Raw genomic sequence first — 67,490 nt, forward strand, 5'->3', positions numbered from 1 at the left:
TGCGTGGTGGTCCACTGGTGTGCTGGGCCCAGGGTGGAGGGGGGACATGTGGGACTGGGGTGTGCTGCCGGGCATGAGCGGGGCGTGAGGGGTGGGGAGTGGATACTGGGTGTGCGGAGCTTCGGGAGTCAGGTGAGGCTCAGGTGAGCGGGTCGGTGGGGCTGGTGGGGGGGCCGCCAGGTGCGCCCCAGGTGCGTGGGCTGCGCGCGTCCTCCCGGGCGCCAGGAGGCGCTGCGGCGGCGTGGGTCCGGGCCGGGCGCGCCCCTCCTTCCGCCCGCGGCCCCGGAAGCCGGCGATGGCGCGGAATGTGCTGTGAGTGGGGGTCCCGGGGTGCGGGGTCGGGGGCGTGGCCGCGCCCGGGACTTTGCTGCGGGGGCCGGGCCGGGCCGCGGGGACGTGACTCAGAGACCCGCGCGGAACGCGCGGCGTCGAGGCGCCCGTGGGGGCGGGGCGGGGCGGGGCGGGCTTGGGGCGGGGGTGGTCGTTCCGGAGCCGGAGGGGCCCGGGCCGCCCCTTGGGGGTCGGGCCTGACGCTTGGCGCGGGCGGGTGGGAGAGAAGGTTGGCTGGTCTGGGCTCCGCCGACCTCGGGCTTCGGTCCCCCCCGCCCCCCCGGCCGACTGCTCCCCCACCCCCCGCAGCTCCCCAGGGGACCCAGACTGCGCCCCTTGCAGTGCTCGCCGCTGGTCACCAGGGGGAAGGTGTGAGCCTGGGTGGCCGCCCGCCGGCCTGGACCCCCACGAGGGCAGAGCGAGGCTCGGTCCTGGACGAGCAGCCCTGCGCTTCCAGAACCTGCGCCTCCCGCCTCGCCTGCACAGCGGAGGAGGCTGTGCCACAGGGTTCTAATGGGGCAGCTGCCACGTGGGACTGGGTCGCCAGGAGACCCCGGGAGGCGTTACCTAGCGCTCAGCCCAGCAGTCGTTCTAATGCGGGTGCCCCGGCCCGTGCCAGGGTGCCTGAGCCCTGCCCCCTCAGAGTGCCACACCCTGGACCTCGGCTCCTGACCCCCTCACGCTCCCCAGATTTGTGAGGCCCAGAGGCAGCATGAGATTTGGCTTCACTGAGCCCCCTTCCCTGGTGCTGGGTGCTCCCCAAGATCAGGGGCCACGTGCTGTGCTGCAGATTGGTCACCAGGGACCCTAGATGGCATCCTCAGCCCCTGCTCCCACCCTCCACCAAGACCCGTCCCCTGGGCTCCCAGTAGACCCCTGGCCCCGCCTTGCAGCCCCTGTGTACCTTGGGCCCCCTCCTCACCCCAGCCCCGAGGCCCAGTTGGCAGTGTGGCCCTTCTGGCCCACCAGACCCCACCGGGGGCATGGGTCCAGCTGGCAGGGGCAGTTGGGTGGGAGCCGCAGGTGGTAGCTTCCTGCACCTTCTAGATGCCTCTGCTCAGGTGGGGGGTTTTGGGGGTGGGGCAGGCAGGCGGTCAGCTTGTAGCTGGTGATCTGCACACACCATCTCTCCCCAGCCACTTATCTTCTGATCTTCACGCTTGTCAAGGATGAGCTGGTGTTCCCAGCACAGGGGGTGTGGAGGTGGCCCCATCCCTTTCCCCGCCGCGGGGGTGGGGCCAGTGCAGAATAAGCTGGTTCTGACCGATCCCACCTCACCTGAGCTGAAGGGAGCTAGAGGGCGTGCCCTGTGTGGGGCCCACTCCTGGAGGGTGACAGCCATGCGGGGGCCGCGTGCCTTTGGGACCGGCACTTTGAACAAACACATGACTCTGAGCCTGTTTACGGGGTGGGGTGGGCATGTCCTCTGGCCTCTGTTCATGAATCATTCACCGGTCCTTTCCAAAGGCTGACCTTGGGGGTCAACAGGCCACACCGCCCCGGGGCCTGGGGACTGGCTGCCCACGCCGGGTGAGCAAAGGGGGTGGCCTGTGGGTGACTGCCCCCTTGGCTCCCCGGCCCCATGGGCGTGATGACCTGTGGACCCTGCTGGGGTGTCCCGGGAGCCTCGTGTTCTGAGCGTTTGACACGACCCCTCTCCCCCTTGCAGGTACCCTCTGTACCAGCTGGGCAACCCCCAGCTCCGGGTCTTCCGCACCAACTTCTTCATCCAGTTGGTGCGGCCCGGCATGGCCCAGCCCGAGGACACCGTGCAGTTCCGGATCCCCATGGAGTAAGCCCCCCCCTCCCCGACCCCAGAGGAATTCAGGCTGGGGAGTGCCCCGAGGGGCCCACAGCCCTAGAGGTGCCGCCGAACCCCACTCACAAGCAAGGTTCTTCCTGCCGTGAAAATTATGCAGGCAGCTCCACACTGCCCGAGGTCTGGTGTGTGCAGGGCCCGGGGGTGTTGTGCTCCCCGCCGCCCCCTGGGAAGCCTGGCCTGAGACCTGACTTCTCTTCTTGCCTTGGTCCTAGCTGCGCTTTCCAGGAGGCTGGGCTGTGACTCCTGCACCCGCTCACCATGGCTTCCAAAGCCTTCGTCCTCAAATGGGGCCTTCACGGAGGCCCCAGTTGCCGAAGGGACACAGCCTCCCCGTGTCCCATGCTGAAGTCTGAGCGGTTCCGGGGTTGGCTTGAGCTTCCGTGTGAGCTCAAGCTTCCGTGTGAGGCCCATGCAGGGTGAAGAGGCAATGGGACCTAGCCCACCATCCCCTTGACCGTCATTTCTGGGAAGCGCCTGCTGGGAGGGTGCTGCGGGCGGGGCAGCAGCTGCAGAGCGGGCGGCCGGGCGCTGCGGGCAGCTCCTGGCAGCCAGGGGGCACTCGCAGACCGTCCCGTCCCTCCCCTTGAAGCTGGGCCCCCAGGGAGTGTGGCCAGTGGGAGGGAGAAGAGAACTGGGTCCTGGGGGCTGGTCCCCCGTCACCCCCTCACTGCTGCGTCCGGATGCAAGTGTGCTGGGTGGGGACCAGGAGCTGCATCTCCGGAGTCAGCGGGGCCCGGCCTCAGCCCTGGCCTCCCCCGAGCCCGCTCCCACCCGGGGCCTGCGGTCGGCAGCTCAGCCGACTTCCTTTCTTTCTCCTTTGCCCCAGGATGACCAGGGTGGACCTCAGGAGTTACCTCGAGCGCATTTACAATGTGCCCGTGGCTGCTGTGCGGACAAGGGTGCAGCACGGTGGGTGCCCAGGGCGGGGGCTGCCCCCTCTGGTGTGGGCTCCTGCCCGCGTCGCTGGCCTGGCCCCTCGCGGCCACTCTGCCACGTGGTCCTTTGCACATGAGGAAACTGAGGGGGGACCTCAGGGGGGAGGTGGCCTCCCAGCGCTAGAACTTGGGTGGCCCGGCCCTGCCGGCTGCTCAGCGCAGGGCCCCACACTCAACCCACCCACCCGCTCCCCCGCCTGCCCCTGGGTCGGTCAGCAAAGCACTGTTTTATTCCCCTGGGCCTTTCTCGTTCCTTCCTGTTGACCCCTGCCCCCAGCCCCCGGTTGCCCAGTTGTAAATATGGCGGCCCTCCGTCGAGGGGAGGCCAGACAGCAAGAGCCTCTGTGCTGACAGGGCAGAAAGCGTTTCTTGAGTTATTTTAGGCAAGTTTGGGTTCTCGCCGAGCGGAGGTTGGCGGTGGTGGCGCCTGCCTGTGCGAGCCCGGCCTAGTGGCCCAGGGCGTGCCGCCCGCGGCCTGTAGCCCAAGGTGCCTGTGTGTCTGCCTGTTTCTAGAGTGGGTTCCCGGATGAGCGGGACTGAAAGCTTCATGCTGGGAGTGAAGGTCTTTGTCTTCCCCCGCTTCCGACAGGTTCCAACAGGAGGAGGGATTACAGGAACGTCAGGATAAAGAAACCAGATTACAAAGTGGCGCACGTGCAGCTGGTGAGCGCTCGCCCCGACCGCGGCCTGGAGCAGGGGGTGGGCGTGATCGTGGGGCCCCAGGCTGGCACCCAGTTCTAATCCACATGGAGCCCCGGGAGGAGCTGGGGTTCAGAGCACAGCTCGGAGGTGGGAGGGGATGGGTGTCGGGGAACTTCTCGGGGGCCAGCCCTGGGCGTGCAGTGGGCGGGTGTGGGCCCGCTGGGCTTGAGGGTGGGTTCAGACAGAAACCAGGGCTGGCAAGCATCAAAGCAAGGAAGTAGGTAATGCTATGGGGGTGGAGGTTCCTGCTGGGGCCTCAGTGTCAAGCCAGACCACTTGGGGTGTGCTGGGGTCCTGGCTGACCCCCTCTCCTCTGGACTGGACTGCGGGGTGTGGCACACTCCCCCAGGTTCTCTTCGCTGTGTCCCCTGCCTAGCGAGGGGCTCCGGAAAGAGGGTTCAGCACCCCATCTGAGCCTTTGCTGACCGAAGCCCAGAGCTGGCTGGAGGAAGACGCGTTTTCCAAGCCCCTTTTCCGGGCTCTTCCTTTCCAGCCTGAGCTGCCCCAAGACGTACTTTCCCAGATATGCTCTTGACTCAGAATGGACAGCCTTGGCCACCCAGCACCAAGGCCCCGTGGGCTGCAGGCAGGATTCCTCTGCCGGGGCAGGTGACCTTGGACCTGCCCACAGAGTCTGTTAACTGCCCTGCGTTTGAAACCCTGGGCGGCGGGGGAGGGGGTGGGGGTCTTCCAGTTTCTTTAGTTTCCTCGTAAACAGCCTGGGTCGGAGCGGGGAGCCCGCGGGCCCTGTGGCCGCTAGATGGCAGTAGCGCTATTATGAAAACACCCTCTGGCCCCAGGGCCTGTTTCGGGCCTTAGGAGGTAGTTTGTTGAAAGACCACGTTAGCATGGCAGCTTTGCTGAAAAACGGTCACAGTTGCTCTAAACAGGGGCCCCCGTAATTATTTGGCCTAATATTTGCTGTGCATAAAATCAGCCAGTCCAGGCAGGGAGAGTGGCCGTTGGCCTCATAAAGGCGCCTGTGTCCTCTGTGTTCAGTCGGGCCATCTGTCTTTGTCACGGCACGCCGGTCGACACCCCATATGTCGGCATTCGCCACGAGGCCCTTCAGCGAGAGCTATAGTTACAAGTGGCTTTTGAGCCATCCGAGCCCTTGCGTTTCCCGGGCCCCACCTCGCTCTGGAAGCTGAGCTGCGCGGCCTGGGGTCTGGCATCTGCAGCTGCCGCCCGGCCTCCTTTCTTCCCCGGTGAAATCAGGGCAGCACAAGTGGGAGCACAGGGCGTCCCCGCCAGGCACGCTTCCCTCCGTTGCAAAATTAAATTTGTAACGGATCCCCCCACCTCCACCCCGCCCGGCTCCGGCAGATCTGTGCCTGGAAACCGGCCGGGGGGTTGGACACTCGCCCCCTGAAGGGGTCCCCTCTCTGTCCTCCGTCTACGGAGACGTCCTCCCCGTGTGTCCCTTGGGGCCTCGTTTCTGGGCTTCTCATCACCGAGCTGATCGCAGAGCGCACAGAGGTCCATCACAAAGACAAGTGAAATTTCCGGATTTGTTCAGAGTTGGCTGCTTCGGCAAAGCCGGTCCCCCGTAGTGGGGGTCCCGGGTTTCCTCCCACGAGCTGATAACCGTCTCTTTGGCCCAGAGTCGGGGAGCTAGCGAACCTGGGTCACCCCACAGCGAGGAGCCTCGGCCCCCAGGCTGACGCTGACGCCTGCTGGTGACGGAGCGCCTGCTCCCCCGACCCCGCCTGCCCCTCACCATCCCAGGCTGGCGTCTTCGCTTTTCACTGCGACACTTTCCTCCCCTCCTGCTCTTTTCCGCTGATCAGCTTTGGAAGGATGGAGGGTTTTATTTCTGAAAGTACAAGGTGAATTTCTCCAGGAAGGGAACCCCCGGGAGCCGCAGTCGGCCCCCACACCCGGCGCTTGTCTCGGTGAGAAACGAGGAATTTCTCCCGGCGGCGCCCTCTGTTTTTTCCCAAGCTATTGCGGATTGCCATCTTTGTATTTATATCTTAAAATGTCATTTTGGGTTTCCCCCACCTCAGAAAACTAGCAGAATCACCTCGGTATATTAAACATAAATCCCCCATTCTGGGCAATCAGCCCTGCATGTAAACTATTGCCCTTTGGTATTTTAAAGAAGAAGAAAGAAAGTTTTGCAGTGTGTAAGCGAATCCTCCTGCAGGCTGGCTACCGAGCACTCGGTTGCTGCCTTTCATCACTCGGGGCTGCACTCCGCGCCATGTGAACCTCCCGTTCTCAGGGCCGAGGATGTGGGCTGTTTCAGATCACGCTTGGCCGCCTGCCCGAATCCAGATTTCTTTACAAAACAAGGGTCTCCAAGAACCAAGCGCACTTCACTGATTTTACTTATTAAAATTTTCCAGATCCGGTCCTTCTCTGCCCGTCTGGAGGTGGACGGCGCAGCCCTGGGAGTGTTGGCCCGGGTCGCCCCCCCGCCCCCCCATCCTTGGAGCTGCTTTGCGATGTGTAGCGCGTGGAGGTGGCCCCGCACCTCACGTTGTTTGGGGTCCCCTCCTCCCTCCAGCCCACTGACGGGCCAGGCTGGTACCCCGGCCACGTGCTGGGGGTCCGGGCTGGGACTTGGCCGGCACTCACGTGTTCTGAACTTCTAGTGAAAGACGTAAAACCAGTTAATTTGCGAAGCCGGCCTTGATTTATAGAGTGCTCGCATGTACGTTTCTTTGTACGTTACATGCGTTTTATTTGCCAAGCTCTGAGCCGGGAGGAGGGTTCGTCTTTAATGTGGGTAAAGGCCTGTAGGTATTTTGGGTGGAAGACGTTCCAGGGAGGCAGCAGACACTATCTGTGCCTTGTTTCCTCGCCCCTGCCCACAGTATGGCCGGGCGACTCCTGCCGGGAGTGGGTGCTCTGCTGGGCTCCCCCGGATGGGGACACGCTGCCTGAAGAGCTGGCCTCGATGAGGGGCCTTGTCGCAGCAATGGTTTCCACCGCGGAGGGCTGGGGCCCAGCCTGCGTCTGTCCTGCAGGCGACGGGCGGGCGGGTTCCATCTGGCCACGGACCTTCCCACGGGGCTCCTGGCCTGTCCCGCCTGCGCTGCAGGCTGAGCCCGTGTCTTTTCTCCCCAGGCGCACGGACAGACCTTCACGTTCCCAGATCTGTTTCCTGAGAAAAAGAGGGCTGAAGGCAGTTCTGTGACTGAGGACCTGCAGGACCAGGTCCTGGAAGACCAGCGGCGGAGGCAGAGCTGCGACCCCCGGCTCGGGGGCGTCCCTGGCTGGTTCGGCCTGTGACGGGCGGCTGACAGCTCAGCTCAAATAAAAGTGCTGCTTGTGGAGACCGGCCCAGGCCCCCCACCCTGTGCTCTGTGCTCTGGGCCGTGCCCCTAGGCTGAGAGCAGGGGCCCGGCCTCGGGTGTGCCCGCGTGTCTCGTCCTGGTCCCACGGGCCCAAGGCGAGCCAGGCAGGCCCGGAACCCTGTCCAGTTGGGGGGAGACCCACTTCCAGAGCGCCCAGGAAGTCATCCTGAGCTGCTCTGGCTAAGAGCTTGCTTTGGGCGGTGTGTGGGGGAGATCAGAGTGAGTGCTGAGGGCAGGAGTCGGGGTGGCCGCTGGGCGAGAGCCTGTCCGGGCTGGGGGTCCAGGGTGGCCCAGTCCAGTGTGGTCTTGAGCAGGGAGGGTGGGGGATCCAGAGAGGGTGGGGTTTAGGGGACTAGTCCAGAGCAAGGCCGCGTCTGGAAAGATTGCCAGCCAAAGGCTTGCGTGTGGGAAACGGAGCGCCGTCAGGGACGACCAGCACCCGGGGACCCGTGGGGTGGGGTAGAGGTGGCGCTGGTCCCGGGGGGTCTGGGAGCCCGGTTCCCTGCATCTCCGGTTCCTGAGATGCACCTACAGCTTGATTTCTCTCTGAATCACGCTCTGCAGCTAAAAGCCTAACCCTGAGCGCCCCCGGGAGCCAGCGCCCCGCGGCCGCCCCTGGGCAGGGGGGCGGTGAGGCCGCCCCGGGCTGGCTGGGCCCGTCTCTGTGTGTCCGCGGGCCTGGAGGTCTGGGGAGCGAGCAAGAAAGCACCGTGGGTGCCTCGGGGAGTCGGGCCGCGTTGCCCCGGGGGTGGGACACATGCCAGATGCCACGAGGGCTCAGGGGCCACCCTCCTCCGCGGCCTCTCAGCTCCCCGCTCTGGAGCTTGGCTCTCCCCTCCGCGGGGGGCGGGGGGGACAGTGGGGAGCCGGCTTGGCCGGCCCCCTCCACCCCGAGGGACACGGGGGGCGTCACGTGGGCCTTTGAAGCTCCCCTCCGGCTGGAGGGTGAAGGTCCGGGCAAACTCCACCCTTCAGCGTTGATTTAAAGTGATGGGGAAGGTCAGGAAGGAGGCTGGAGAACGGAGTCAATGGTATTTTCCTGAGAGAAATAATTCATGGGGCCCTGAGGACCCCGACTCAAGGCCAGGGGAGGAATCCCATCCTTCATCCGCTGCACTTCCAGAGCTGGCCGCCCGCACGCCCCCGGACGCAGCCCCCAGGCCCTTCCCACACGGCGGCCCTGTGCTGTCCTCGCTGTGCCCTCCGCATCCCCCAGGGCCTGGCATCTGCCGGTCACGGCCACGGAGGCGGGCCGTGACGTCCTGTGTCCTCGGCACCCCCAGGGCTGGTGGATGGAGTGGCCACGGCAGCGCCGAGTGGGGGTGGGACACGGCGTCCGGCACAGAGCCGAGTGTGTGGGGCAGGGGTGGAGTTGCCTTGCAGGGCGCTGAGCAACAGGAAACGGGCCTTCAGCTGGGGGGCTGCTTGCCCCCCCCAGGCACGGAGCCTTGAGAAGGTGCTGTTTGACACCCCTGCCCCTCCCTGGCTGGAGGCTGGAGGCTTGGCGGGGAGACAGCCGGTGCCTCCTCGGGAGGTCTCTCTGCCGCAGGTCGGTGGGCCCCGAGATCGTCTTCTCCCAGCCTCGGTCTCCCCCTTCCTTGCCGGCTGGGAGATGGTGGTCAAGACTTCCGGTCCCAGCATCCTCTTCCCCTCTGCTCCTCCACACGTGGGGACCAGAGGAGGGTCTGCTGGGGGCCCCCTAGGCTGTGTGTCATCCTCCCCACTCATGCCTTTGCTGGACAGCCTCACGTGGGACTGGAAACAGGGAGGGCCCGACCCAGTGGACTTGGGGGCTCCTTTCCCGTGGGGACAGCCCTGCCAGGAGCACCCCGGGCCAGCGCCTGGGGGAAAGTAAAGGGACAAAGGAAGAGGACTAGAGCCCACAACACCGCCCCCTGTGCCCCCCCCCCACTTCTTTACGGCCATTCCTCGCCTTGCGGGGGCTGTGAGACCCCGGTTACAGCAGGCAGAGCCCGCGAGGGGAGGCGCTGGGGGCTGGGCCAGCCGCCTTCTCAGTCCCCTGTGGCTGCCACGGGCCCTGCTTGGAGCCAGCAGGCCTGTGCTGATGAGTTATAGTTGCAGCAGTCCCGGCCTGTGGCCCACGGGACGCATCCCAGACCCCCCAGCAGCTCCAGGTGAGGCCCGGCCGCCAGGGCTGCCAGGATGGAGCGGAAGCCCATCTGGCCGCAGCCCCTCCGCCAGCGTCTGGTTTTCCTCTTCGAGGGCCAGAGTCTCCCCGGGGCCGCATCACGCTGTCATCCCAGCTCCACGTGCATCGTTTAAGTAACCGACTGCAGGTGACCCACCGCCTGGCTGGGCCCCTCGGCCGGGGGTAGGGGGGCCCGCTCACTTCTGCAGCTGGGACCCCCAGTTGAGTCGGGGGCTCCATCCTCTGGCCTCTGGGCGGCCTCAGCAGGGGACCCGGGCCCAGGGACACAGCCGGTCATCTGTGCTGCCCCTCCCCACCCCCCACCCAGGCATTAAAACACAAAGGAAACTAAAGAAATCAGTCCCCTTGAGGGTGACTCTGGAGGGGGTCCCCTCCCACCTCCCGACTTCCATGTAATTCTGAACTCCATTCGTGAATGAACAAATGCATGAGTGTGGTGGACCCCCCCCCCCCACCCCCGTTCAGCACGTCAGCTCGGCCACTCGGGAGAGCCCCGCCTTGTCCGCGGGTTTGAGAGTCGGGCAGGGCCTGGGGCGGGGTCCAGGTGGGCCCCCAGCCACTACTCTCACTGAAGCTGGAGGCTGCGGCTGCCGCCCTGCTTCCTGGCTGTAAAGACGCCCCCGCCGCCCGCTCACAGCACAAAGGGCAGAAGAGCTATAGCTGCTCAAGGGCTGTTCCTTCTGTTCTCAAACAGCTTTATTGGGATATGGTTCACATCCGCCATGGAAAGTGTGACATGGGATGTCTTAGCGTTCAGGCAGGTGTGCACCTATCGCTGTGATCAGTTTGAACACGTTCTCGTGCTACCCACAGGGCAGCCCCGCGCCCCCCACCCCAGCCCCGCCGACACAAGCCTCTGCTTCCGTCCGTCTCTGCGGATCTGCCTGTTCTGCACACTACATGGACGTGGAGCCTGTGCTGGCTTCTGTCACTCAGCATCACGCCCTCGGGCCCGTGCTGCAGCCCGCATCAGGGTTTCCTTCCATGGCGTGTATGGGCCGCGGTCTGTGTATCTGTTTGTCCGCGGATGGCGCTTGGCATGTGTGTTATCATGGCTCGGGGATGTCGGGTGCTTAGCCTGGAATGTTTCACGGGAGGCCGGGGCTGCCTCACCACCGACAAGGGTGTTTATCAGTCTCTGAAAGTCCCCGAAGGCTGTGGAGAGATGGGCCACGTCCGCAAACTCCCCGGCTGCTGGATAGGGCCTGGACGGGGATGTCAAACAGCCTGCCCCCTTGGGGCCCTGGGAGCTCCACTGGGGTCAGGGTTGGGGTCAGGGGCTGGCACGGGGAGGGGGTTTCCAGACAGCCCCAGGACCCCCACCCCTGTGCCTCTCTCCTTCCCTAAATGCCGCACCTCGGGTCCAAAAGATACTCGGCTCCGGCCCTCGGAGACCCTGCTTTCCCCGGGCACGGGGGATGGCACACCCGTGCACTGGTCCCCAAGTCGCCCTGCGTGTGGGTGCCTGTCCCATCCTCGTAACCGACACTGAGTCCCGTCAGGACAAAGGTTTCCACCTCCTCTCAGAGCTGAGCTGGCTCTCTCTGCATGTCCCACCGTGCGCAGGGGCACCCCACCCCAGGGAAACCCCTCTATTTCTGCCAGCGCCCCACACCTGCCTCCCCGGCCTGGCCCCCAGGCGCTTGGCTTCTTGGGAGAAAGGGAAAGATGCCCCGGAGACCTGGGTCTCCTTCCCAGGTTCCCATCCGCCCTGCCTGGAGGGAGCTGCACCCCACACGGCTTGGCCCAGACACCGCAAGATGGACGCAGGGACACCCGGGCCGCCGGCCTGGGAAGCAGCGGCCAGGCCGGCTCCCCACGCGGCCCGCCAGGCCGACCTGCTCAGCATCTGTGTCGCTCCTTCCTGACTGAGACCACCCCCAGCACCAGTCCCGCAGATCACTCCGTTACCCCTCTGTAAGTAGGGCCTCGCCTAGTCCAAATAATCACCACGCTTCGTGCTGCTCCTACATCTGGCTTTGATTGGCCCCCACCTCCTCGGGTGGGCCTGGACCCCTGACGCTGTGACGGAGGGAAGGCAGCCCAGCCCGCTTTCCTCCCTGCGCGAGGTCGGCCGGGCCTGGAGGACCCCGGTTCTGTCCCTGCACGGCTGCACTCCGGCCTGGGCCTGGCTCCGCCGGGCGCATCCTTGGTTCTGCCTTAGCAGGGTTGGGGTCCCGGGGCTCCCCCGTGGCTGGATGCTCCTCTCCCTGCAGCTCCCGTGGCCTCTGTAGGGGTCCCGGCAGACACACGGCGTGCAATTCACCTTGCCAGCGGTCCTCTCCTTCCCGTGTGGGCGCGCCCGTCTCCATGCGGGAGCCCTCTGGGCACCCCTGAGAGTGTCTCCGAGGAGAGTCCTGGTTTGGGGCACCCAGCAGCCCAGTATGCAGGCAGAGGTCAGCCCCTCTTTCTTCTGACCCGCTCCCCTGGGTGACCTGCCCCTTTAATCCTCCCAGCCAGAGTCCCAGGTGGCCGCTCCCCTTCCCCTGGCCCTCCGTCCTGATGCCAGGTCCAGACCAGGCCCTCCCGGGTGATGGAGGCAGGACCGCACACGCTCTGCCGTACGGGGATGCTGCTGTTTGGGTGAATGTGACGGTGCCCGAGTGTCCTCTCATCAGCACCTGCGGCGTCTGGGCTTTGCGCCTCCCGCCGTCCACCTTGCCGTCCCTCCTCCAGCCCCGTGACATTCCGTATGGCCGTTGGATCCACCAGCCACAGACGCCGGGCGACAAGCGTCTGGGCAGTGGGCACAGGGCAGCAGAACGGCACCTGCCTGCGGGAGCGTGCCCGCTGACTGCCCAGAGGGGAAGACTGAAACACTCCGGAGGGACCTCAGAAGACCACCGCGGGGGCGGGGCCTCGTGACCCTCGGCTCGGGAGGTGTCCCCAGAAGCCTTCGTGCAGGCCCCAGGTAGGGGTGCCCCGTCCCTGCGGACAGCACAGGGCGCTGACCTCATCAGGCCTTCCCTTCAGGCCGTGCTGGAACTCCGACGGCCCTGGACAGCTGATGCTCCTGACAGGTTCTCCCTGGGACTTCACCGGGGGCCAGGGCCCTAAATAATTTTTACAAAACCCATGTCAGCCCCAAACTGTGTGATATCTGATTTGTAGCCCTAACAAAACCCCATGCCTGCTGCCAGGGGGGGTGCGGTGTGAGCCTGGTGGTGCAGAGGCCCTGGGTCCCGCTGGTGCGTGTGCACACGTGTGTGAGCGAGTGAGGGGGGCCCTGGGGGGCCTGGGCTCCTGCAGCTCCGGGGCTCCACTGAGCCACCACAGTGACGTCCTCGGCCGGACAGGACAGAGGGGTTGGCAGAGGTGGCAGCCGCTCCCTGCTGGACCACCTTGGGGAGGGACCTGGAGGCTGGGGCACCGGGCGGTGCTGACCAACCGGCATGACTGCAGAGCAGGAGGCCAGCTGCCTGGAGAGAGACGCATCTGGCCACCCGCACACACTCAGCCCAGCCACTCTGGCCCTCCAAGGCCCTTCTGCAGTGTCTGAGGCCAGAGCACAAGGAACAGGAGGCTGTGGGGACCTCAGATGTGAGGGGCCCGTCTGAGGACTTCAGGGGACACAGGCATTCCCCTCCTGGATCCTAGTGGCCAGCAGACGAGGGCTGCCACGCGGGCAGGGGCCTGGGCGGGGCCGTGAGGGCCAGGCGTCCCGCCCTTCCCTCCCAGCTGCTGGCCTTGCCTCCAGGAGGCCCTCAGCTGCAGCCTCGACCTTCTTGTCTAAAATGTGGACGTGATCGTGTCGGCCAGTGGGGAGACAGGGCCAGGCTGGAGGAAGGTGCCCAAGGGCTGCTCCCAGGACCCTGTCCCCCTGATGCCCGGTCCCCTTCTCCACCCAAGTGTGCGTGCTGGCTTCATGCAGAGCCTGGAGCCCCCTGCCCAGCCCAGGTCTCTGTCTCCGTGGCTGCCCGTCACCACACCTGGCCACCCGTGCATCCTGCCACGTCCCGTGTCCTGTCAGGTGTGGCGGCCAGGTTGGGGGTGAGCTCCCGCACGAGGCCACGGTGTGGCAGGGCAGGCTCGGCAGAAGCTCCAGCCAAGCGGCCGTGCTGCGGAAGGGTTCGTGCGGCGTCCAGGCTAGAGGCGGGGGGGGGGGGGGGCCTAGAAGCGGGCGCCTCACCGCTGCCCAGCGTGGCGGCCCCACACCCACACCAGGCTACGTCCTTGGAACTGCCATCAGGCCTGCTGGTCTAGGACGGAAACCCCCAGCCCACGCGGCCCCCCAGCCGCCTGCCCCTCCGGAGCAAGTCCGGGGTCCCTCTACTCCTCCAGACCCCGGGCCATCTCACCCTCTTAAAGAGTGTCCCCGGGAGCGCCCCCAGCCCCACGCGCTGTCTCTCGCGGGCCCCTTGCCTGCTTCCTCTGTGGCTTGGGGGTGCCGCCGGGGCCCCTGCCTGGTCTCAGGGGCTCGACCAGGTGCGGGCTTTGTGCTCTTGCTGGTTCTCTGTCCATTTAAGACAGGAAGGCCCTCCGTCCCCGGGTCCCTTCCTGCTGCGTCCCTCGACCCCGAGTGTGTTCCTCAGATCTGGGCTCGTGAACTCCAGCCTCCCACTGCTCTGTCGGGTGGCCCATGCGGCCATGAGGGGCTTCAGGAAAGGCCCCCGACGCTCACCTCCCGGGGGGCGGGAGTGGCCGAGTGTGTTGGGCGTGACGCACCCAGAGCTCCAGCCCTGAGATTCTGGTCTCCTGTCCCCAGAGCCCAGAGCCCACGACCAGGGAAACCCCTCCTGGATCCTGGGACCACCTGGTGTGTGACCACACTGGGCTTGTCCTGTGTCCTCGAGAAAAGGCAGCCCAAGTTGCAGAAGCTGCCTCCTAAAAATAAAACTCAGGCGCGAGGCCCTGTGGGGCCGGTCCCGAAGGAGGCCAGTGAGATTAGGGCCAGCTGCTGCACCCGCCCCTGGCCTGTCCTCACCTCCCAGAGCATCCCCTGCTTCCCTGTCCCCTGGCCTCACCCTGGCTAAATCCGCCTTGGCCCCTTGGCTGGTACAAAACAGGAAAACTGTGTTCTGAGCCTCCTTTGGGGCTTAGGGGGTAAGGGGAGCCGGCAGCTGCCCGGGGAGAGTGATGCGCGAGGCCCTTTATCTGAAAATATCGTGTTGCCCGCCTGGATGCCGGGGCCCTGGGTGCCAGCCCTCCCGCCTCCTGCTACAACTGAAATAGCTTCGGGAGGTGGGCGCAGCTGTCCACATCAGTCAAGATGACCCCGGCCAGAATGGCGGGTCCCAGCCTGCACGAGCTCAGGCTTTTCCAGGGGCTGCTGGCCTGTGGTCCCCGGACCCCAGGGCCAGGGCGCTGCAAGCCGCCCCCCCCGCACCGAGAGGCCCCTAGGAGAGGAACGGAAAGTGGCCACACTGGCCATTCCAAAGCCCTTGCTGTGGCCTTGGCCTTGGTTCCTAACGTCGGCCTAGCTCCTCCTGGACTCTCCTCCCCACCCAGGAACCCTATGCCGCCTGGGGTGCTGGGTGCGTGTCCTCGGCAGAGCAGGGAGACGGACTGAGGGAGCGGCTGGGGGACCCGCAGAGCAACCTCGGAGTGCGAGGGTGCGGTGCGGGACGCGGGACGGGAAGAGTCACCAAGGGTCTGTTTGCAGGGACAGAAAGGCAGGGAACCAGGAAGCTCCCTGCAGCAGGAAGCTGGGACCTGAGAGCCACGAGGAAGAGGCTCCAGACGGGCAGGGTGGACGCGGCCGGAAGGCTCCGGGCCGGGCGGTGACCCCGGGGTGGGAGGGTGAGCAGGCGCCGGCCGGGCGCGCTTGGCCTGGCATGCTGGGCCACATGCTTGCCCAAGGGGCTCATGGAACATTCTTGCAGGGGGCCGGAGCCAGGGCCCGATGTGTGTGCGTCCCAAGAGTGGGGGGCGCCGGGCGCTATAACGGGCGGCACACGGCGCACTTAGTCACCTCCGAGGCATGGCTCCCCGGCCTCGCCCCGTGTCATTGCCATGGCAACGCTGGGAGGGGCCCACAAACAGCCCCAAACAGAGTGGCCCCCTGACTCCTGGTCGTCCCCTCGAGGGGGTGGGACACTCGGAGAGACACTGCCAAGTTTGGGAGAAGAAGCTTGCAGGCTGGCCTCGCTCCAGCCCTTCCCTGGGACGTGTGCGCCCCTGTCCCATCCCTGTCCCACCCGGCCTGGAGCCAGGACACCACGCGGGGGCCTGTGCAGCGGGGGTGGGGAGCTGGGGCGAGATGGCCAGGCCCCTGGGTTCAGGGTACCCCAGAACATTGGGGTTTGTCAAGAGAAGGACTTGGACTGCTTGAAATACACGTTCGGGGGGCTCTCGGGGCGCTGGCTCACAGACAAACCCCCTCCCAGCTCATCTGCCTCTCCCTCCGTTAAACGGGGACAGTGACCCCACCGCAGCTACCCCTGCCCCTCAGGCTGTCAGGCTCCCCGACCATCCAGAGCAGGGTGGGTGGGGCAGGGTGGGGTGGGGCGGGGGTGGGGGGGTGGGGAGGTCACCAGGACAGAGCCCCAGGGTGGCCGCCTGACGGGGGCAGTAGTGTCACATGGTGAGAGGGCGGTCAGTGGCACCCTGCAGCCCCGGGGGGCCCTGCCCCCAAGAGAGGCACCTTCCCACAACCCCTTCCCCAGGAATGCAACCCCAGAACCGGGGTCTGGCACCCGTGCACCCGAGGGGCACCCACCCACTTTCTGGGGTGCCTGCCCGGCCCGAGCAGTGACCCAGCAGTAGAGGCCTCGGCACAGGCATTAGCCAAAGGCTGAGGGGGAACTTTGTTCCAGGTGGGGTCCGCTGGGGACCCCCTAAAGAAGTTTTGTCTGCAAACCGGGGCAAGCGCTAACGGTCTGGGGGCCTTCGTGCATCTTCCAGCCCTCCCCGACCGGGCTGACACCTGGGCCGACCAGGGCGGTCCAGAGCTCCCAGCACACACACCCAGGCTCACCCCTGGCAGCCGAGAGATGGGGTGGACCCAGCGCCAGGGCCTTGGGTGGGAGACAGTGTCCCCCACGGACCTGATCTAGAAGCACAAATGTGCATGCGTCGTGTCCCCCAAGGGTGGCGCCGTCAGCCAGGAGGGAGCGGGACCCTGCTCGGAAAGGTCGTGTGCGGTGACGGCCGGCCAAGCTGTCCTTCCTGGCTCAGCTGTCGGCAACCTGAACCCTCCACGCTGGCCAGGAGGCTCGGGGCCTAAATTAGGGTCTGCGGGATAGGCCGTGGCATCACGGGGACGTCCAAGCCACCGTTGCAGCAGAAACGTCCCGTTCCAACCCCGGAGAGGCCCATCCACCCAGAAGGGCGGCCGGCAGCAAACATTTCCGGGAAAACTCAAGCGAGCCCACCGCGTGCACACCCGGCCTGTGAGGGCCCGCTCTCAGCCCCCTCCCCAGCCCAGGCAGGGCCCCAGCCCCCGTCTTCCGGCCCGGCGTGCCCCCGTCTTCCGGCCCGGCGCCTGTTCTCTGGGTTAAGGATCGGGTTCAGCCCTCCGCACAGGGCTGCGTCTTATCTCTGGGAAAGAGATTATGGCGTTTCTGACATTAAATTCTCATGCTGACGTTTTCAGCATGTAGCTTGAGAAGGAGTTTTCCCCGAACAACACCTGGAAGGGAGGACAAGAAGGTTGCTGGGGCTGCTTACACAAGACTTTGAACCGGGGGTGGGAGGGAGTCGCCATCCATCAAGCCCCCTCCCACGCCGCGGCCAACGCCGCCCCCTCCCCGGACAACGTGAGTTATGCATCCCAGTCACGCAAGCCTCCCCGCTGCGGCTCGGCTCCAGCCAGACCCCCTCCAGCCGCCCAGGTGCTTCCAGCTGCCCGGGCCCTGGCCCCGTGGCGGGTGCCGAGGGTGGCGTGGGGTCACGCTGCTTTTAGCGGTCCGTCACACATTGTTCTCTTTCTGTGCCTGCCCCAGGCAGCCCTGCTCACGTCCGCGGGGGCACGGGCGGCCAGCTGGCCTGGACCCTGCCCCCGGGAGAGGTGGGCCGACCGAGCCGCGGTGGTCCTGGGGTCCCGGCTGCGTTATCGTCTGCGGGAAGTGGTCATCGACAGGGCCTGTCCACTTGTGTTTTCGGGTGATCGAAGGGCCCGCTTGCAGAGTCTACTCTCAAGCCCGTCTTTTGGGTCATTTTGATTTGGGGATTTCCAAACGTTGGGGCTACAGGAGGTCACCCCACTGACCCCGGCTGCCTCATTATGTCACAGCCAGATCGCTGTGACACCTGATGGAGTCCAGAAGGCCCCGGGAGGGCGGCGGGCCGGCGGTGGGGGCGGGGGGCTCCGCTCACCCAGTCCCACCCGTACCCTGGGCGGCACTGCCCCCCACCCCCTTCCCAGCCTCCCCGGCCGGCCAGCCGGGCCCCCCACACCCTGAATCCCGCCGGGCTCCCCGTGCAGCTGCCTCTGCTCCTAAACTGCGGCCAGGCCCACATGCCCTCACCCGCACGGGCCTGGCTCCACGCCGGATACGGCCGCTGCTCCTGTCCCCCCCTCCACAGTGGCCTCTCCCCGCCTTACTGCCCACTGCCCGGGGCGGTGAGGGGCGGCCCCAGGTCCCACCCTCCCACCCGGCGCCCTCCACCTTCCAGCCCCGCCGAGCCCCACGTGCCCCCCCACCTGGCACGATGGAGCGGCTCCTGACCCCACCCAGCCCTGGCCCAGCTGCCCTGTGTCCTCCATCCTCCTCCTCCGCAGCCGGGGTCCCTCTTGGGCCCTCCCTCCTGCTTCCCATCTCATCTTCCTCGGGGAATGGAATTACAAGGCTTAATGCGAGACCCCCTTCCGTCTTGAGACCTCCCGGGGGCCCCGAATGAGGCCAGCACGCAAAAGAAATCACCCTGAGGTCCAGTTCTCAGTCCCACACCAAATTTCGAAATCTTCCAGCCTGCCTCTGGCCCCAGGGTGTTCCCCTCTTTCTCCCTCGGGGTCCCCAGCCGATCCCCGTGCCCACCTGGCGGCCCGGCCCTGTGGCTCTGGGTCCTTCTTCTTCAGCCCAGGCCCCAGCGCTGCCCACTCACACCCTCTGTGACCTGCGGAGAGCAACCACCGGGGCACACCCGGGTCCTCCACGTGCCCACCAGGCCTCTTCCTTCCGGAAGACCCTTGGGGTTTGCCTCTGGGCTGCTCTCCGAGACCCCTCCCTGCAGCCTCGGGCCAAGGACTGCCCTGCAGCCCCTGTCTTCCGGGAGCAGGCGGCAGCTAGTCAGCCCTGAGGTCAAGCCTCCTCCATCAGGAGGGGCCCCGTGGGAACTGGGGACAGGAGACAGGCAGACGGGGCGGGGGTACATCGTGGGAAGGTGCCCTCGGGGGCCGGCAGGGCCGCGGCTCCATCCGCTTCCTCCCCCACCCCTCTACTCCCAGGGGAAAGGTGCACGTCCAGGGTCTCAGAGGAGGCACGGCGGGGGTGGGGGCAGGAGTGAGGGACCCGCCTGGGCGCATCGGACGCAGGGTGGGCGTTTAACCCTCTCCCTGGTGACGCCGATAGCCCGGCCTGGAGTGACCAGGCAAAGCCCGTCCCTGGGCACAGAGCTGGCAGATCTGGTGGCTCCGGTGCCCTGGAAACGGGAGATGGGGCAGCAGTGCCCGAGGCTGGGCAGCCACCTCCTTCCTGTCCCCTCTGAGCCTGGCCCGTGGGCTCAGCAGATCAGCACTTTCTGCAAACCCCACACACACAGCAAACAGAGCCTGGCCAGGCAGTCAGTGGCACGCCTCTGGAGGGCCGGCCGGCCAGGCCCCGCTGCCAGCCAGGGGTTCGGCCATCTTCCCCGCCACACTACCCGCCATGACGTCTCCCTTCTTCTCGGGCTTTCTCGTCTCTCCTCACCTTTCCTGGCCACCCCGAGACCCTCTCCAGTGCCCACGGGGGAGCAAAGTGGCCAGGGCACCCTCTTCCCTGCCGCCCCCTGCTCCACAGCTGGCCGTGCTCCCTTTTTCTGCTGCAGAGAGAAGGGGGCGAGGCCCCGGCGGAGGGCATCCCAGACCCGCCTGGAGCATGGCGGGCGACCGTGGCCCCAGGGAGCTGGATCCGGACGACCGGCCGGTGCGTCTCTTGGGATGGGAAGCCCCATTTGCGTAAGGCCTCGGCCAGCTCGGCCTGGGGACGGGGTTGCTTCTGGGTCCCTTGTCCCCCCGCATTTCCGTGGGCCCCACGTCCAGCCCCACCAGCGTTCTCTGAGGCTTGGTGAGGCTCCAGGGTGGCCCGAGGGCCACAGTGGGGACCCCAGTGTCACACGGTAAGGCGAGCGGCAGTGAGCATTCATCCCGCGCTGTAACGTGGTGGCCTCCAGGCCAAGCTCGCACGGTCCCCGCAGCCGCCAGCGCTTGGCCACTCCACCTCAGACCAAGACGCTCAGGTCCCGACAGGTGACCACTTGCTGCCCAGGCCAGACACGGCCCTGCCAGGCGGGGCCTCCCTCAGGCCCAGGTGAGGCTCCAGCCATTCCCACAGAGACACCCCGGCCCCCGTCCCGGGCCCACCCACCCACCTGCACGTCTTCCCTGGGAGTCAGTCAGCAACACCCATCCCCAGGCCACCATCTCCACGGCCCAAAGGCCCTCCGCACCCGGTCTCACCGGGTCACACTCTCGCTGCCGGCAGAGATGGACCAGGAAAGAAGTAGAAGTTTCCAGGGGGCTGCTGGGAGGAGCCGGGAGAGATGATAGACCAGGAAAGAGGTAGAAGTTTCCAGGAGGTTTGCTGGGAGGATGGGTCAGAGCTTGCACGGCATGTGACAGAGAACTTGGGAAGGATGGAGGGTCTTCAGTGGGGACAAGTGGACATTTAGAAAAAGAGAGGGTTTGGAGAAGGCAAGGAGGATGGACAGGTTGGGGCCTTGGGGACGGGGCCGAAACACGAGCTTGGAAGATGGAAAGGGTGGTGGGGCGGGGTGGGGGATGGAGCCCCCGGGGCTGGAGGGAAGAGCGTCCTGGTGGCCACTCTTGGGGCAGAGGAGAGAGCCGAGGAAGCGGGCAGCGGGTGGACAGGGAGTGCGCAGCGTCCACCCACAAGAAGAGCGGCGGCTTCCCTTCTTGCTGAGGAAGGAAGACGGGCGCCATTTTGTGTGGCCATGCTTTGCCCTTGGACGCCCTCGTCCACCCCGTGGGCAGCAGGAGTCCCCTCCAGCGGCAAGCACAAACTAGAAGAGATGTGTCTGACCTCGGAGGTTGTCGGTGGGGAGGGGGTACGGAGGGGCTGGGGGTCCTGGGCCACATTCTGCCCTCACGGCAGCCCCACAGGAGCCTGGGGCACCTTTGGGTGACGTGGGGAGCAGGGAGGGCGGAGGGGCTCTGGAGAGACGGTGGTCTCCAGAGCCACCAGAGCAGCCCCTCACCAGGTTGAGGGTAGGGCGCTGGGGACTGGGGTCCAGAGGTGGGTGCCCCCCCACCCCACCCGGACGAAGGGGCCCTCATCCCACGGGGCCAAGTGGAGTTGAGTAACTCAATCAGAAGAGATTGGAGGGAACTTCTAGAGACCCAGAGCTGTTTCCTCATCCCTGCTCCTTTCTTAGGACCCTCCACTGGACCGGGATGGCGCCCAGCGCTCCCCTCAGGGCCAGCTGGGCCCGTCCCCCAGCAGCTCACTGTGGACCCCAGTGCGATGGGCCACGGGTCCCTTCTCCTCTCTGGGCTTCTGTTCTCTTGCCAGATGGGATAAGAGCCCCATCACCCCATCTCCATGGCGCTGGGACTGGAGGGAGTGGGGAGAAAGCCCCCCAAAATGCAAGGCATTGTGGAGTTAAGGGCCCAAGTTGGGGAGGGCAGGATGAAGGTGGAGGGTGAGGACGAGACTCCTGGTGCCTTTGCGGGAGCGGGTGTGAGCGTGCCTAACAGAGGGCACCCCTCTGGGATTAGGGCGCCTCTGCAGGGGCCTGCCCCCTACCTCCTGGGAAGCCAGGATGGGAGGAAATAGGCTGAGATTATATGGGATTGGGGATACTTCTTGATTCGGGGTGGGGGTGAGCTCCTCCCTGGGGCCACGGCTGGACACTTGGGTGCCAGGGTCCCGGCTGGGGGGCTGGCGGAAGGGGCAGCCATCTCCAGGTGGGACTCTGGGTAACCTGCAGCCCTCAGAGAGGGAGATTCACCAAAGGGAATCTCCTTCGGTGAAGGGTCGCCCAGGGGAGGCATCACCCCCTCCAGGGCAGGCACCCCAGCCAGCCCCTGGTCGCATCCTTAGAGCCCACAGAGGGCCCTCACCTGGCCCTCCTGTGCCGGGCTGGACGCCAAGGCTCTTCAAGGACTAGCTCCAGCCTGGATGTCTGGGAACTGACCTGTCCCAAGCTGGATGGCCGAGATGCGGTAGTGGCCATGCTGGGCTCCGGCCCAGGTGGTCTCCAGGTTGGTGCTGGGGGCTGGGGGCAGAGGGCTGCTTTTCATGGTTTGGCCCAGGGGACGGCAAAGATGTCCTCTGTGCTGGCCTGTGCGCTTCCTTCACTCCCGGACATGGCTGCATGCTGGTCTCCATCACGGGTCCATCCTTGACCATCTCACCAAGACTCGGGGACCCACAGCGGCTGCTCCCCCACTGGCAGGCTGGGGAATGACCCATGATGCAGGGCGCACGCCAGGGTGGCCAGGGATTGGTCACTGCCTGAATGTCCCCGGACGGATGCCCATGTGCCCTCGGGCGGCTTTCCCCTCGGACAGGCTGTCCAGGCCGGGAAACCTTAAGCCAAAGGGATTAAGAAGAAAGGACAGAATCGGCCGTTCCTTTGGCTGTGCTCGTTTGAGCCTCATTTAGTGTATATTGCTCAGTGGGTAAAAACACATACGTGAGGATGCCAAGAACCCAGACGCGCTCCCATCTCTCGGTCAGCCTGTGCGGAGGCCGCCCCGCCCCCGCCCCGCCCCGCCCCGCCCCGCCTGCTGGCCTTCCCGGCGCCATCTTGCACACTCCTGCGGTCAGCCAGGAGGGCTCCGGGATGAAGGGATGGGGATGCGTGGGGGACCCTCAGCGGGGGCGCCGGAGCCAGCCCCTAGGGCCCCGATCAGCCGCCGTTCCCCGCCCCCAGCCCTGAGCGTCCTCCCTGGAGTCTCTGCTCCACGTGGGGCAGGAGCTGCAAGCCTCGCCCTGGGCCCCGTGCTGGGGGCCCCTCCCCAGACCCCGACCCCTTCCCACCCAGGACGCAGGTGCCTCCTGTCAGCTGGAATGCACCTCGAGGTGGGGTCTGGGCAGCCGGAGCTCCTGCGGCTGCAGAGCTGGGGTCGCAGGCTGCCCGGCTGGCGGCCCCAGGGGCCCCTCGGCATACTCCTGGCTCCGCCACCTGCTAGAGGCTTCCTGGGGTGTGGGGAGGTGGGTGAGAGTAAGGAGGGTCCTTCTCAGGGTGAGCCTGGTGGGAAAGGCACCGGGACCCCTACCACCTGTCAGAAATGGGGCACGGATGGTGGTCTTAACTGCGAATACTCCAGGTCCCTTTTGGGGAGGGCGGAGGGACCCCAGGGGATGGACCACAATCTGACCCCCATCCCTCCCAAATCCCCTCCCTCCACCCCCATCCTGGTCTCTTCCCTGCTGGGCCTGGCCTCCCACAGACGTCCCTTCCAGGCTCTGGGGTGGGCCTCATTCAGTTCCACTCTGTGGTGAAGCCCCCAGAGTGCTGGCTTGGAGGGGTGGGGGGCGGGCGCAGGCCGTCCTCCCCCCGCCCCCCGCCCCCCCCCCGACCCGACCACTTAAGAGTAATGAGGTCCAGGTGGCCGCACGCGAGCCTGGATCCTCGTTGGCTGCAGGGCCCACACCTCCCGCCCGGGAGCAGCTAATGACAGCCAGAGGCTGGAAGGTGAGACACCCCCTTGGCTGTCAGGGCTGTGCGGTTGACCCTCCAGCAGGCAGGTGGGCGGCAGGGCCCCAGACTCGTCCAGCGATGGGTCGCGCGGCTGCTGCCTTGGGACGACGCAGGGCCCTCCGCCATGTCCCCGTCTGTCCACCCGGGGCCCTGCTGCCACGACCCAGCCCTGGGACTTGGGGATACCAGTCGACATTTCTGTGTCTCAGGCAGCCCCTGAGGAGGTGACACAGAGCGGCCTCCCTGTCCGTCTGCCTCCAGGGGTTAGGCCCAAGGAGGCTGGGTGGGCCAAGGGGCTTCCGCTTGGGCAGATGAAGAGCCCAGAGAGGTGGTGATGCCGCACAGCAACGGGAAGGTGCTTGACGCTGCTGCTCTGTTCCCCGACACATGGGCCCGACGGTGGTTTCTATGTCACATGTATTTACCCAATAAAGCAAAGACCGCTCAAGGGGCTGTAAAACCGATGAGCTGAGGACTGTCTGAAGTCGGAGGCCCTCTCCCCGTGGGCAGCGTCCCAGGGCAGCAAGATGGCGTCCTGCTGGCCTGGCCTGGGGCCCACACACCTGCTGCCCACCCCCATCTCCCGTCCCCACCAGGAGAATGTTTCCTCTCCCCCCCACCTGTGCAGGGTTCCCTCGCCTCGGGCCAGGCCACCCGTGGCCGCTAGTGAATGAGACGTGGGGACGTGAGTGTGGGAAGGCACACGGGCTCCGGGCGCCGTCAGCACTTCCCCTGGGAATTCATCCTCCAGGAAAGCGGCCGGGCCTGCAGGCTGTATGCAGAAGGAGGCGGGGCGGGGGGAGCAAAAAAGGTCAGAAAGGCAGCAGGAGAGGGCCCCCCACGCACAGGGCCCCAGGGAGAGGGGTCAGACAGGATGTGTGTTTTCAGGTGGCCGGGCCCAGGCAGCAGTCAGGCACGGTGGGCACCAGGCCACGCTGTCTTGGGGTCCCGTCTAGTGGGCAGGAGACAGAATTCTAATTTTTATTACGGGAAGGAGGGGAAAACGGCTGCTGAAGGGGGTCCAGTCGGAGCTGCGAGGAGGAGGGGGCTGGAGCTGAGCGAGGGCAGGCCGGCCAGCCTGGGGGAGGCCCAGGGTCAAGGCCCACAGAGGGCCCGCTGGCTGCGGACCGAGACCTGAGCGCTGGTGCAGCCCACCCCGGGCCGCCATCCAGGGAAAAAGTGCTGGTCTTGCAACTTTGGACCGATCGAGACCGTTGTGCAACTTTGGACTGACTGAGACCAGAGTGGCCTGGGAAACGTGCAAGCTGAGGCCCGGGGTCTACGGTCGGGTCCACCTCGCTCCCCAGTGGCAGAGAAAAAGCCCCCCGTCGTCAGCAGAGAACCCGCCTCTGGCTGCAGGGCCAGGCACCCCGCGGCCGCGCCGGCTACCACTGCCAGGCTTCCAGCTGTGCCTACGAGGTTCTGTCCTCGGGGCTCCTGGACCCCTTGAGGTGGGCTTGGGGGTCAGAGCCCCCAGCAGCGCCTGCCCTGTGCACACCTGGCCGGCGCTGCCCCCACCTCTCTCCTGGCCCAGCCCACACTCTATCCCCTTCCAGGAGGGAGCCTTGCCCCGTGGGAGGCCCTCCTCCATGGTCATCCGGGGTCCCGTCTATGGAGCCCACCTGCAGGCTGTGTTGGGGGGTTAGTTGGCCCGTCCTATGTCCCATGAGCGGGCGTCAGGGCTGGTCCCTGCGCTCTGAGCCAGGTGACTCGGCCCAGGCAGATGGACATTCCTGGCAGAGCCTGTGGCCAGCAGGACACAGTGGTCCCTGTTGGAGCTCCATCTGCCTTCCTCCAGGGCCACTCGGAGGCCAGAAATCCTGAGAGGGAGCGGAACGGGGCTGCCGGCAGGAGGGGTCTGGGTAGCATTTGCTCACAGCTTTCCCATGACGCCCCTGTAATCTGGGCTCTTCTCCTTGGCACCCCTGCACCTCACAGCTGCCGGGCCCAGCCAGCTGCTCCCTCCCCCACCCCCCGCCCGGCCCAAGACAGAGCAAGTGTCCGGGCATCACAGCCTTTTCCCATGGCGGGGATGGGGTGAGGGGGGCGAGGAATTTGAGGAGGAAACAGCAGTGGCCCGAGAATTTGGAAAATGCATCCAACTGCTCGGAGCACTGGGAAGATGCCGGCGGGAATTAGCAGGAGGGGAGGGTGGACACACAGTCCTGGGTGGCCACGACGGACGGGGCAGCCGGGGGCTCCGTCAGGAGAAGGGAACCCTGCCCGTGCGGGAGAGCCGGGGGCAGCAGCTGTTCCCATCCGTCAGCCTGCCCCCTCCTTCCAGCATCTCATCGAAGACCTGCGACCCCACGCTGGTGGGGCACGGGATCGCAGCCCTAGCTGTACCCACAGCCTGCACCGTCTGGCCCGAGCCAGACGATGGGGGTTCAGGGCATGGGGGCCTCAGAAGCCAGGGCTGGGCCCCGCTGGCCGCCTCTGCCACCGGCTTCCTCCTCCCTCTTGCCCTCCAGTTTGGGCCCTCAGTGGGCGCCCCTCGGGGAAGGGGGGCCGAGGCCGCTGTCTGGTGGGTCTGGCCCCTGGGAACCCTCCGGAACAGCAGCTGTCCCTGCTGCCTGGAGCCGGCTGACAGGTTTGCCCAGCCCCCTGGGCTAAGCCGTCCATGATTGATTATGGTGGATATTCACACCAGGGGGAGTGAGCCCGGCTAAGCCCAACAGCTGCTCGGAGGGGCCGAGGGGAGCTCGGGGGCGCCTCCTCCATCCCCCACACCGCCTCTCTCCCACCCTGCTGCCTGCGCTGGCTTCACCCGGCTTGGCCGGACCAGCTCCTTGCTCTCTCTGGGGTCTCGAGGGAGGCGCCCCTCCTCCCCCCGAGGCGGACCAAGCATGGCGGCCAGGGCTTTGGTGACCTGACATAAACCAGGTCATCCCTGGCCCAGTGGAGGCATCACTGGGCATGATGAGATTACAGCTGCCCCCGACCAGGTCCAAGTCGATCTGCAGCCCCAGAGAAGCAGAAAATCATGCTGCCCACGCAGGGGAGGGCTCAGCTCCAAGGGGACAGAGGTGCCCCCAGGACACGGAGACACGCAGGGGTGGCCGTCCCCAGGGCGGGGAGAAGGAGTGGGGCCTGGGCAGGGGTGCTGGGACCACTGGGCCTTCTGGAACATAGTCCCTAAGGGGGCGGATCATGAGTTGGATTTTGACCTGGAAAACAACAGAAAAGGGAAAGGGGGCCTCGGGGGCCCTGCCAGTCACGTCTCCCTGACCCCTGGCACTGGCGTTTGCTCAGCCGACTTCGCAGCGACCCAGCGCGATAATCCCCTGGGTCACTGACTTCTGGGGCCCCTCCTGTGGCCTCACCTGCTCCATCACTCTGCCCACCCCAGGCCTCCGGCCCCTCCCTCCACGCTGTGGCCTCACCACCTCCTGGGGCCTCCAGAGGAGCCTGGGAAGTGGCACTGGCCCGGCATCTCGGCGCCCGCCCGCCAGTGAGGGGAGCAGCGGGGGTTCCTGCGCTGGCCCCCGTGACCCCCTGAGCGCTGGGCACGGGTGCTGGCCGCTGCGCTCAGACAGGGGTGGGAAACTCTGTGTGAGAGGATCCCAAAGGCTGGCCTGGGCCCCGAGGGCACTGGGCCTGGGGAAGCTTTCATGCTGCCCACCTGGCAGGCCGAGGGGGCCCAGGGGGTGGGTCAAAGCGGGGTCCACCTCACGGGGCTTCTTAATGCCCCGCCCTAGGCTTCCCTCAGGGGCAAGGGGCCGTGGCGGGCGATGCAGGCCGTGGCGGGCGATGCGGGCCTGAGGTGCCACCGTCTGTCTGGGCCCCTCCTGTCCCGCCTGTCCTGGCCCAGGAGCCCCCCCAGGGCAGGGGTAATTGTGGGAAATGCAAGCCACCTGCCTCGGGCTCATTTACACTTAATTCAATACAATGAGCTTCCCGGGGCCTTTGATGTCCCAGGACCCGCCGGCCTTTAGTGCTTTGTGGGCGGCGAGACAGGAAGCCACGGGCTTGGGGGCAGAGCCGGGCGCCTCTTCCCCTCTGCAGTGGGTTGTCAGGGATCCAGGGGCCAGTACCCTCCTGGGGGAGGGAAGGCATCCCTCCCGCACCGCGGGCACCTCGCCGGACCATGGGCGAGCACGGGCATCCTCCCGGAAGAGCTGGGCAACCCAGGGCGGGAGGGTCTGTGGTGCCCCGACGAAAGCAGGCTCCAGGGCTGGGTCCGCACCCAGGTCAGGAGCAGCCCCAGGCCACCCCACTGGCTCCCTGCCACCCCGTCGGCCTCCTGACCAGCCTCTGTGCTGTGGGTGGGGTGTCACACAGGGGCACGAGGGCCAGCAGCGCTGCTGGGGTTGGGGTCTGGGAGCTCCTCTAGGGCAGGGGCCACCGAGCCAGCCGTCCCCCCGGTGCGTTCCGCTGACCCCCCTCTGCCTGAGGGCCTGTGGGCACAAGGGCTCCATTCCAGACCCTCGATGCAGGCGTGGTGGGGAGGGGGGCTTGCCAGTTGCCTGCCAGGAGCAGGCCCTCCTGAGCTCTTCCGGAGGGCTTCCTGGAGGTGGGGGCTCAGAGGGCAGAGAGGGTTGGGGCAAGCTGCAGGCGGAGGTGGACACAGGCCGGGAGCGCGGTGGGCCTGGAAGCACAGGACTACCCCGGGGTGTGGCGTGAGCACACAGGAGCAGTAGCGAATGTCCGAGAACTCCAGGCCTGGGGTGATGGAGCCGGCAGGCTGGCCAAGACAAGCCGGCCCTGCTGGGTCTGCAGGGGTGTCAGGGCCGTTAGAGCCCAGAGCCGGGCTCCACGCCTAGGACGGCCCCCAGCTCCTGCCCCACCCCCCAGAGGGCCGTGCAGGCTCTGGGGAGGGGGCATAGCTGTTTGTGTCTCCACATTCCAGACTCGGGGCCAAGCATCTGGGTGAGGCTGTTTTTCTTAAAAAGTGTCATTTGAAAATAAACAGCGCTGCTGACGCTTCTCTGATTGCCCCGGGTCCCCAGGGAGCTGCAGGCAGGCAGCGTCTGCGGGTCCAGGTGGCCGGGGGTCTTCCGGCCGGATCGGCCTCTCTCCTCCCGGAACAGGCCTTGCCACTGAGAAGACCCACTGGGGTGGGGTCTTCCCCGACCAGACGTCTCTGGAGGCTGGGCACCCCCGTTGGCACCCAGAGCTGGGGAAATCGCTGGGGAAGAGGTGGCCTTCCTGTTCCCAGGGCAGGGCCAGGCCCAGCTGGTCTCACGGCCCAGGGGCTGCCTGGGGAGGCTGGGGGTGGCTGGGGGGATTCCTGGCCTGATCCCTCGGCCTTTCTCCTACACACCCAGGGCTCTGGGGGGCCGAGGCCCCTACCCACTTGCACGCCTGCTCTTAGCTTTGCAGTGGAGGGGGTAGGGGACCCTCCCTCGCTGAGCCCCGGAACCTGAAGCGTCTGGGCTTCCTGGGGGGCTTCCCGCCATGCCACAGTCCCCGCTAAGCGCGGCCCTGCTAAGGCAACTGTCACTCTCTCCTCTCGGAACAAAAGCCAGCCCCAAACCTTCCAGAGGTCATTTGAGCCCAGGCCCGCCCGTGACCTCTGGGGGCGACACGGGGGGGCTGAGGGAAGCTCTTTCCCTCCCGCACGCTGACCACTGCCCACAGGGCGGGTGCACCTGTGGGCCCCCAGGCAGCCGTGAGCAAGGCCTGGGCTGTGAGCCTGTGGGTGCGTCTAGGCCCCAGCCGGCCCGAGGGCTTGGAGCTCTGCCGTGGTCCCAGCAGTGTCTCGAAGCAGGGCTGCATTCGCCTTGCCCACCCCACACAGCTGCTTCTCCCCCCATGGCCAGGCTGGCGGGAGGAAACGGGAGCTGGTTTGGGGGTATGTGCCCGCCCCAGGCCTGCTCCTGTGCTCGGCATGCCCTGGGGAAGGTGCCTGGGGTAGCCGGGGTGCCAGGGTCTCTGTGGCCCCTGGTGCTACGTGGAGACACCCCATCTGCGCCTGCCCTCCAGGCTCAGCAGGGGCACCTGGGGTGCAGGGAGCTGGAAATATGGGTGCAAGGCTGCCCCTGCCCAAAAGGAACCGGGGGCCCCTGGGAGGCGTGTGTGAGCAGAGCAGCAGGTCCCAGAGACGCCCCCAGGGCTGGGGCGGCCTCAGAGAAAGGGTCTTCCCGGCTGGGCACCCGGTGGGGTGGCTAACCCCGTCCCCCCCAGACACCTGCACCACCATGAAACTGTGAAGCTGGCCTGCACTGGGGGTGTGGGCAGCAGGAGACCCCAACCCCATCCAAGGTGACCCTTGGGCTGCCTGCCCGCCCCCAGTGCAACACGCTGCCCTTTCCCCGACTTCGTGCGTCCGACCCTGACCCGCCGCCCACCCGGGGTGGGCCTGGCCCCTCCGGCCCTGTTTGAGCTGCAAGGTCAGTGGCCGGGACTTTGCCTGGGGGGTGTGCCCCAGGGCCCATGTGGTCCACACCCCTCCGGCCTGCCCACTCTGCCTGGGCTGGGGAGTGGGCGGTGGGAGGTGAGATTACACAGAGACCCGCCTTCCTCTTCTTGCTTAGCTGCGGAAGCCTTCACCTTCCAGAAGGTTCCTCCTGTTTCTTTGCATCTGTCCCGTAGGCCCATCTTACATGCTAGGGCCGTCTTCTTGCTGATGGACATCCCCGCCATGGAGGGTGGGCTATTCTGCCCTCGGGGACCTCCAGTTACCCCCGAGCCACACGTGCACACAGAGCCCTAGGGTGGTAGAGACCGAGGGGTCTGAGCCAGCTTCACCCACATCCTGCTGGTCCCCTTAGTGTCTGTGGGAGCTCAGCGACCCCTCCCAGCTGTCTGTGGAATTCAGGGGAGCGGCCTGTGTTTCCACTAGAAGCTCTCTCTCAGTACAGACGCGTCTCCCTGAGGCCCGCTCGTGGCTCTGGTGGAGGGGACCCCGGGCCCCTCGGGGACACCTCCTCCTGGCAGCTGGAGGCCAGCGCATACTGAGTTTGGGACCTCAAGCCCCTCTTCCAGGAAGCTTCCCCAGACCACCGGCAGCACCTCTGCCCGCGGCACCTGGGGGCGGACAGGGGCTGGAATGAGCCGATCCAGGAGGGACAGAGGACTCAGGCCAGGCTGAGTGGATGCTCCCACGGGCCTGGCTGTGGGGCGGCTGTTGCTGGGGGTCAGGCTGCCCACGCTGGTTGTCTGCCGAGCTCACGAGTTAAAACAAAAACCGGGGAGAGTTTGCGTGTGTGGTGCACGAGGGGTGAAGGTGGAGGAGAACAGCAAAGCCCTCCGGCACCGCACTCAGCAGGCCCGCAGGTGGGCAGCCTCCGTCGGCCAGGAGCCGAATCACGGGGGCCGAGGGTCAGCTGGGGGCTTCCCCTCTCCAGGGAAATCCCTCCTTCTGGGACTTTGCCCAGTGCCCCCTGCAGCCTCTCTTTCATCCTCTCCCCTGCCTTACTTTGTTTCTGGGCAGGCTTCCTGGGGAGAGGTAGCCGCTCTCTGGGAGCAGCCCTGGGCCTCCCCTCCCTGGGGCCCTGGCCCGGGAGAGGCAGAGCTGAAGGGCTTCTCCCCAGGGTGCAGGCTGGCTGGCCCCCAGAGCAGTGGGCACGTCCTCAGAGCCCCTGCTGCCACTTTGGACAGGATGGGCCATTTGCTGTTGGCCAAGGCGGGACGGGCGGCCTTCTCTTGAGGCCCGAGAAGCACCCCTTTCTGAGGCAGCCAGTGAACACAAACGGGGCTGCAGAGGAGGAGGCTGGGGCTCTTGGAGCCGCTTGTGTCTTTGGGGAAATGTCAGAACGGATGTGCAGAGGCCCATGTCCCCAATAAGTGCAGGGTCACAGACCCAGGCTGGGAAGGGGGCACCCCGGGGCGGCTCGGGCAGCGTGTTCACAGACCGAGGGTGTGCATGGGAGGGGGGGCGGGGGCGGGGCGCCGGAGCCTGCACGGGGCCTCATCCGGAGGGAGAGCACGTCTGGAGCACGTTCCTGGGTGACAGCTCCGTGACAGATGGCCGGGGAGCAGGGATGTCTGGGGCCCGTCCTGACCCGTGGGCTCGCTCCAGGCTGGGCGGCCGCGGCCCTCGGGCTGGCCCCTTCCTACTGACCCCGGGCTCCCCGGGGAGGGCTGAGTGCGGCGTCCGGCCTGCCCGGCTGGGCCCCACACCCAGCTCAGGACGGACGTCTGCATGGCTCCTCGGGCCCCAGTGCGATGCCCGTGGAGGCCCAGGGTAGGCAGGGGTGGGGGTCTGTTTCCAGGCCCGAGGCCTTCTTGCCGCTCAGGGAGGTTCCAAGGCCGGCAGAGCAGGCAGGGGTGGCCCCGTGAATCCCATTTCCTCCAGACCCCGTCCTGCTGTCCTTCCCACCCAGCCCCCACCGTCCCCTCCTCCCCGTGAGCACTTATCCGTGACAGGCACGTCATGTCAGCCCTTAATCCCAGCGTCCCAGCCTCCCTCCTGTGGTTCACGGGCCTCCGACTCCGCCCCATCCGTTCCCCTCCCCACCTCTGGGTCGCAGCCCCTTTGGGCAGGGGCCGTGCCCACCCAGATCCAGGACCCGTGAAATTTGTCCTTAATTAAGTTGTCGCATGACAGGCTCCCACATGTGGGAGGCTAATAGTCTGCGACCCTCTCAGCCGCCTGCGGGGCGGGGGCGTCTTGGGAACCAGAGGGAGGGCTGGCTCGTGGGGGAGGGGGAGGGGCGCCAGGCCGGTCCCACCGGCGGCAGCGCGGCCGGACCAGCAGCAGCGCGGGGCTGTTGTGTAACTGTCCCCTCCCGCCGTGCTCCCTGCTCCTTGCAGAGGGGAGCCTGAGGCAGCGGCCTGGCCTTGACTGGGGCTGCCCCTCGGCCCCCTCTGGCTCTGTGCCCACTGGGAAAATAGCCGCTTTATCTCGGCCACCTCCCGAACTGCAAACAGCCACGTGTCCCTTGGGGGCCACTCTTGGCACACATGCCCTCTGCCCCACGTCCCAGGTGAGGTCGTTCACCCTCAGATGGGCCAACGGGGAGCAGAGGCTCCAGGCCCACGGCCCCCCACCAGGCCGGCAGTGGGACGAAGGGACAGATGGGGTCGGGGTGTGAGGCCCGGGTGCGGGGTCAGTCCCAGAAAGGGCCGTGGGGAGGGAGGCACACAGCAGAGAGGCAGGGGGATGTAGGCAGCTAACTGGAGCCGGGCCTGGGTGGCGAGAGTGACAGGGACCCTCCTGGCCACCCAATGGGCTGTCCCCTCCTTCACCAGCCCCTTCCTTGGTGACAGAGGACAGGGACCCCCCTCTCGTCCCTCCCACCTTCTTGGTGTCCCTCCATCCCCCTCCCGCCACCCGTCTGTCGCCAACTCCCCAGGCTGGGGGCTCTGGTGCCTGTCCCAGACCAGCATGCGGTGACCCGTAGGCGCTCAGGGCATCCCAAAGTGCCCAGGAAGGGCCCTCCCATCTTCCTGCCCGGCTTCCCTTGCCGTTGTAGGCCAGCTCATCCCATCTGGGCCCCAGAAACCTCTTGGAAAGGGGCAGACAGTAACCTTAGGGGGGCAAAAACTTTAAAGTAGGGCCCCCAGCAGGCCGGCATGGCAGTGCGGCAGCAGGGGGCGTGGAGGGCCGCGGGCCCCGCCAGGCCCCAGGGGCAGGCGCCATACGTCGGAGTCCGGCCTGTTCCCGATGCCAGGCCTCAGCCTCTGGGCCTTTCTGGGGTCCCTACAGCCTGGCAGAGCCAGAGGGCCCTCTATTGAGGGGTCCCCATCGCACGCAGAGGTTCTGGGAAGCAAGGTTCCCGGGCCATGTGTTGCCCTGCCTCTGCCCCAGACCTCCCACCACCTTCCGGGAGACGGGGGGCTTGCAGGGCTTGGCTGCAGGGGGCAGACCAGTCCCCCCGACCCCAGAGGGGGCCCCGGAGGTGCCACTTCCAGGGATGTCACGAGGCTGGGTGGCCAGGGTGTCACCACGGTGGGTCTCGCGGCCCTCCCCTCTGACCAATGGCCCACAGTCCCAGGATGGGTGTCTGCCAGCGCTTGGGGCCAGGAAGGGGTGTCCCCTTCTGGCTTCTCTGAGGTCTGTGCGGGCCTGGCCTGTGTTTGGAGGGACCCACAAACGTGGGCCTGAGACCCATCCCAGAGGCTGCCCTGTGGCCCTCCAAATCCACAGGCCTCTCCCAGAGGGAGGAAGGGTGGAGGCCAGGCCCGTGGAGTGGGTGCAGGAGTAGGCAGCGCCGGGATGCCCTGGGGGCCTTGGCCCCCAGACCCCAGAACAGTGGGCCAGTGTGTGGCCGTGTGTGGGGCGTGGGGTGGAGGCCCGGGCGGGTCAGGTCCCGCTCCATAAAGCCTGGCGGGAAGCTGTCGACTCCTCGGTGTTGACACAGGGGTGATGTCACCGCCAACCAATGGGGCGCACGGCGGGGGCTCTGTGTGTGCTGCCCTGTACCCCGTGGGCCCCGCCACGCACGGGGCAGGATCTGAAAGCCACCTGAATAAACCCAAGGGGCCTCCGCTTTTCCCCTGGGCCTTGTCTCCTGCACGTCCCGTCCAGCCCCACTGCCCACACGTGAGAGGTGGCACGGGGGTGGGGGGGAGGCCTGTGCCCTGGGCCTGCGTTCTCCTCAGATATGCGGCCCCAGGGCCCTGTCCCCCAGCACCCCTTAACCCCGTCGACCACTGCTCCATCTTCTGGGGCCCCCCGGTGGTCATGGGTCCCCGAGGCTGCACCCTACACCCGAGGCCGCACCCTACGCTATCCCTTGGGAGCATCTGCGCTCCCCCACCTGTGTCTCGAGCCCTGCCCTGCAGCCTTGCCCAGGCCTCCCGGCGTTCCAGGGGCTCCCAGTGGCCCGCGCGCTGCCAGGACCCCCTGGCACACAGCTCGCCCAGGCCTGGGACCGGCCCCCGGGCGACTCAGGGTCCCCAAGGTCCCCGCCGTGCTGGTGGCCGTCCTGTTCCTGGCATCCCAACCATCCCCCTCCTCCTACTCCTTGTCCCAGGGCACGTTCCTCCCATCTCGGCCGTCCTTCCCTTCCTCCCCCGCCCTCCGGGGGCCTCTTCCTACCCGGCTCGGGGTGACCGCTCCTGCCCTACTTCCTGACCCCGCTCCCCCGCCCCCTCGGGCTCTCCAGCCAGCCTCCCATGCGTGCTGATGGCTCTCTGCAGAGCGTGGGAACCCGTGGCCTGCCGACCCCGGCGCCCCTGCCCCCTTCCCAGCTCCACGCCCGCCGCGGCCTCCCGGCCCCCAGGACGGGCCCCACCAGGCCCGGGCACGTGGCGGCGTTGGGCAGTAGCGGGCCGGGCCCCGCGCTTGGCGCCCTGATGGTTTGCTGGTCCGGCCCCAGGCCCGTGCGGCTCCCCACAGCCCAGGCTGCCCGCCTGTGTCCGGCCAGGTGTTCGGTGCTGGAGCGCGGGCTCCCAGAGGACAAGGAGAGCAGTGTCTGCTTCATGCAACACGCTGCTGACAAGGAACAGAATACCCACAGTGACCGCTTCCAGGAAACGGCTCGGGCGGGGGCCGCCGAGGAGCGGCCCCTTCCCAGCAAGCCGGCCTGCAGGTGGGCTTCCAGGAAGGGGCCCGCTGGTCCCCCTCAGCCCTGGCCAAGGGCCAGCCGTGTCACCAGGTGCAGGCGGGGAGAGGTGCGGAGAAGGGAGGGTGCAGGGGGAGGAGGTGGGCGCGGTGGCCTGGGCCGTGGCCCAGTGTGGTCACCACAGCCTTAGGAGAGGCCCAACCTGGCCACGATCCTTCTAGAATCTTCCGTTTGCCCTTTTGGGGGGGGGTCACACAATCTCTACTGGGGCCCCTGGCTCGGGGGCTTGTTGCTACAACACCCGGGGAGACCCCAAACACAAGAGGGAGACGAAGGAAAGGGTTCCCAGCCCAGGCCGGGGATGGGGTCCCGGCCCCCAGCAGCAGCCCAGCCTCCTGGGCCCCCCTCCCCCATCAGCATCGCCCCGAGAGCCGCCAGCCCAGGCCCCTGCCCGCTGCGTCCTACGCTCGGTGCCGCCCGGAGCCTGGGGTGGGGCGAGGGGCCCCCTGGCAGGCCCGGCCCTGTTTACTGAGACTCCCCAGGGGGCATGTCTGCTGACCCCAAACATCACACTGGGCCTGGTTAAGGGACATCATTTCCTTTGTCCTGTTGGAGTTTTTTCTGTCTCCATTCAGGGCTACAGGGAGGGCCGGACCCTACCCCACCCCACCGTCCACAGTCCCTGCCTGAAGGTGGGCCACAAGGTCATTAAATCCGGGCCCAGATCGAACCCACACATGCAACCAGGGCCACGCAAAAGCCAGCAGTCCCCACAGAGCACCCCCAAACAGGACAGGGCCCCCATCCACGCCTTTAGCACGGCCGGCAGGGTTAGTGACCCTGAGCGGAGATTCTCACTCCCAGCTATAGCCACACACCTGCGGACACCAGCCCGGGAGATACAGCCGGTCAGGCCTACACAGCCTGAGAGCACACAGCCGGGCGACTGACCACTGCACACAGGTTCACGGGGACGCTCTGAGACGCACATACACACATAGGGACACACGTGTGGACACATAGATACACGACACACAGGTACACGGGGACACGTGTGGACACACGTGTGGACACACAGACACATGGAGACACGAGCACACGTGTGGGCACAGATAGTCCCACACACACGGACGCAGATGCATGGCCACACAGACACGTGAAGTCCTGTGTTCCGTAGGCCAGAGGTTTGGTGGTTGCTCAGCCTAAACCCTCCGGAGCAGCGCGGCTGGGGGAGGTGTGAAGACCCTGGAGGCGACCGCCCCACCCCGGCCACCACTGGGGCCGGGAGTGAAATTCAAGCCCCTGTTTGCTTGGTGACACTTAACTCAGCGCAGGGGCATTTTGAAAGCGCCTTTGGGTGGGGGGCCTGGGCCTGCCTTACAACCCCCTCTGGGCCCCTTCTCTCAAAGCAGGAAGTCGGGCTGGGCCAAAGGTAAACACATGCCAGCCTGGGGTCCCCGGCTCCACGGAGGGGCTCTGCCGTGGGCGCTGGCTGCCTGTCTTCCCAGCCCGGGCAGGGCTCACAACCTGGGCCAGGGCTCTGGGCCCACCCCCTCCCTCCCCACAGGCTGCCCACACCCACCCAGAGCCCTCCAGGTGGGTCCCCTCCTGGTTGCTGCCCAGGGAACCGGCCCTGGAAACAGAGCAGGCGGGCACACCCAGGATGGACGCTGCTGTGTGCACGCGCAGGGGCAGGTGGGTGGGCACAGCCCGCGTCAGGCAGGGGCCCGAGGGCCTCGGACACCTTCCCCAGGTGGATGTGGCGAGGAGCCCCTACCCCGGCCTAATGCCAATCCAGAAGCACCCCCTTCCCCAGGTCGACCTTGGGTTTCCAGGTGGAAGCCCAGCGCAGGAGTGCGGGTATGACCAGGAGGGGCTGCAGCCCCCGAGGCCCTGGCCCCACTGCCTTCGGCAACCCCGCCGCCCTGGAAGTGGACAGAGTCCTCCCTATGCCCGGAAGAGGTTTCCAGAGTGCCTGTGTCTCTCCTCCCACCCACGGCCAGGTTGCCCTCGGGGCCCCTCCGGCCACCTGCAGTGCCCACCACACGACCGCCATCCCCTGGGAAGCTGGGCTTTCGTCTTCTGAGGCCCAGCTTTGCAAAGCTCCAGGAGAGACGGGTGCTTGTGAAAAAGGCCGTGGGGAGTTCTAACTCGTGACACCTGAAGGATGGGTTTCTTTGTCCCGCTGGCAAAACCCATGTGGGCGAGTCCAGGGGGCCGTGGGCCTGGAGGTGGATGTAACCTCACCCATGAGCTGCCCGCTGGCCTGTGAAAGCCTCCCGGGGGTGGGGGGCAGGAGGCACTGGGGAGCCCCCAAGGATGCCACGGGCTAGCCTTCATTAAACGCCTTCATATAAATGCAACCCTGCTGACCACCTGCCCTGCTGGCCTGGAACCGGCCCCTTCTTAGCCCTGGAATTCCCATGTCTCCCATCAGGCGGGAGGTGGGCCCCAGAGAGGAGACCAGACGCATGGAACACATGGGGAGTGCACGGGGGGGAGCTCGTGGGGCCAGAGCCAGAGCAGTCAAGGGCCCCGCAGCCCGGACGCTGGGAAAGGCATGTGCTCGGGGTCTCCCAGGCCTTTGCTATCTCCTCTCGGTCAGCTGGCCCGCAAGGCATTTCCTGACTGCCCCGAGCACGGGAAGGGGTCAGGGACCCAGCCCTGTTTCCAAGGGCTTCTCCCTCGGGTTCCCAGCGCCGCGCCTGGCGCCCAGGAGCTGGGAGGCCTGGTTGGGGGTGGTTAGAGGCAGAGGGGCGTCACCGGCCAGCTGTTGCCTTGTACCCGGACACCAGCCACGAACACAGGCGGGGGCTGCACTCGCACCCCGGGCGCAAACCCCAGGCCAGACGCCAGCGGGACACGGCCCTGGGCCTTTCAGCGGCAAGATCCCCATCCCGGCCGTGGGGCCCCTCTCCCCTCCGCCCCCACCCCTTTCTACTCCCTCCCCGCTGTCGCCTGCCTAGTGAGAGCTCGCCCCACAGCGCCCCTGCTTGTTGCCCCCCTGCTCGCCTCCGCTCCACCACGGCAGAGTGAAGGGAGGGGACGCCTCTGTGCCCCGAGCCCAGCGCGCAGGGCCTGCAGGGCTGTGGATGAGTGTGGCAGGGCAGTGGACTTCCCAGGGGCGTGGCCGGCCTGGGCCGCATGTCAAGACCACTCCCCTAGGATAATTCTAGAAACCGATCCCCTAGACCAGGCCTTCGGGGTCCGGGGCAGGGGCCTAGGGAGGCCTGGGTGATGTGTGTGCAACAGGGGCATTATGTGGCAGGACCTCTTCCTCGCCCTCGGACCGACGTCTCCCTGCAGGGAAGCCCTGGGTCCCACAGCCCGCCACCCCTGCCCCGGTCCCCACGTGGTGCCTGCCCTATGCCCGGAAGTCCCAGTGCCGTCTGCCGTCCCTCCTCACAGGCCCTTTCATTGCCCACCCCTCCAGTCCGCAGCCCCCCACCCTGTGATCCTTCCCCACCCATCGCCCCTTCCCATCCATTACCCGCCACGCCACCCTTTGTGTCCGGCCCTCGTGGCCCATCCGCCTTTTCATGTTCCCCATCCCAGGCCCCACCCCAGCCCCATGTCCCCCCAGCCCACGGCGCAACCCCCTCAGGCAAACAGCTCAAATCCAGAGTCCCTGAGACCAATTCCTGTAACTGTGTTTATTGATGAGTCCAGGGCTTCTGGGGAGGCCCTGGCAGGGAGGGACACAGAGCGAGATAGACACACAATGGAATGCTTCGAGGTTGCTCCGATGTTTGGAGCGCCCAGACTAGGTGAGGGGAGGGCGGGGCCCCACACACTCGGGCCCCCTCCCAGTCGCCCCCAGACAGAGATGGATGAGAGGTGGGCGCTGGGGGGGGCGCAGGCCGAGGAGGCCGGGCCACTCAGCAGCTCACTCACTCGCTGAGAGACCCAGGCTTGCTCCAGAACCCCAAACCAGTGCAAACGACTTAGTGCAAATTAGTTCAGGAGGGACGGGGAGACAGGGTTCTGGACGCTCTGAGTCTTCTGAGCAAAAGACAGAGGAGAGAAGAGAAGAAAAAAGACAGAGGAAAGGATGAAGGGGAGGGAGGGAGGCTGCTGGTGGTCTCTGGGCGCGGCAGGGCGTAGCCTCAAAGATGGAGTCGCGGGCGGGGGTGGGTGTGCTGCTCCTCCGATGGTGTGGGTCGTCCGTTCCTTTAGCTCAACCTGCGGACAGAGGCAGGACGTGAGGGCGGGTCAGGGCGGTCCGGCCAGGGGGCTTCGGGAGGGGCGCCCGCGCCCACCTTCCAGAGCTGGTTCCTGAGTCAGGGTGTGTAGTGGTTCCAGACGCAGCATGTTCTCAGTCAGAGCTACAAAGACTTGAAGAAGTCCGGGTTCCAAGGCCCAGGCGTGAGCTGGGTAGCACCATTTCTGCGGGTCAGGACAGAATGAGTGCCCAGCTCTCGGCCCCGAGCCCCCCGCCCCCGCCCCCCGTGTGTGGCAGGGGACCCCCCACCTTGTCATCTTGAGGGTTCTGGGGTCCAGAGAGCAGCAGTAGTGTATTGGCTCCTTCAGGAAGGTAAAGGAACAGACATGCGGGGTGTTCCAGCTCCCCCGCAGGGCCAGCCGAGAATGTTCTACGGGAAAGAGGACGGCCGTAAGGGCTGGGTGCGGGTCAGTTGGCCCGGGGGGCCTGGCCTGTACCTGCGCTCACCAGGGAGGCCGGACAGCGTCCCGTCTGTCCTCGCCGTCACGCCGGACCATGTCATGTCCCTCTGCCCGCATCCCGGCGCCCGGCCTCCGTGGCTGGCAGGCACGTCCACACCCACTGGAGACAAGGCTGTGGGCAGACAGAGAAGGCGCTGGCTGAGTGGGCAGCGGTGGCTGCGGGGGTGGGAGGGCAGCGGGCTGGACACTCACCCTCGTCTCCGGTCTGAGCGCGGACCGATCCCTGCTCCGTCACCGCCCGCAGAGGCCCGCCTTGGCCATGGGCTCGGAGGCCAGTGACCCCCGGCTCGCCGCCAGGCTCCAGCTCCTTGCCCCTGCCTGCGCCCGACCTCCCGCCCCCCAGAGCTCTCATTCACGCCGCCCCGCCTCCCTCGCCTAGTCTGGTCTCGCCGGTGTCCTTGACTCCCCTGGGTGCTGTCCTGTCTGCCGTACCAGTCCCGGGGCGGGCGGTAAGGGCCAGGTGTCACCAGTGTCACCAAGTTCACTGGGGGCCCCCCTGCGCCAGCCCCTGGGCCGCAGTGCCGCATGGGGATGGTGGCCCGCTGGGCCCGCGGCAGCCTCCTTGCTGCAGAAATCTCCCTGGGGCCCTGTCGCTGTGGCCACCGCTCCCCCCAGGTGACGTCCTACGGCGGTTCCCCGCACACTGCGCCTGCCTTCTAGCCCGTTCTCCGGCCCTCGAGGCTCCGGCTCAGGCCTCAGGAGGCCTGGGCCAGAGCCGCCCCTGTACCTGCTACTAAATGAACTGCAGTGGGTGAAGTGGCAGCTGGCGGCCCACTGACCTGAGTCCCCCGCCTCGTCCTGTCTGCCCCAGGGCCTGAACGGCCCCCATGTGCTGGATCATCTCCCTCGCTGGCAGCCCTGCCCCATCTGCCGCCCGACTCTCTGGAAATGCCCTTTCCACCTGGGACAGCCGCAGCTCCCAGCCCGCCCTGCCTCAGCTCCCCCTGAGACGGTGTCACCTGTGCTGCCTGCCCTGCCGTCACCCTGCCGCTCTGCCGGGATGTCAGCCACTTCGCCTCGCTGGCCCTGGCTCCCCAGACCTCCTTATGCAGAAGGCCAGCGGAGCAAGGCCCAGGGAGGGGAAGGGGACTCACCTGGCCCGGCAGAGCGCTGTCTTCACCTGCCCACGGCTGCCAGCTACACCTCCACCGCCCAGGCCCTGGGGCACGCCTCTCTCCAGCTCCCCCGTCCACCAGCTGCCACGACCTGAAACCAAAATTGACCGGGATGAATGCCTGGCTCCCCCCTCTTACTTCTGCACCGCCAGCTTGGGCCTGTCACTCCCCACACTGATGTCGTCCTGCCTGCGGGGCACCTGGGAGCCCGCCCCGCATCCCCGCCAGGCTCCCAGGTGCCCGCCAGCCCTGCCCAAGCCAGCCCCGCCACCCTGCTCCGCTCCTGCCAGGCTCCAGACGTCCAAGGTGATCCTTGGCCCACGCATGCTTCCCTGCACCCCACTTCCCCATCTTCCCCTGGTTGCCCCCGGTACCCCACGCTTCCCTGGTTACCCCTCAGTTCCCCCACTTCCCCAGTTTCCCCTGAGCCCCCCCATCCCTCCCACCACCCCCCTCCCACACCCTGCTCCTCGGGCCCTAGCCCGGGCTTTTTCTAACTGGGGTGGCCCCGCCCAGAATTCCCGCCCCTGCTCTGCCAGCCAATCAGAGCGGGGACCGTGCTTGGGGCCACCGCAAGGCCCACCTCCGCCCGGGTCGGTCCAGCGCACATTCCTCTCCTGTCCTGGAATTCTCCAAAGAGGGCCTTCTCCACACCCCTCCTTTGGCATCCTGTAGACAGGGTCTGGCATTGTCCCCAAATGTCCCTCCCCCACTCCGAGGTCGAAACAGTCATGTCCCCTCAGGGCGGACCTTGCAGGCTGCTCCCCACCCAGCCCCCACTGGGCGCACACTCTGCCCCTGGACGGAGGTCTTGGCCGGGGCCGCCAGGCGCTCCAGTGGGACTCGGAGTCGCCTTCTGCCACCACCGCGGCTGAGACCACGCCGTGAGCCCGGAGTCCATGGAGCGGTCGTGAGGGGTGTGGGGGGTTGGGGCTCAGGTCGGGCCGAGGGAAGGGACCGTGGTCTCGCGGGCCAGGCAGGCGCTGATTCCCTGCTCGAGTGTCGTCTAGTTGATGGTGCCCATCGCGAGCACAGTGGCTTCCACGCGCGGGCTCCCCACTGTGGCCGGGCGCCGCGTCCGCTCACCGCCACGATCCATTGTCAGGAGGCGGCACGCCCGCTGTGCTCCACGGCTCGCGGGCGCGCCCTGGTGATGAGCCCGGCAACCTCCCAGCCCTGCCGTGGCCACCCTGTGCACCGCTGCCCAGGACACCGCCTGCGCATTCAGAATTGGGACAGAGACCAGAGAGCCTCGAGTCTCCCCCAGCCACCCTGGGCCACCCTGTTCCTGGGGCAACCACGGTGGCCTCATAAGGGGTGTTGGGGCCCGGCCCTCCATAGGGATCAGCCTCCAAGTCTAGGGTGCTGGTGCCATGGGTGGGGGGAGGAGACATGCCTAAGCAAGGGACCCAGAGCTCTCCACCTCTGACTGCACCTCAGACAGGGCCTTGGGAAGAGCCTGCTCCTGTGGACCCGCGCCACACCCGACACCCAGCCTTTGCCATGGGTGGACCCCCAAATTTACGGTGGGAAAACTCCAGCCTTTGCCATGGATGAATCCCTAGATTTACATGGGAAAACTCCAGACTTTATGGGTGGACCCCCAGATTTTCGTGGGAATATCCCAGCCTTTGTCATGGGTGGCCCCCCAGATTTACAGTGGGAAAACTCCAGGCTTTGTCATTGGTGGACCCCCAGATTTATGGTGGGAAAACTCCAGGTTTTGTCATGCGTGAACCCCCAGATTTACGGTGGGAAAACTCCAGCCTTTGCCACGGGTGACCCCCCAGGTTTACATGGGAAAACCCCAGACTTTGCCATGGGTAGACTCCCAGGCTAGGATGGGGCAGACCCCCAGATGTGGCCATAAGCAGACGCCGGCCACGGCTGCCACGGCCGGTGACGTGTGAGCCTGCACTGCCGCCTCGCGGCCGCTTCTGTCACCACTCCGGCAACCACTCGGCACAGTTCGGGGTGTGTGACAGGACTGCGGGGTCGGCCCAAGACAGTGAAGACCCCCGAAATCCTCCTGCGCTCGGCAAGGCAGCGCCCAGCACCCTGGTCTGCCAGAGGCCCCGTAGGAAGGCTCTCCCTCTGAAGGCGACTCCGCGTCACCCCAGGCACAGGGACACCTCATTGCCCTGAGCAGTCCCTCTCCTCTCCCAACTACAACGGTGCAGCCCGGGGCGACTCAGATGGGGTGAACCGGGGTGGCTCGGACGAGTGTCCCGTCTCCCTGATGACCCTCGTGGACCATGGCGGTATCTGGCCCGGGCGGACCCGGGACGCCGCGTGGGTGGACCCCGGCCGCGACCACGTCGGCGGTGATGTGCAAGCCTGCACTGCCGCCTCGCGGCTGCTTCTGTCTCCACACACGCAACCATTTGGCCCTATTTGGGGGTGCGACCAGCTCAGGGGGTTGGCCCCTGATGCAGGGGGTAGGACCCCAGGATCCTCTGTGCTGGGCAGGCGGTGCTCAGGGCCCCGTGCCACCGGTGGTCTGGTGCAGTTGGGGTCCCTCTGGAGCCTGGGCTTTGCCTCACCCAGGCTCCCCATCAGGTCCTCGTCACCCCCAGACACAGGACCCCTTATTCCCATATCCCCACTTGTCCCCCAGCCTTGGTGACATGGGGCCATGACCCTAGGGTGCGGTAGGGTCCACTCCCAGCAGCGCGTGAGCTCCAGAGCAGACCCAGGGTGTTCTGGTCGATCAGGAAATGCACCTCCACGGGCTCATGAGCGTCCCAGAGCACGGCATGGAGAACTGACCGGCTGGCCCCGTCCGGATCCCCACCTGCTAGTGACCCCAGGAAAGTAGGGTGACTGCCTCGCTCCACATTGGTGGCGGTGCTCATGGCGGTGCTCAGGTGACCAGCGGACCTGCCGCGCCCGAACCGGAGGCAGCGGCACGCCCAGACCTTTAGCATCTCAAACAGCTGAACTGCATGGAGATGTTAATGACCGGCTGTTAGGGTCGGAGTCTCCCCTTGGAGGCAGATGCAGCTCAACCAAAGGCCCAGAGTTTGGAGGGACCGTCTGGTGGGGTCGGTGCGCTGGGCTGGATACGCAAAGTCCCAGGTTTGGGCAGCATGGGACACCATCCTCGTGCCTGGGGGACGTGACATAGGTCCCACACCACAGGACCTCAGGGGGAGACCCGTGACTGAAGCTGCAATGTGGCCCCACCTGGCACCTGTGGTGGCTCAGACGAGCGCCCCATCACCCAGATGACCCTCGTGGACCACTGTGGTAGCCGGTTTGTGTGGACCTGGGACACCACGCAGGTGGAACCTGGATGTCACGCGGGCAGACCCGGGAAGCCACGCGGGCGAACCCCGGCCGGTGACGTGTGAGCCTGCCCTGCCGCCGTGCAGCCGCTTCTATCTCCACACCTACAACCACTTGGCACCGTTCAGGGGGTGGAACTGGCCTGCGGGGTCGGCCCAAGACAGTGAAGACCCCCGAAATCCTCCTGCGCTCGGCAAGGCAGCGCCCAGCACCCTGGTCTGCCAGAGGCCCCGTAGGAAGGCTCTCCCTCTGAAGGCGACTCCGCGTCACCCCAGGCACAGGGACACCTCATTGCCCTGAGCAGTCCCTCTCCTCTCCCAACTACAACGGTGCAGCCCGGGGCGACTCAGATGGGGTGAACCGGGGTGGCTCGGACGAGTGTCCCGTCTCCCTGATGACCCTCGTGGACCATGGCGGTATCTGGCCCGGACGGACCCGGGACGCCGCGTGGGTGGACCCCGGCCGCGACCACGTCGGCGGTGATGTGCAAGCCTGCACTGCCGCCTCGCGGCTGCTTCTGTCTCCACACACGCAACCATTTGGCCCTATTTGGGGGTGCGACCAGCTCAGGGGGTTGGCCCCTGATGCAGGGGGTAGGACCCCAGGATCCTCTGTGCTGGGCAGGCGGTGCTCAGGGCCCCGTGCCACCGGTGGTCTGGTGCAGTTGGGGTCCCTCTGGAGCCTGGGCTTTGCCTCACCCAGGCTCCCCATCAGGTCCTCGTCACCCCCAGACACAGGACCCCTTATTCCCATATCCCCACTTGTCCCCCAGCCTTGGTGACATGGGGCCATGACCCTAGGGTGCGGTAGGGTCCACTCCCAGCAGCGCGTGAGCTCCAGAGCAGACCCAGGGTGTTCTGGTCGATCAGGAAATGCACCTCCACGGGCTCATGAGCGTCCCAGAGCACGGCATGGAGAACTGACCGGCTGGCCCCGTCCGGATCCCCACCTGCTAGTGACCCCAGGAAAGTAGGGTGACTGCCTCGCTCCACATTGGTGGCGGTGCTCATGGCGGTGCTCAGGTGACCAGCGGACCTGCCGCGCCCGAACCGGAGGCAGCGGCACGCCCAGACCTTTAGCATCTCAAACAGCTGAACTGCATGGAGATGTTAATGACCGGCTGTTAGGGTCGGAGTCTCCCCTTGGAGGCAGATGCAGCTCAACCAAAGGCCCAGAGTTTGGAGGGACCGTCTGGTGGGGTCGGTGCGCTGGGCTGGATACGCAAAGTCCCAGGTTTGGGCAGCATGGGACACCATCCTCGTGCCTGGGGGACGTGACATAGGTCCCACACCACAGGACCTCAGGGGGAGACCCGTGACTGAAGCTGCAATGTGGCCCCACCTGGCACCTGTGGTGGCTCAGACGAGCGCCCCATCACCCAGATGACCCTCGTGGACCACTGTGGTAGCCGGTTTGTGTGGACCTGGGACACCACGCAGGTGGAACCTGGATGTCACGCGGGCAGACCCGGGAAGCCACGCGGGCGAACCCCGGCCGGTGACGTGTGAGCCTGCCCTGCCGCCGTGCAGCCGCTTCTATCTCCACACCTACAACCACTTGGCACCGTTCAGGGGGTGGAACTGGCCTGCGGGGTCGGCCCAAGACAGTGAAGACCCCCGAAATCCTCCTGCGCTCGGCAAGGCAGCGCCCAGCACCCTGGTCTGCCAGAGGCCCCGTAGGAAGGCTCTCCCTCTGAAGGCGACTCTGCGTCACCCCAGGCACAGGGACACCTCATTGCCCTGAGCAGTCCCTCTCCTCTCCCAACTACAACGGTGCAGCCCGGGGCGACTCAGATGGGGTGAACCGGGGTGGCTCGGACGAGTGTCCCGTCTCCCTGATGACCCTCGTGGACCATGGCGGTATCTGGCCCGGGCGGACCCGGGACGCCGCGTGGGTGGACCCCGGCCGCGACCACGTCGGCGGTGATGTGCAAGCCTGCACTGCCGCCTCGCGGCTGCTTCTGTCTCCACACACACAACTCAGCAGCACTCACGGGTGCAATAAGCCGCGGGTGGGGTGGGTGGGGAGTTGGCCCACGACCAAGGGGGGAAATCCTGAAATACTCTTGTGCTGGACAAGTCAGCCCCCAGGACCCCTGGGCTGCTGGAGGCCCTGCAGGAAGAGTTTCCCTCTGGACCTGGTCTCCTGTCCCCGGACATCCATCCCCTGGGCTCCCAGTCATGGCCACCCCAGGACACGGGGACCCCTTGTGCCTCCAGGCATCTGCTCTCACTTTCCTGTTGGACCAGGTGATGGGGATCTGGGTCAGAGGTCCGCTGTGGCCCAGCTCCGTGTATCATGTGGGCTCCTGGGCAGACCCAGGGCCCTCCTAAGGGCACTTCCCTCTACTCGCTGGCCACAGTGCCAGGATCCGGGAGTCCTCCTTGTTTAGATCCACACTCTCCCGGGGTCGGGCACCTCTTCAGTTCCCTGATTCCCCTGGGGAGAATGGGAGGGATTTGCCTGAGAGCTGGTTACCTCAGGCTGTTTACATGCTAATGAAACATTTGCATCTCCACAGAAGGGCTTGGAGGCGTGGCCAGGCATCGATTTCAGGTAGCAACAGCTAGAGAGGCTCCCTTGCGGAGGGACCCCTGGGGCCAAGTCTGGTCTTGGCCACAGTAAGAGTGGGTGGCTAGGTGCTGCGATCCATGCGTGGGACAGCACCAGGTGGAGTTTGTAGAGCCCCAGCAGACGTGGCCTGCAGACGTGGCCGGTCTGGGGCGGTGGACTGCCGTGGACAGACCCTTTGTGCCGTGTGCTGCGGGGGCACCTCCGGCCTGCTAGGCTTGACTGACATCTCACTGCCTCTGTCTCCTTCACCACCCTGTCCCCAGGAGCAAGGTGGGGAGCTTGCTGGAGAAGCAGTGGCAGCTCCGCCCTCTGCCCCTCACCTCAGCAGCGGGCCTTGTAGGGCTACTTCCTGACACCTTTGCCCCAGGCTGGTCCAGTCCAACTGCCGAGCCGGCGGAAAAACGTAGGTGCCTAGACTGCAAGCACTGTGCGTGTGCGGGGACCCAGCGTGCACCCCTCGGCAGCCACGCAGGCGTGCACAGTACACCATCCACGCGGGCGGGCAGTGTTCGTTCCCAGCCGGGTGCCCACAGGAAGCGCTGCTGGCATTCAGCAGCTGGAGGAAAGTGCTGGCTGGTGATGTTCGGGGCGTCACCCTACAGTCCCCTGCAGGCTTAGGTGTGGGCGGTGAGGGCTCGCAACACAAGCGACTGGATGGGATGTTGGAGAGAGGCTAATGTCTCCCCGGAGCTCCGAGTGGGGGCCCTGCAGCTCCATTTAGGCCACAATCACATGGGCTGCCCCGGAAGGGGACACGCAGACGACCCCGCCCTGAGCCGGGCAGAAGTCAAGTGTCAGAGTAGAGGGAGCATCACTGAGTCTGGAGGGGAGGAAAGGAGAGGCGGGAGTGTGGATGGTTGGGGTGGGGGGGGGGGAGGGGAACCGGGCTTGGCGGAGGGCTCGGGAGGAGGCAGTGCTGCGGGACAGCCAAGGGTGTAGCAGATGGCACAGGCCATGCAGGGCCATGGAGAGGGCAGGACCCTGGTTGCCATCACCCATTTGTGCTCCTCGGCCCAGGCACCGTCATGCCCAGTGCTTTAGCCCTGACTCTCATCCCGTCGAGCTCTGGGACGCTCAAATCACAGGACTATCTCTAGTCCCCGTCATCTCGCGTGGCAGCCCCACACAAGCCTCCAGCTCCCAGGCCCCAAGCACAGCCCCCGTTTTCTCCACCCTGCCGCCTGCAGTGCTCCTTCCCTAGGAACGGCTCCTGGTCTCATCGCTCTGTGCCTTGCTTCCCCCATCCTCCAGATCCAGTCAGGGAGGAGGTGGGTACTTCTACCTCCACGACCTGAGCCATCCCCCTGCCCTCCCCCTCCGCCCACATCCGTCAGCAGGACTCAGTGCCACCTCCACTGGGTACCAACCTCTCTCCTGAGAACCAGCCTGACACCCGCGTACAAATATCCCACCCAATACCAGCCTCCTACCCGTGTATCAATCTCCTACCTGGATACTAACCTCGTATTGGGTACCACCTTTCACCCAGGTACCAACCTCCCACACAGGTACCAGCCTCCTACCTGGGTAGCAACCTCCCAGCCAGGTATCAGTCTTCCACCCAGGTACCACCCCCATCCGGGTACCAGGCTACCACCCAGGTAGCAGCCTCCCACCCAGATACCAACCTCCCTTTTGGGTATCAATCTCCCACCAGTTACCAACCTCCCACCTGGGTACCAACCTCTCATCTGAGCACCAACCTCCCACCCAAGTATCAATATCCTACCTGGTACTAGTCTACCACCCAGATACCAACCTCCCTTCTGGGTATCAACCTCCCACCAGGTACCAACTTCCCACCTGGGTACCAAACTCCTACCTGGGTAACAACCCCCAACTGGTACTAACCTCATATGTATATATATATAATATATATACATCCCTTGCTCCCTTCTCACTGTGGTTGGCCAAGGCTTCCAGGACCTGCCTCCGGCCACTCTGACCTCCCTAACCTCCAGGCTTGGACCATGCCCTTTACCCCAGATGTCATCCCCCGCCCCCTCCCACTCAGATCTCAGGTCTCCCTGGGGAGGCCTGGACAGCCCCTACACTGCACTGGCATTCGCACCTGTGGCTGTGTGTCCGTACCAGCCTGTACACATCCCCCCGGGGTTCCGTGGGGACGCCACACCCCTGGCAACAGTGGGCAGGAAGGAGCCGGCCATGCAGCAGCGGGGAGCTGAGCTAGCCAGCCAGGGGCACGCACTTCTCCAGCGCAGCCCTCAGCCTCCTCAGGACACTGCGCTCATCTCCAGAGCAGTGTCCAGTCCCAGCCACTCCAGCTGACCGTCTGCCACTGCCTGAGCCTGGAGCTGCTGCCTCACTGTAAACCCAGCCAGCACAAACCCTCACCTCGCTCACTTGTCTGCGTGAACACTGGGCCACCGTGTCCAGACACAGTCATGGGGCCATCCTAACGCCTTCGTGACCCCTGGCTCCCACCGCCCACGCCTGCTCAGGACCTTCTCTCCTCTCCCTCAGCTGCCACCCGGATGGGCCCTGGTGCCTGGTGCCCTTTAGACCCAACGGCACCCCTCCCCCGCCTTCTCACCGCACATCAAGCCCACCCCCTCCCTGCAGTGTCCCTGGGGCACGCACATCTCACGCCAGAAACCTCGAGAGCTTCCCTTAAGCAAACACAGACTTTCTCACCTGGCACTCAGAAACCCAGGACATGGGCATCAGATCACACCTCTGCCTTCCCCAGAGCGGCAGCCACCCACACAGCACCGGGCCCTCCAGGCCTCCCCGCTCCTGGGGCAGCGGGATGGAGGGCCAGATGCTTGTTTGGGTGGACCCCCCTGCACATTTGTTCTAGTCGCTTATGCCACTCGCTCCTGATTGCCCCCTTCCTTACACACCAATAGAATCTTTTGTTAGAAGCTTCTAGATGCTACACGGTTATGGTGTAGCCTTTACCAGCCTCCCTTGCAGCTAGATGTGGCCACATGACCAACTTCTGACCAAAGGGACACGGTCACCCCTCCAGAGGTGCGTGCTTCTGTCCCGTCTCGCCCTGGCTGGGATGGGCACAGATGGTGGGGCCCTGAGGCTCCCTGGGGCTGCCATAACTAAGCCCCACTGACTGGGTGGATTAGAACCGCAGGAATTTATCCTCTCACAGTTCTGGAGGCCAGACGTCCAAAATCAGGGTGTCGGTGGGGCAGGTCCCCTCTGCAAGCTCTGAGGGACAACCTGTTCTAGGCCCCTCTCCCAGCTTCTGGTGTTGGCCCCCCACCCTTGGCGGTCCTCAGCTGGCGGACGCATCACTCCAGTCTCTGCCCCCGTCTCCACATGGCTTCTCTCTGTGTCTGTGTCTCTCTTCTTATAAGGACACCAGTTCCAAAGGGTTCAGGGCCCTACTTCCTCCAGAGGGACCTTGCCCATTGTCTCTGTCACGACCCTATATCCTAATAAAGGTCACATTCTGAGGGCCTGGGGATTAGGACTCCAACCTACGAATCTTGGGGGACACAATTCAGCCCATCACGGACCCCACAATGGAAACTCTGTGCAGCAAGGCAGGTGGCTGGACCTGTGGGGTCCACCCTCACGACCTCACGGCACAGGAGGCAGCTCGGCGGGCTCAAGCCCCTACTCGTGGTCCCTGTCGCACAGCCACGCCTCCATCAGATCTGATACTCCAGACCGGGAGCCCTGGGCACACAGAGGAGAGTCCTGGGAGCTGCTGCCCAGGGGAGCTGAGCACGGACGGTGTCTGGGTGGGGCTGCCCGGCCGGAAGGAGCGAACGTGAGCCTGACAGGGGGCAGGGGAGTGGGGGCCGGACTAAGAAAGAAGCAGTGCGTTGAATTCTGCTCCCCTCGTTGGGCGGAAACTAGTCCATTCTAGAACTGAGTGTCAGAACAGACAGCTGTCCTGCCCTTGGGAGGACGTCTCTGCCGCCTAACGGATGGGCCAGCTCGCCCGATGGATGTCGGTCCTGCAGGGGGAGTGGCCTGGTCCGATGTAGGGCAGGTCCCCCTGGGATCCTCTCCCAAGCAGCCAGCCCCCAACCCCCAAGCCTTTTCTTCCTCCCTCTGTGACCAGCCCAGAGACCCATAAGACTTGGCTACAAGTGGCAGTATCTCAACTCAAACCGGATTCAGCTGGATCCCAGAGCTGGGTCCCCAGTTGCCCGTTTGCAGCTCTTGGTCCTGATGTTCATTTATTCTTGTTTTCAGAGGCCGTCCGTCCCCAGGCCATGGTGTCCACCAGCTCCAGGCTTACAACCCTGCAGTACAGCATCTGTAGTGAGCTGATGGTGGCCCCCCCAAAAGGTATGTCCACGTCTTAATCCGCCAACCTGTGACTGTGACCTTATTGGGAGAAGAATCTTCACAGTTGTGGTTAAGGATCCCAGAGGGGGTCATCCTGAGTCACCCAGCTGGCCCTAAATCCAAGGACAAGTGTCCTTATAAGAGACACACGGGGAGAGGAGGGGGACGTGTGAGGACAGAGGCAGAGACGCGAGGGACGCGGCCACAAGCCCAGGGACGCCTGGAGCCCCCAGGAGCTGGAAGAAGCAGGAAGGACCCTCCCCTAAGCCTTTGGAGGGGCCACGGCCCTGCAGCCTCCTTGATCCCAGACTTCCAGCCTCCGGAACTGGGGCTGAATGAATTCCTGTTGTTTAAGCTGCCCAGCCTGTGGTCATCTGTTGCAGCCGCCCCTGGAGATGGGGACAGACTTCAGTGGAAAGAAGGCTCCCTTCTCAGTGGTCCCAACAAAGGTCCCAGAGATGGACCGCGTGGCCTAGCTCAAGCCCCGTGCCCACCCTACTCCAATCTCTTCGGCCCAGAAATCCGGTTCTCACATGGCAGGGGCAGGTCACCACCCTGGACCCAGTGGGCAGAATCCCCCCTGGCCCTGGCCCGCACACTGAGAAGGACTGATCGAGGCCCAGCACACTTGAAACATGGCTCAGAGGGTCCTCCCTGCAGACGTCTTCTGCTTTCACTTCTCCCAGTGTCTGGTTCTGTGACCTTCGACACAGCACGGGGGTCCCACAGGTGGGGTTGAGGTTTGCTTTGCGTTGCTGTGTCCCCGGAATACCCGTCCCTGTGTGGATCTGAGGTGTCGGCCACGGGAGGACACTGTCTGATGTCGTGGGCTGAGCTGTGTTCCCCAGTATCCGTATGTTGGAGTCCTGACCCCCCGCACCCCAGAATGTGACATAGGGGTAAGGTAAACTGAGGTCACTAGGCTGGGCCCTAATCCCACAGGACTAGGGTCCTTATTTATAGGAAGAAATCAGGACACAGACCCACACGGAGGGACGACCCCGTGAGGACAGAGGGAGGAGACGGCCGTCTACACGCCGAGGAGAGAGGCCTCGGGAGGAGCAGCCCTGCCCACACCTGGATTTGGGTTTCCAGCCTCCAGGACTGGACACAGTGAATGTCTGCTGTTTAAGCCGCCCAAGCTTCCCATGGCTGCCATGACAATTTATCACAAACTGGGCAACTTCAATCAACTGCAATTGATTCTCCCATGGTTCCGGAGACCAGACGTCTGAAATCAAGGTGTCATCGGGCTGGACTCCCTCCTGAGGCTCCAGGGAAGGGTCCTTCCTGCCTCTTCCAGTGTTGGGGGCTCCAGGCATCCCTGGGCCTGTGGCTGCATCCCTCCAGTCCTGCCTCCATCTTCACGTGGCTTCTCCCCTACGTGTATGTGCCTCTGTGTTCAAATGTCCCTCTTCTTAGAAGGACCCCGGTCACTGGGTTTAGGGCCCACCCTGCTCCACTGTGACCCCATCTTCACTTGATGACACCCGCAAAGACCCTTTGTCCAAATAAAGTCACACGCACAGGTTCTGGGTGGATGTGCGTTTTGCGGACACTCTTTAACCCACAGAAGGGGGCAAGAGATAAAGGCTCCAGATTGCCCACCCGGGTCCCTGTGTGTCCTCGTCCCGTCTGGGTGGCCCTTGTCCCCTCCCACACCCTGCCCGTCTTCTGTCTTGAGCGCCTGCCCTGCTGGCCTCAGGCCCAGCCCCAGACCAGAGGCAGCAGCGCCTCGTAGACAGCCCAAGGCTCCGTCACTGCAGAAGGCAGACAGCCCAAGGCTCCGTCACTGCAGAAGGCCGAGTCCCTTAAAGTTCCCTTGTCCTCTGATTCGGCTTCTATGATAGCATCCTCACTTCATCTCATGGTTCACAAAATGGGGCTTAGACAAGAGAGTTCATCCCAAGAGGAAGTGGAACTGAGGACCGCCCCGCCTGCCGCTGGCCTGGTGGTTTTATCCACTGACTTTGGTGCCGGGACTCTGACCACAGCCCCAGCCCCGCGATTCCTCCTGTCTCTAGAGACACACGGTGCCGCCCACCGGTTACCAAGACGGCGGCAAAAGTCCCCTTCCCCGTGCCCGGGCCTTTGCGATGAAACTTGGATGTCCCTCCGGCTAAGAGGTGGGGTCCGTCCCCCTCCCCTTGAATCAATAAAATGCACTGGAATTGTTACCATGAGACTGGAGGCTGAGCTTTAAGAAGCCACCCAGGTTTTGTCTCCTGGAGAAATAGCCACCACCGTGCAAGACATCCCACTGTCTTGAGGCCACTAGCGGCGAGGAAGCCCGGCCAGGCGTACGGAAAGAGGGGCCCGCGGGGAGCTCTGAGGTGCAGACGTGGGGCCTGAGCCCGGCTGCCAGGGGAGTGTCTCCAAGTGACCAAGTCCAGCCCATCACGCGTGGACAAAACGGTCCACCAGCCCCGCCCCTCCTGGGTCCTGACCGCGGAGCCGTGGGCGCTGGTTCACCGTTCTAACGAGGCTCTCAGGCAGCGGAGGATAACCGCGACCCGTGGGGCCCCTGGGGCCACCCCGTTGTCATCCCCCAGCCACACTCTCTTCCTGCTCAGAGAGTCTCCCTTGGATTCGGCCAGGACACAGCAGGAGCCCAGCATTAACCGCGCTTGCTGACGCAAGTTCAAGGTCAGGCAGACACAGGAGGGAGGGTCCTGCAAAACTTCTGGGGACATCTGAGCGCTTGGCATCTCGCTGGCTGGTCACAGGAATGACTGGGTTCTCGCTCAGGAGCCAAGCGCGGGTCCTCAATGGCTTGGGGTGTGTCTGCTGGGGTGTCCCGGTCCCCACTTTCTTTCTTTCTTTTTTTTTTTAAAACGATTTTTTTGACGTGGACCATTTTTAAAGTCTTTATTGATTTGTCACAATATTGCTTCTGTTTTTTGTTTTGGTTTTTTGGCCACGAGACACGTGGGATCTTAGCTCCCTGACCAGGGATCGAACCTGCACCCCCTGCCTCGGAAGGCGAAGTCTTAACCACTGGACCGCCAGGGAAGTCCCTCAGTCCCCACTTTCTGCCTGCAGGCTGGGAACCCAGGCTTCCCGGGGACCCTTTCCTCTCCCAGGCCCCATTTCTGGCCTTTCCTTCAAGGCGCTTCTCTCTCGTTCTCGGTACTCATGGTTCTGAGACCACAAAGGGGCACCCACCCCCCTGCACTCTGGAGCCTCTATGTCCCCCACTTTTCCTCGAGTGACCCCCTGGCCGCTCCCTTTCCGGCTCATTCAGCACCCCTACCATCTCCAGGCTGTCCCCGACCCCCTCACCCCCCACCCCCGTGGGAATTGTCAATCCCTCCCCCCGCCAAAACAAACGTGGTCCACCACACCCAGCCTCCCCTCAAAGGCAGTCTGTTCTCTGGGCCTCTCCCCCCTCCCTTGCGGACTGGCCCCCGCCTGGCTGGTCCAGGGGGTCTTATCCTCGACCCCCATCCTCCACCCACGGGGACCCTGCATCTCGGCAACTGCCCGTAGACAATGCAGGCCAGACCACGGAGGGTTGGAGACCTCTGCCCACAGCAGCTTCACACAGGAGAGGTGTCCAGCCCTTCCCCTCCCTCACCAGACCCCCAAGGGCGATGGGAAGAAAGTGGGCAGATGGGGGGACGCCCAGCTCCCACCTGGGGTGACCCTTCCATGGGAGCAGGGACCAGGATGTTCCGGGCATGTGTGAGAGAGGCCGCAGGAAGAGGGGAGAGTGTGACAGCCAGGGAGAGGCAGCCCCCCTCTTGCTGAGGAGGGGGACTTAACCAGGTGGGGTCCTGAGCCCCTGGCCGCAGGTCTGGGTCATAGCAGAGGTGTTTGCTGAATGAATAAATGAACAAGGGAGTGAGTCAATGGGCTGAAGCCACAAGAAAGGCAGAGTGTGGCCTCAACTTTTCAAGGTACAGAGGGGCTTTCCTGGTCCAGATTCCAAGGGGGAATAAGGGCCTTCCTGATGCAGCCAGGGTGATTGTTCCTGGCCCCTTCTAGAATCATCTGGAAGTTAATGCTTTAGAAAACAAATATTTCAGACATCTCAACACGGCCCTCCAAGTGGGAGCCTCAGCAGATGGCCAGAGGTCTGGACGCTCTCCCACACCCCAGATGCATGAGCGCGCCACGGCCTTACAGCAGCGTCCACGGGGGACGCGGGCCTCGGCCAGGAAAGTGTCAGAGCCCCCAGCCACCTGCCGGGGCCCCCGCCCCTGGGCCCTGTCCATTCTCCTTGGCAGCTCCCGTCACGGACAGGACATTCCTGAAGACTGAGGCTACGTGTCGGGGGTTGGGGGCTGGAGAGGCCAGGCGGGTCCACGGCCGAGCTTCACCTCTGCCTCTCCGCCTCCATCCTCCCTGCCTCTTGGGCTGACCCGGAGGTAGGGGCGCGCGTCCTGTTTCCCTTCCCACACCCGTACCAGGGCCTGCCCGCTCTGCCTTCACCCCTCTGGGGTCCCTCTCTGTCCAAAGCCCACGACACGTAGGGCCCGATTCAGGGAGGCCTCGGGCCTGTCACGGTGGCATCCTGCGGTGGGGAAGCTTCCTGCAGACCCTCCTCTCTTGCTCACGGTGGCATCCTGCGGTGGGGAAGGCTTCCTGCAGACCCTTCTCTCCTGCTCACGGTGGCATCCTGCGGTGGGGAAGCTTCCTGCAGACCCTTCTCTCCTGCTCACGGCCAAGGGGAGGCCTGCCCCTGGCACCTAAATGTCCCGGTTGAGTGGTTTCTCCCACCTGGACCGCGAGCTCCCTGAGGACAGACTCGGGGAAGGAGGCCCTCCCACCTACAGCAGAGCCAGCCTGGAGGGAACTCAGAGCCGTAGGACCCCCAGGGCAGCGGGCCGAGCACAGTCACGGGCTGGGTGGGGGTGCCCGGCCCACATGCAAAGACCAGGCAGCAGCCTCGTGGGGAAGGTGGAGGGCTGGCCAGGGAGCAGAGGGACGGGGCTTGGAGGTGGGAAGGGCACCCTGACAGGCCCGTGAGGACCAGCCCCACGCAGGGTGGCTGCGCCACAGGAGGAAGCACGGACAGGTGAGCAGAAGGGGTTGTGCCCCTTCCGGGTCTGACCCGTCAACGTCTGCAGAGTGACCCCAGGACAGGGAGGATTTACAGCACTCCCAGGGGTGTGGAGCCACAAGACGGCGGGAGCCTGGGCCCCGCAGACACCTGGAGCGGAGCCCGAGGGGATGGGCCACCCTCGAGAGCAGGGAGCCACCGCTCTCAGGAGGACGCGGCGGGGGTGGGATTGGCGGCGGCAGAGGCAGCCACGGGGGACCGTGTGTGCGTGGAGGCCACCAGTCCCCGCGGCTCTGTTGGTCTGGGGTACAGCAAGCCCACCTGGGACCTGGGCTGGGACCCTCCGACCTGTGGCAACGAGAGTTAGGGCAGCCCAGAGGGGGGCGAGGTGGAAGGTGTGGAGGTGAGGGTCCCGAGGAGGAGGGGACCGTTGGCCCGTGGAGGCCCCGGTCTCTGTCTCAAGGAGCATCCAGGGCTGTCCTTTATCTCACCCCTCACACCACATATTTCCAGAAAGAAATCATTCCCCATTCCAAAGTGCTCCACGGAGGCGGATTTTTCCATCTGGGCTTTGCTGCTGAGCTCTTTTGGAGGAAACTTCTGCGTTAACTCACCTCCCTTGTCCAAGCGTACATGGGGCCAATCCGGGGAGGCAGGGGGGCCGCTGCTGGGGAGCTGGGGAGCATCGGCTGGGCACACGCGGGCCGGTGCCCACCTGCCAGGATGGGACGCTGGTGTTGCTGAGAGGCAGGGGTCTGGGCGCCCCGTGGCCAGCTCTGCAGCGCAGCCCCTGCGACTCCTCCCGAGGGTCCCCTCGCACATCTGGCTAAGTCGGTTCCCACACTGTGCTTCCAGCCCCTCAGCCCCTGCCCCATCGATCACCCGCTGAGGAAATGCCCGCTGCTGTCATCCCGCCCAGACCCGGGGCCTCGCTCTCGCAGCAATGGCCCCACTCGAGCCTCCCCCACTGCTCCCCTCTCCTCGTGGCCTCACACCTGGGCTGGGGCTCCGTTTCCAGCCAGCGGACAGACGACCTGGCTCTGAAGCCGGCCCTCCCCCGGCCCTGCTCCCAGATCTCCCAGCCCTTTTCTCCTCCAGGCACATCCAGTCTCCCCTCGTCTCAAAGACGTGCAAACGCGATGCGGGGGCTCCCCTTCCCGAGCCCCTGCAGCGGCCTCTCTGTCTTTTCTGGTGACACTTCTTGCAATGGTGACTGTCATGCGCTGAACTGTGTCCCCCCAAATTCCTGTGCCGGAGTCCTAACCCACAGGACCTCAGAGTGTCGCTGTATTTGGAGATGGGGTCTTTACAGAGGGAGCCAGTTAAGGTGAGGTCACTAGGGTGGGTCCTAGTCCCATAGGACTGATGTCCTTACAAGGAGAGGAGATCAGGACGCAGACACACACGGGGGAACTGACAGCCATCTACACGCTGAGGAGAGAGGCCTCGGGAGGAACCAGCCCTGCCCACACCTGGATCTGGGATTCTAGCCTCCAGGGCCAGGAGGAAATAAGCGTTTGCTGTGTAAGCCGGTCTGTGGGACTCTGTTAGGATAGCCAAGCAGACCTGTACAGCGACAGTCCTGCCGTGCCTCAGTTTCCCCATTTTCTTGGCTTCTTGCCCCCCTTCCCAGCAAGTTGGAAAGGCCCCATCACAGGACTGTCACAAGCACACCTGCCCTCAGAAGGCTCTTGGTGAGCCTTGCTTTGGGGTGACCAAGGGCACCCCTTGGCCTCCCAGGGCCCTCCACGCTCTGAGGCCCAGGCAGCCCTCCAGGTCACCCAGGCACAGGACCCACAACCCTGCCCTCCGATCTCTCCCTGCCTGGGGGTGCAGGACGCATCAGGGCCCACTCCCCTAGGCACGTTGCTGTGGCCTTTCTGGGTCTGGACGGGGACGCCTTTGGAGGCTGAGGCCTTTGCAGGGTCAGACAAGGACCCCAAAGCCCACGGCAGATGGGGGAGCAGAGCCTAACAAGGACTGCCAGGTCTGGGTGGGCGGCCTGCGTTCCTGCTCCCCTGACCACCCAGTCCGGCCCTGGTTCCCCTTGAGGCCTTCTTCCGCTGGAGGCTTTCGGTGGGTGACTTGGCCACCAGCCAGCTTCAGTTTCACCCCTTAGCCCTCTTCCACCCCTTTCCCCTCCTCCCTCTGCCCAGCCAGGCCCCAGGCCCCCGGGGACGGGCACCCAGGTAGGGCTGGGCTGGGATCTTGATGCCCAGGCAAAACAGGGCCTTAAAAAAATGAGAAGGGAAAATAAGCAAACACCTTCTCTCCACCTCTCTCTCTCTCTGGCTCCCTCCCTCCCTCTCATCATAAAATGAGGAATTTCTTTTTCTCTGCGCCTCGGGCTGCAAACAGCCACTCCGTCCCGCTGTGCTGGGGCGGGGGGACAGGCGGGGGCTGGGGAAGCCGTCAGGGACCTTCTCCCACCCCCACTCACAGGGGGCCTTGACTGCCCCCTCTACTTCCCTTTTCCCTTTGTGGGACTGAGGTTAAACAGGGCACCCGGGGCCCACGACTGCACCCTCTGACATCTTTGAACTCAGGAGAGCTTTGTTGTCTTAACTGTCCCCTGCCCCACACCACTGTCACCCTCTCCTCGAGTAGCGGACGGCTGCCGGGCGGGCTCAGCGTGGACGACCCACCCAGGAGTACGAACCTCCGCCACTACCCTTTCTGGAGCCTCTGGGTCCCTGGAAATTGGTCTCACAAATAAAGCCAGCCGGGGACCATCTTGCCCAGATGGCGTGGAGCTCGACCGCCCACTCCCCTCGCTCCGTGCCCCCGGACCCGGCAAGCGCCCCTCTGCACGCCCCACTGGTCCAGTCTCCCTCTGCCCGTTGGCCTGCTACCTCTTGGGACCTTCTCAAAGGGACATGCAGCCCTAGTGGCCTCTGCCCTCCAGCCCAAGGGCCAGCTTGGTGGGCGCGCCAAGCCCCCAGGCTCCCTCTAGTGACTGGAGCCCACGGGGGTGCTCAGAGGTCCAGCAGCCCAGGTGGACTCCGCACGGGAGGCGGACTGGTGCCAAGTCACTGATGGGACCAGGCCAAACCCCTCGGCTGGGGAGAGGCCGAGGCCCGAAAGGCGACACCCCAGCCCTCTCGCCGATGGCTCCAGGGAACAGAGCTGGCCTCCAGGCCGGGCTCAGGCCAGGGCCCTTGTCCTGCCTGTCCCTGGAGCCCCTCCATGGGGCGTCCTGTGGGCCGCCCTGGGCTGGGCATGTGGGATGCTGGGTGCAACACCCGGCTGCCCCTCTGCCCTGCACTTCCGCTCTCCAAAGCCAGGACTCCTCTCAGCTCTGGTTCCCCATCAGCCTGACCGCCCTGAGGCCCCTGAGACCCCGCATGGAGGCCCCTCCTCCACTTCCCGAGAAGATGCTCAGAGCGTTGGCAGATGCGGTGGGGAGTCCTTTCTGCGTCCCCCCATCACAGCCTGCAGCAAGGGCCACCCAAACCCCTCGGGAGCCCGGCCCTGCTCCTACCTGCCCGCACGTCTGACCAGGTCTGCCCAGTTTCAGGCACATTTTCTGGGGTTTCCTCTGCACCCCACCTAACGAGCCCTGCTGGGCTGGGCTGGGCTGGGCCAGCGGACCAGCTGGGCCCCTCCATGCCCAGCACCAAATGGTGGGCTCCTGTGGTCCGGGGAGACTGTGGTGGACAGAGACCCCCGCCTCCCCCAGAATATGACCTGGACCTGTGGCTTGGAGACCAGAGTGCAGGTGGGAGCCCCTCTCCTCCGGGGGGTCGGCAGGGAGCCTGGCTCTGGACGGGTTTTGGCCTCAGACAGAGGAGAGGGGACAGAGGAGGTCGGCTGAGGGGGGGAGGGGCCGGGAAGCCCCCAAGGGGAGGGGCTGCTGCCAAGAGGAGAGGAGGGTTCACTGGGGGCACTGGAGGCACTGGGAGCACTGGGGGCACTAGGGGCACTGGGGCAGTGGGGGCACTGGGAGCACTGGGGGCAGTGGGGGCAGTGGGGGCAGTGGGGGCACTGGGAGCACTGGGGGCACTGGGGGCACTGGGGGGCACTGGGAGCACTGGGAGCACCGAGGGCACTGGGAGCACTGGGGGCACTGGGGGCACTGAGGGCACTGGGAGCACTGGGCGCAGGAGGCCGGACGTGGGTCTGAAAGCCTCCAGCAGAGCGAAACACAGGTAGGTTGCACAGCACCTGTGGGACTCGCCACTCCCTCTGCCCTTCCGATGGAGCCCGCGCCCACATCTGTCCCAAGACCAGCCCCCTGACCCTCGGGCCACCTTGAGCAGAGAGCTGGGACACCCCCCGCCCAGGGGACCCCCCTCAGCCCCTCCCTGGGCCTTGGGATGTTCGTGTGTGGACAAATGGCGTGTGCCCATGGGGCCAGCTGGCCACTCTCCCACCATGGCTGTCCCATTGCGGACCTGGCCTGACACCTCTGACAGCAGAGAAGGTGGCTCAGCCCGCCCCACACTTAGAGCCCATGGAACATTCCAGCAGAGACAGTCCCCTGGGGCTGGGGTCCAACGCTGAAGGTCCACATCCCACTGCCCCCACGTGTCCATCTTGGCCTGGCTCTCAGACCCCCAGCCCCACCCGCTGTCTGTCCATCTGCCCCAAGCCCAGAAGCAGAGCTGGGTCCCCACTAACCACGGGGCTGGCAGCCTGGAGTGGGCCCTGGATTGAGGGTGATGTCACATCCTGTGAACACATTAGTGAACCGGCCAGGCCACGGCTTCCTCCCTGTCGGCCAGGCGGGGCCTGGGTCCTGAGCAGTGAGGGGTTAAGCCTGGACACAGCTCCGGCTTTCTCTGGCCCCCTCTGTCCCACACTTCCCCAAATGTCCCCGGCCCTGTGCACTCTCCTTCCCTCTCGTGCTGTCCCCACGGCCTCAGCCCCCACCCCTGCCCCGCTGTCTCCTGGTCCACTCTGGCTCCCTCTGGCCACAGTGTTTCTGGGGGTCTTCCAGGCTGCTCTCTGGGTACCCTCCCAAGCTAGCACGTGCGTTGCCCTGCGGTGGGAGCTGGGTGGAAGCCCCCCAGGTGGTCCTGGGTGTCCACAGGGCCTGGTGGGTGGGCAGAGGTTGGGGGCGGGACTCAGGCCAGCATGGCCCCCTGCCGCCACCCCACCCGCTGTCCAGCCTCTGCCAGGTTTCTGAGGGGCACTGCTATCAACATTATTATCATAGCCACCGCAGAACCTGCGCTAAGCTGACCTCCCAGGGTGGTGGGGGAAGGGTGCCTTGGCTCCAGGGGTCTCTGGTCTGGGGGGGGCCGCCCGCTGGGCGCCCCGGGGCATCCGCCGGAGTCTCGGCCCCTCCCGCCCCCAGAGAGGGCCCAGCCTGAGGGAAGGGACAGCCCCTCCTCCTGGGAGCCCTGAGGCCAGAGAGGCTGCTCAGACCCGAGGGGCAGCGGGCAGTGCCACCTGCAGCCCTTGGCTGGTGCAGAACAGAGGCCAGCCCGGGGCCCCTGCGGCCCGCCACCGTCTCTGTGTGTGTGGGGGCCTGTGGGGACCCCCCAGGGCAGCCCCAGAGCCCTGGAGGCATCGGTGCTCACCACCGCTATGGGCGGGGGCTCGCTCCAGACCTGCAGGCCCCAGCCCCCCACCCCGGGCTCCTCCACACAGATCCTTTCTCACCCCCCAGACCCGCTGCAAGCCTGCAGGGGAGGGCTCCGTTGTCCCAAGGGAGCCAGTGGTCCCGTCCTCCTTCAACGGCTTCAGGGCACGGTGGGTGTCATGATCACGGGCCCCCAGAACCTGCTGGCCAGGCCCCAGGCCCCCAGGAGTCCCCACCAGGGCCACCAGCCACGACTGGGATGTCAAGGCCTCGGCCGCCCCGCCAAGATGAAGTTCTTGTCATACCGCACCCCCGGCAGTGTCCCCCAGCCTCCAGTTCACTGGGACCCCAGGACACCACCCAGGCCCCATTGCCCCCCGAGTCCAGAGAAGCTGGGGTGCTGAGAAGTTGGGGCTCCGTGTTGGGATGCGAGGGGCGTGGTGGCTGTGGAGGGCTGGGTGCTGTGGGGACAGCCTGGGCCGCAGAGGCCGTGCCTTGCGGGGAAGGCCCTCGGGGTGTGTGTCCGCGGCTGGGCGGGGCTGGAGGGCGTGTGGGAGGGGGAAGCATCCGGGCCCGGGTGCAGAGGGAGGCTGCGCTCCTTGTAGGAGGAGGGAAGGCAGGCAGGCGCCTCCCTGCCCTGGGGGCGCGGTGCGGCTGCCACTGATGGGATCAACTCCAGTTCCGATCGGAGGCTGCTAGGCTGGGGAGGGCTTGGGCTCAGCCTGCTGGCCCCCGCTGTGGTCCGGGGTGCAGGAGAGGGCGAAAGAGACCCGAGGGGAGAGGGGACCCAGGCTGGTACTGCACCCCTCTCTCGGATGTGGGTCTCGGGGTTCTCCCGAGGGCTGAGGACGGAGGGGTTCCAGCAAGGGGATATGCAGGGAGGTGAGGAACAGTGACCTGGGGGTCTGGGCGGCATGGAGCCCCACGTGCTTGGAAGGAGGCTCAGAAGAGGGGGGTCCCCTCGGGGAGGAAGCCCGGACTCACGGGTCCGGCCTCGGCCCCAGGAAGCTCAAGCACATGGCGCTCTCCTCCGGGGGCCCTCGTGCCCCTCTAGCCAGGTTGCATCAAGGGGCCCAGGGGTCCCCTCTCTGCAGCTCGGCTATCGGGCCCAAGCGGCCAGGACTCCCGCGGGCACCCTCCGTGGAGGGGAAGGAGGCAGCTGCAGTCCCAGTTCCAAGGCGCCCGGAGCCTTCCTGCCTGCCCTTCTCAGGGCTAATAAAAGGGACTGTAAGCCCTGGATGTGTACAAAGCGCCCCTATAAATGGCTCCCGGTAATAACGACGTTCGCAGCAGTGTGGCCGGAGAGGGGACATCACCCCCAGCACGGCCCAGCCCACCCAGAGACAGGGACAGGGACAGCCCCCCACCCACCCTGGGGCACGACCCTCTCCAGGACCGGCTGGACTGGACTGAAAGCCCCCCAGGCCAGTGATGCAGGAGGGGCTCCGGGAGAGGAGGGAACAGGGCTGCGCTCTGGCCGCCCCTCGCCCAGGGCTCTCGGTCACAGATACCGGTGGCTCCGGTGGCCGGCCTCTAGGAGTGAGGTGGGCTGTGGCCTCTCACCTCCACGTGGCTTGTCCCCCAGCCGCGAGCGTTGGTCTCCTCCTATGACTCTGGGGGCATCGGCTGTGGGCACGGGGACGGGCCTGTATAGGCGTCTCGCTCCAGGCGCCGGCGCCCCAGTCTGCCTCCCAGCCCCCAGGTGCAGGCGGCCGTGGCCTCGAGCCCCCAGGAGCCAACAAGCTGGGGCAGGGGAGTGGGTGCCAGGTCCAGGCCCAGGGTGACGATGTGGGTGATGGGAGGCTCGGGCTGGGTCACGAGCTGTGCCATCCCCTCGGCAAAGCCCCGAAGGAAAGCTCTGGGAACTAAGCCTTGTTCCCCCGCCTACCACCCCAGCTGGCTCCGACATGCTCCATCTCTGACGGTGGCCTGGCAGGACAGTGATCACCCTTTAAGGTGACTCTCCCGTTAAGATTCCTCAGTAGCGTGCCAATGGAATCCAAATCCGAGGTGGGGCCCAGGGGTGGCCACAGCGAGTGACAGGTGGAAGGGAGGTCCCGGGGCCACACTTATGGAGTGCTCTGGCCCCCGGCTGTCAACCTAGGGCAGATGGCCTCCCTCCCGTGTGTCAACTCTCCTGTACTTGTCTGACCCAGAGCGAATATTTTCCCCTTCATGAAATTCTTGGGAAGAACTGCCAGCTTCTGGCTCGCAGGGGCATCGTCCCCCACAGAACACGTGGTCCTGAGGCCCTTGGTAAAAGTGGGAGTTGTGGCCGCACACAGGGTGAGCTTGGAACACTGATACCCAAACTGCACTGCTTGCCGATCACCCTGGTGTAAACAGTCTCTGCACGCTGGTTCTCAAGACATGACAGACGTCACCGGGCACAGACAAGGGAAGAGAACCGGCGGTCGTGGGCCCTCGATCCACCCCACACCCCTATGCCCATGACCCTGGGGGGCTCTTTACTTCCTTCCCAGCCTCCTCTCTCCCATCCAGGCCACCTGGCCTGACTGGGCCTCCTGCAAGCACCCAGCATCCCTTGCAGACAGAGAGGAAATGGGCTTGAGTAAACGAGTTCCCACAGGGAAGGGACGGCACTGCAGGGACTGGGGCTCTCGCCTTCTCAGCACCCTCGGCTGCCCCGAGTATCCACAGGCAGACGCCCAGGGCTGGGGGTGCAGGACTGTCGTGGGGTCCACTGGGCAGCCGGTGGGGCTGGGGCTCCTGAGAATGATGCTCGGGGTGGGCTCTGCACCCGCTGCCATCTCGGGAGCCTTCGTGTCCCACCAGGCGCCAGGGCAGCCGGGCGCCCTGGGCAGAGATGCTGTCCGTGCCCCTAGCACCACTTTGTCCACTTTGCTGCACCCCGGGATTGGGGGTGTCCAGGGTCAGCAGGGCCTTCACCTCCACTGCAGGTGACAGAGACTCCTACATCTGTCGTGGAGAGCAAGGAACAGGGCGTGAGCCCTTTCTGCCACCACCCTGGTGCCCGGCTCCTGTCACCTCACACCTGGGCTGGGGCAGCAGCCCCGCCCCCCGCTGCCCCACTCTGGGTCCTGCACACAGCAGGCGCCCTCTGCACGGTCAGCCTCGAGGCGGCCCCAGGGCTGCCCCCGACCCCTGCTGTCCTTCCTCTGCCAGCCATCACACGGTAGGGGCACCAGCTGCCACCCCGGGTGATGGGATGGTTGCCTCCCTCTGCCCTCCGTGTTGAGAGAACTTGAGGGGGCAGCGCGGTGGGGACCAGAGGGCGGAGGCCGCTCTGCTGACCACCTTCTCGGCAGTAGTCGTCCCGTTTCTGAGCCCAGCCTTGCTGGCTCCGGGTGGACGGTCCAGACTTGTGAGAATCCAGGGCTGCTGCTCCTTCCAGGCCTGCCCTGGGGAATGGGGAAACTTCTGCTCAAACCCCACCATTCTGCAGAACTTTCCCGTGATGGGATGTTCTGGATCTGCACTGTCCAGCCTGGGAGCCCCCAAATGTGCCTCCTTTAAATTCCTCATGATGTAAAGCAGCCTCGCGTAGCTGAGCGCCTCCTGTTGGACGGTGCAGATTTTGAACCGCGCTCTCAGGATCAGAAGTGGAATCCGAGAGGCAGCCACACACATCGTTCTGCCCCATAGGGTAGAGTCGCTGGGGAAAGTGCAGGATGCCCAGGGAAATCTGAATTTCAGGCAAACAAAGAATGTTTCTCAATACGGATACGTGCCGTGCAGTATTTGGGGCACTGCTGGGGACACACATATATGCTAAGCAATTATTTGTCTTTGTCTGAAATTAAGATTTTACCAGGTGTCCTGTATCTTTTTAAAAATATTTTATTTATTTGGTTAGTTCTTGCTCTGTCGGGTCTTAGTTGCGGCGCGCGGGATCTTTCGTTGCGGTGTGCGGGCTTCTCTCTAGTTGTGGCGTGTGGGCTCCAGGGTGCGTGGGCTCTGTAGTGTGTGGCACGTGGGCTCTCTAGTTGAGGCACGCAGGCTCAGAAGTTATGGCGCGTGGGCTTCGTTGCCCCGTGGCATGTGGGATCTTATTTCCCTGACCAGGGATCGAACCCCCGTCCCCTGCATTGGAAGGCAGATTCTTTATCACTGGACCACCAGGGAAGTTCCATGTCCTGTATTTTTATTGGCTAGTCTGGCCACCCTATAAGTTACAAGTTGGTCCTTCAGCAGCAGGAGAGTCTGGGTCCAGACTAATCGCTCAATGGGCAGGCCGAGCAGGGGGTGGGGATGCCAGCATTGGGTCTGCTGGTGGTCCCTGAGGACAGACTGAGTCATGGCCGAGCACATGGAAGGCAGGGCACCTGCAACCCAGGCTGCCTCTATTGACCGTGCTCCGCAAGGATTTCTGGGGTCCTGCCTTCCACATCTCTACCCTTGGACACTGGTTCTGCCGGTCCACGTCCAGACAGTTGGTTTGAGATGTGGGGAGGCACCGCAGGCCTCCAGCCCATGCAGCCTGCCCACGGGTCCGGGCCCCTTCCTGGGCGGCCTGGCGGGCAGAGGGTCCACTCCTCCAAGGCCTCCCGAGGCGCCGGGGGTGGGCTGCTCCGCCCTGGGGTGCAGCTCTAGAGAGCCCCCAGCTGCGGCCGGACTCTGATTCTGTCCCGTCTCCTGCACTGGGAGGACTGGGCCCCTCTCTGCACTCCGCCTGAGGCTCTCCCACCCCCTCCCCCAAGGGTGTAGGAGCAGCGCTGGGAGGGGGCTTGGTGGGGCTACAAGCTCGGAAGACGATTCCTTCCTGACTGCTTGCAGGACCTCACGTCTAGGAAGGAGAGGGGGGCCCCTGTGTATGTGCACAGCTGTGTGCAAATGTGTGCAAGTGCGTGTACACGGTGTGTGTGGATGTGTGTGCGGTACGGCTGTGCCGTGTGCGCTCACGTGTTCCTTGGGGGAGGCAAGGCACGGGGCTGGAGAGCCACCATCGCAGTGGATGGGTCTGGACCAGGGCCACCCCTCCCTGTCCCTGTGTGCCGCCATCCTGAGCCGTGGTAAGGGCACAGGGACCTGGGTCCAGGGCCTGGCCTTGGTCCCCAGGCTGAGATGTGGCCCTTCTCCCCTCCTCTCCCAGGACGAGGGACATTGCAGGACCAGGACAGTGGAGGATGGTGGGTTGCACTTTGGAGGGGGGGGGCTCCAGCCAAGATGCAACTGGGGCTTCCCGACCTGGCCTGGAGACAAGGGGGACTGTGTGAGGGTCCCCAGCACCCCACCTCCCCATCCTGGCTTCTCGGCTCTCCCACGCCGGTGAGCAGCTCGAGTTTTTGGGATGCTGACCCCCCCCAGGAGGCTGCCTCCTGGCCATCTCCCCCTGGGGTCCAGCTGCTGGCTGTGGACTCTGTCCTTGTCTGGGACACCTCCTGCATGTGGGCCCTGGAGGACCCACTGCCCTGGTGGAGGGTGGGTGAGACCCCTGTCTGTTGTGAGCTCTGCTGCCTGGGGGTCCCCGTGTGATTTGCAAATGTAGATCGCATTTGGTTACATTTAATAGAGGAAGGAGAGAAGCGTTTCTTCTGAAACCACCTTGTTGGCCCCAGACCAAGTGCAGGAAAGCAAAGACATCAATCTTTCCCCTTTTAAAGCAAGTTTTCTTCTTTTATTTTTTTCAAGGAAAATAATTCCAGACTCCATTTTTCCTTATGTGCCTTCCAGACAGGGACCCCTCCTAGGGCTGCGGACCCCAGGCTGGGGCAGATGGGGCCTCCCTCCACCCCATCCCGGGGCTGCCACTGTTGCCTACAGGGCAGCCTGGGGCCCTGAGCTGAGGCTGCACCCCAGCACCTGCTCCCGAGGGGCAGGGGGTCCAGGGGGCTGGGTGCAGGAGCCCGCAGGTGGGGGCGTGTGGACAAGCCATCCCCAGGAGAGGCTGGGGAGGTGGGCTTGCTGACTGACCAGCCAGTGCCCGGGCAGTGCAGGGACCCCTTGGAGGCGGGGGGGGGGGGCTCCCATAAGGGCTCAGCTCTTCCCCAGGCTCACCTCCAGCGGCCTCCAGCCCCCCTCAAGGCCTGGCGCCTGTCCTCCCCTGCCTCTCCCACCCCCGCGGCCTCCCGCAGCCAGGCCTGTCTTGCTCCTGCATCCGCCCTCGCATCCGGCCCCCACTCCCCGGGGTGCTCGGGTTTCCTGGCGCCTTGGAGACTCGAGCCTCCCGCTGGACAGCATAAAGGATGGTCAAGGTCACATAGGTCCCCCCTGCAGGAGGAAAGAAAGAAAAGCCTTCTCCCAACTGGCAACCAGGCCAGAGCAACCGGAGCACTGAGGACGAGGACACGTGTGTTGGGTCCCAGTCACGACCCAGCCCCGCTGTCCAGCATGGGTTCCCCCCCAGGTGTGCCCGGGGACCTGTGAGGGCGGAGCCACTGGTGTCTCCCTCTGCCCCAAAGGGCTCTGTCACCCCAGACACCCCTCTTTAGCCAACAGGCATATATTGGAGGGCCAGCCAAGTGGGCGGTGGGTCCCAGGGACTCCAAGGCCCTGCCCGCCCTGCCCCTGTGGAGCACCTTCCCCAGAGGGAGGGGTGGGGAAGCTCGTTGCTTAAGAGGATGTCGGGAGGGCCACCTGGGCAGAAAGGCTCGCCTCCCGGAGGACCACTGCTCAGATCGTCCTGGTGC

General features: G+C 65.4%; 2 protein-coding genes and 1 pseudogene across 5 annotated transcripts; 1 reads left to right on the forward strand and 2 right to left on the reverse strand.

Moving 5' to 3' along the window:
- The first annotated feature begins 241 nt into the window (after window positions 1-241).
- MRPL23 (mitochondrial ribosomal protein L23) lies at window positions 242-7,073 on the forward strand. 3 transcript variants are annotated; one of them, XM_060158214.1, is made up of 6 exons: window positions 747-1,860; window positions 2,000-2,122; window positions 2,365-2,550; window positions 2,979-3,061; window positions 3,677-3,750; window positions 6,865-7,073. In XM_060158214.1, the coding sequence occupies exons 3-6, from the start codon at window positions 2,411-2,413 to the stop codon at window positions 7,027-7,029; spliced, it is 462 nt and encodes a 153-aa protein (XP_060014197.1). In that variant the 5' UTR covers window positions 747-1,860; window positions 2,000-2,122; window positions 2,365-2,410; the 3' UTR covers window positions 7,030-7,073. The 3 variants fall into 3 exon arrangements, with proteins under 3 accessions (XP_060014196.1, XP_060014197.1, XP_060014198.1); XM_060158213.1 differs by lacking the exons at window positions 747-1,860; window positions 2,365-2,550 and adding an exon at window positions 242-312; XM_060158215.1 differs by lacking the exon at window positions 2,365-2,550 and having other exon boundaries at window positions 839-1,860.
- LOC132525522 (coiled-coil domain-containing protein 86-like) lies at window positions 6,412-21,910 on the reverse strand. Of its 2 annotated transcripts, XM_060158211.1 has the most exons (4): window positions 21,502-21,910; window positions 19,717-20,263; window positions 17,849-17,968; window positions 16,671-16,834 (listed from the first exon to the last, which is right to left on the reverse strand). In XM_060158211.1, the coding sequence occupies exons 1-4, from the start codon at window positions 21,538-21,540 to the stop codon at window positions 16,773-16,775; spliced, it is 768 nt and encodes a 255-aa protein (XP_060014194.1). In that variant the 5' UTR covers window positions 21,541-21,910; the 3' UTR covers window positions 16,671-16,772. The 2 variants fall into 2 exon arrangements, with proteins under 2 accessions (XP_060014195.1, XP_060014194.1); XM_060158212.1 differs by lacking the exons at window positions 16,671-16,834; window positions 17,849-17,968; window positions 19,717-20,263 and adding an exon at window positions 6,412-6,901 and having other exon boundaries at window positions 21,502-21,748.
- Window positions 21,911-38,044: 16,134 nt separating this feature from the next.
- Window positions 38,045-41,105, reverse strand: LOC132525994 (collagen alpha-1(III) chain-like; annotated as a pseudogene).
- Between the last annotated feature and the right edge of the window lie 26,385 nt (window positions 41,106-67,490).

This window comes from Lagenorhynchus albirostris, chromosome 9, assembly GCF_949774975.1.
Source record: "Lagenorhynchus albirostris chromosome 9, mLagAlb1.1, whole genome shotgun sequence".
Taxonomy (NCBI): Eukaryota; Metazoa; Chordata; class Mammalia; order Artiodactyla; family Delphinidae; genus Lagenorhynchus; species Lagenorhynchus albirostris.

Coding starts and splice junctions, on each gene's coding strand:
- LOC132525522 (XM_060158211.1), bottom strand. CDS start 21,540: ATGGCCACTACCGCATCTCGGCCATCCAGCTTGGGACAG. Junction 20,264..21,501: donor GGCCATCCAGCTTGGGACAG/GTCAGTTCCCAG, acceptor TTCCTTCCTCAG/CAAGAAGGGAAGCCGCCGCT. Junction 17,969..19,716: donor CTCCCAGGGAAGACGTGCAG/GTGGGTGGGTGG, acceptor TCCCCGAGGAAG/ATGAGATGGGAAGCAGGAGG.
- MRPL23 (XM_060158213.1), top strand. Junction 2,123..2,978: donor CAGTTCCGGATCCCCATGGA/GTAAGCCCCCCC, acceptor CCTTTGCCCCAG/GATGACCAGGGTGGACCTCA. Junction 3,062..3,676: donor GCGGACAAGGGTGCAGCACG/GTGGGTGCCCAG, acceptor CGCTTCCGACAG/GTTCCAACAGGAGGAGGGAT.